Source organism: Pelobates fuscus, chromosome 2 (assembly GCF_036172605.1).
Source record: "Pelobates fuscus isolate aPelFus1 chromosome 2, aPelFus1.pri, whole genome shotgun sequence".
NCBI lineage: Eukaryota > Metazoa > Chordata > Amphibia > Anura > Pelobatidae > Pelobates > Pelobates fuscus.
The window spans coordinates 381,408,430-381,480,518 of NC_086318.1; the positions used below are offsets into that span (position 1 = coordinate 381,408,430).

Below are 72,089 nucleotides of genomic sequence, written 5' to 3' on the forward strand. Positions count from 1 at the left end.
TACTCGGCTAGTCCGAAAGATGCGTCAGCTTTCAGCCAGGAAAGTGAGAGTCGGATGTCACCTACCTTCAAGGCAACACTTGCAGAGGTCCGTTCCTGACTTCTAGCGTGGACAGCTGAGGCTTCTGCGTGGAACACCTGGACCTCCCAACCAAAAACGATATTGATACCGGAGAAACTGACGGAAGCCAAGCACAGAGAAGTGGACACAGGTTTCTTCAGGAAGGAAGAGATTCTTTATTCGATTCACCGACCGGGGCTCAGAGGGACTAATGTCACCAAAAAACAGCAAAGTCTGAGCCCTGATCATACAGTGTAGGTCCCTTATATAGGCATGTAGCTCCTCCCATAATCAGTTCAACCTACACATACTCTTATCCATCAACCGAATAGAGACTAAATTCCTGTTTGACCACATGGCTTGCCCAGCACAATGGAGGAGGGGAAATACTCGTATATCCTGTATTCCTACACATGCTCCTTACACTACTGATTGTATCGTTGCCACGTGCAACCAACCGACCGATACATCAACATATGCAAGGGCACATACCACGTGGCAATCTTGTCCTAGTAAATTTATTTTCTACCGAGCTTCCACCACATTCCCCCCTTTGATGCTTCTGATATATATAATAATTCCAGATGCATCACCTAATCATCGCTTACTTACACCTCAAGTTGCCATGAATCAGAACAGACCTCGTAAGCATCTTAGCATAATTACAAATTCCTTGAGCACTCCTCATTCTGAATATATTCTCTCTGGGCTAAGGGTTCATACTTGCAAACAGCAATTACATGCGCAGCTGTTTTCCTTTCTGTCGTGCTCTCTATGACACTCTGTATGGACCTAATTACCAATGAAACCAAACATGGTAGAAAGAGACACAACACTATAATCAACATGACTCCTCCTACCAATGTCTTGATCCCTCCATACTGCTCGTACCTACTTCCAAACCAACTACTAGAAATGTACCCGTTCCAGGCTTAAGTCGGTACATGCGTCAGTTTAGCCATATGGCTTGTGAGATCAGCCACTGCCTGCCCTTCATCATCTATGTGCAGACAACAGTTGCTGAGATTGAACTCCACATACACCTCCTTCTATTTGCACTGGAAGTGAATGGAGGACTTTATCAACAGCCCAATTGGTTTACCTGGTAAGAAGGCTATGTGCTTTACAGAGGAATCCATAATTGCCTAATGGTAGAATGAGGCTTGAATCCCTGTATTAGAATACAATAACACTTCATGGGCATACAGTTTGGCTGTTAACCAGTTCCCTCACATATTACATCCCTCCTATTGGCAATGAAGCACGCTAAGGTAGCCAGTGTCACTCATTATCTTCCCAGCTACCTACATTCAAGGATGCTAGCTTCTTTTTATGATTCACATCATAAACCTTAACTCCCAAGGTCTCTCCTGTTTCAATTGGCAACAAGAAGAAGGATGGTCTGAGCATACCTAATACACATGCCCCTTCCCAGTCCTGTGGTAACTCCGAATAGGCTTTCTTACCACAGATCCAGTACAAATTTGCTGGGGCTTTCCAACTAGATGTAGCAGATAGGTCAAACCACACATCCTTTAAATTGGTATAAATTGTAAACGGATTAGGTGGTTCTGAGACATTTGAAGCTGACCACCAAGTAGTATCTTTTGTATCATCATCATAAGCTTTTTGCCCTAGACAAGTCAATTCTCCTACAGATGTATTAAACATTATTCATTTCCTTGCTATGCAAACATAACCTATAATGGAGGTCTTTAATCGCCACTCAGATTTACCTCTAACACTCACTTGATAATCAGTTTGAGAAGATATTAACTGTTCAACTGTCTCAGAACCGGAATACATTACCTCCTTTGCTTCCCATGGCCATTGGTCTCCCATATTAGTACCTCCACACACATAGCAGTTGGTTACATTAAGACTACCAGCAATGCTTTCGGCTAGATCTATAAATACGTTTTTCGCATAATGGGGGATCTTATTTTCCACACTCATCTTCTCATAGAAGGAATGAAAGACCTGATGAGTCTGGGTTGCCACAGTATCGGTCTCTATTCATATAAATAATATTGTCCCAGGATCCAAACCTGTTCCATATATCTGGAACCCAAATAAGTTCCCAAACCTATCTATGAATCGTTCTGGGTCATTGATAAGTATATGGACTGGGTTACACTCCCTAGACTTACAATATGGCTTGGTAGGCAACTTAGTAACAATCATATCCTTATCTACTGTCTGTCCCCAGGTTGCCCACCCTACACAGGACCAATACGGACAATAATTATATCTTTATTTGGGCACTTTGGATCCATATATTTGTACTTACTACTGGGGCAAATATATTTATCATTAGACCCATACGTTCTTTCCCATTTAAGATCACCACAAACATTCCACGGTTTCCTACCACCTGATATCGCCTTACATGCATCAAATAGCAGAACACCTGAAGAATGTACGGTTTCTAGTATGGTCTTATTTATCAGGGTCCCCTGTGAGTCTCCATTCCGAATAGTCAACCAAATTGTATGGGGTTGATACTCTGGACTAAAACACCTAGGTTCTCCTGCTCTTAGATGGCATACACTATAATCTATACTCAAGTATCTACACTTAGATGCATGTCCTTTACACTCATATTGTGAATGCCAAATAAGGGTCTGGGAAATATGATTACCTGTTTTTGTAGTCTTAATGCAAACCCCACAGCCAGGTGTGTCGGTACCTCTACCTTCCTGAATAATTAAAAACACAAATATACACATTATCAAATGCATTTCTCCTGACATCTTTATCCTAATTCTTCGACCGTGCGATGGCACCTCAGCTTCCAGGGTGTGAGGGCTGCAGGGAATGGAGTCCTTCCTGATCCTCACTTTTCTTCACAGAGGTTTTTCCTCTGGCTTAACGTTGGTAGGAGGTCAGGCTTTATTGTGCCCGTCAAAACACCTACTTGTAGATCTTTGTTGATGTTCCCTTTTAACAATATTCTCTTCGCAAAAAACACTTTTAATCCAACTGGGTCACATGCTTTAACCGGATCTTGCAAGGATTCTCTGGATCTATGGTAGCTTGTCAAGAATCTGCCGCTGGTTTTTATCCTAGAGTGATGAATCCACGGAGTCACTTCTACAACCTTTACAACTGTTGGGGTAGATAAAAGAACACCATAGGGACCTCTCCACTTGGAACCTAATGGAACAGTGTTCCATTCTTTTATCCACACTTGATCCCCTGGATGGTAAGAATGAACAGGTGGATATATGTTCACAGGTACCCTATCTTGCACCTATTTCTGTACCTTCATCATAGTTTTACTCAACTCAGCCACCTACAGCCGAGTAATTCCATCATCAAACTGACATAAATCTCCTCCTAAATTACTGAGTATGGAAGGTAGATGCCCATACATAATTTTTCAGCAGTAACCCAGAAACAAAAGAAAGCATCTTTGAAGTCTAGGAAGGTATAGTAGGTTGCCCCACCTGGTATTAAAGAAAGCAGATTATAGGGGATGGGTACCACTGGGTGTATATTAACTACTGCATTATTAACTGCTTTAAGATCTTGTACAGGATGATACTCATCTGATCCCGGCTTCTGAACAGGTAATAATGGAGTGTTCCAAGGGGAGGTACAGAATTTTAGGATGTCATACTTTACACACTTATCCACATAGGTTTGTATATTTTCCTTAGCCCTTTATAATATATGGTACTAACTAAGGCTAACAGGATACGCTCCAAGCTTTAATTCAATGTGTATTGGTGGAATATTGCGAGCAAGTCCTGGAGGATTATTCTCTGTCCATATTCTTGAAATGTCAAATAAGGATTCATCACTCTTAGGGTCTGTATTTGTTATTATAGAGTAGAAGTGCCATTCTTCTTCCCGTTGCACCGATACTGATATTATGCCTGGTGATCTATTAAACTTCAGAGACGTTGATCCTTTGGGTTTAAAAGTTATCTGGGCTTGAAGCTTTGATAATAGATCTCGTCCTAAAAGCTGAACTGGACACTCCAGCATATATAGGAACTGGCGCTTAACAAAATGGCCTCCTGAATACAAGTATGACTCCTGAGAATTGGTCTAGCACCGCTTTTCCCAGTAGCTCCTATCATAGTTATAGTCTTCCTGAAGGAGGAGCAACTAGGTTAGTTACCACATAGTACTTAGCACTAGTGTCAATCATGAAAGAGCTCCTCTTTCCCTCTATTGATACATCGACCATAGGCTGCACTCGGCTAAAGGGGGATGGAGCCCAATCGGTATCAATAGTCTTCCATGACAGTGTCAGCCAGACCGACAAAATCTCTATCTTCTCTATCCCTTAATCTCTGGGTAGGGGAATAGTATCTACTTCCCTGAACACCTCCTCTGTTACTACTGTCATTCCCTCCAAGACTTTCTCTATAGCCACCTCTGTAACCATCTCGTAACCTTCTCTCTTGTCTTATCTATAACTTGCTTTATATTCCCTCTGTGGGCAGTCACTTTTCCAATATCCTTCCTCTCTACAATACGCACAGTGATTCCTACTTCCTCCCTTACTCAGCCTATTCTCAACTCCTCTATTCACCTCCCTTCCCTGTCTCTCTACACTTATGATAGCTACAGCTAGCATATCTGCCTTCATCCTCATTTTACGTTCTTCCTCCTGCTTTGTTTCAATCTCCCTGTTCATATACACCTGACTTGCAATTTCCATTAACTGTGATATGGACATTCCTACAAATCCCTTTAACTTTAGCAATTTTCTTTTGATATCACCTTGGGTCTGGCTGACAAATGCTGAGTTGTTCATTCGAGAGTTCTCAGGGGCCTCTGGATTAAAAGGAGTATATAATCTAGTAAATAGAAGGAAAGACAACAGGGTGAGAGAAACTGACCCTGATGTCAGGCTGAGGACTATGTGGGCAACAAAAATAGGGCATAAACCCAGAGCTGAAAATACTAAAGAAAAATCCCAGATGATAGGGTTATATGGAGGGAAAAAACGAGAAGTTCAACCCCCCAAACATAATCCCTAACATAGGGTGTGCCCACACAGAGGGATGAATAACTCAAATCCCATGGTATCAAATGAATAAAAGTAAAAATAAATAGTAAATATAAATCAAATTCTTTATTAGGCAAAAATTGTAGAAAAAAACACACAATAAAATAAAACCCAAAGAAGTGCAAAAACGAGTATATAAAAATGTATTATACACCCAGGGTCTGAATATATTGGGGTCCTAACAGTGAAGGTCTAAGGTGTATAGTATAATAGAGGAAAGGGCTTGTGATTATATAGAACACGTGTTCAGAGGTAAAACAAGAATACTTCCTCAAAGAACTAGAGCCAGAGAACATACACAGGGACCCCAGATATACAGGGAAAAGCAGCCCAACAGGAATGGATTAACCTCCTAATACAAGTTACAAAGTAGTCTATAAAGAAAGAACATATATAGGAGATATAGGTATCCAGAGTAAAGTATTTGTAGAAAATCCCCTATCAAGGATCCAAACTACCTATAGGATACTGCTCATGCAGAATGTATATTAGGTATGATGAGAGGAAGTAATCCAAAAGTGAACCTGGAAGGTAGTATCCAAATGCTAGATAGCTAGGTATGTCAAATTAACAAATACTGTGCTGCAACCTGCTATGAGATACACTCTAATTGTAAAGAGACAAAGTAGACAGAGATGCTAAACCTTAAATAGCTATCTAGCTAGTGTGTGGTCTAAACGGCAAGACTGGGCTGTACAATCCCTGAAAAAAAAATATTTATTATTATTATGATCAAGCTGGCTAATCAGGTAAGTAAATGAGAGATACGGATAAGCTGTAAAGTAGACTGCTAAACTAAGACAAATCTCCTGCCTAAATATGTCCGGTATGGTAACCATACTAAGCTCAGCAAATAACAAAGAGACCCATAGTGGTATAAAGACCCTAAAAGTAGCGTCTAATACAGTGGTATAAAAACCCTAAGAGCAATTATTAAGCTGGCTTATGAAGTAAACGAATGAGAGATAAGGACGACCTGCAAAATAGACTGCTAGACCAGGACAAATCTCCTGCCTAGATGCGTCCGGTATGGTAGCCAGGCAGCCCTAACCCAAAGTGCAATTACTAATAATCATTCAGCTCAGCAAATAAGTAAAAAAGCCCATAGTGGTATGAAAACCCCCCAGAGTGCAGCGTCTAACTCAGTGGTATGAAGACCCTAGAGGCAGCGTCTAGCTCGACGCGCGTTTCGGCGCTATGTGGCGCCTTTATCAAGAGCATAAATAAATCATAGAGTAGCCTTCAGACACAGACTAGTATCACAGTAAGGGGTCAAAAAAGAGCCCAAAATCAAATAATGAGAGTGTATAAGAGGTGAAAAGAATAATAAGAATAGAAATAGCCTCTGAAACAAACAAGAGGGAATTTTTTTTCCTCTATTTAAATGTTAGAATGGATATATATGTAAAGTTGGGCTAAATGTCAACTTACTGGGCAGTATCTATGTAGAAACACCATAAGGAAAATGAATAAGAGATAAACATAAGTGGTAATGAAACATAGGTACAGTGTTGATGAGACATAGAGTATTAGGTGGTAACAGGAAAGGAGAAAATGAGAATCCCTCATTGAGACCCTTAGGGTTTAAGGTATTGAGGTACATTCCCTTTGTCTGAGGAATTTGTCATAGTCTCCTCGTCTTGGATTCTTCTTAACTAATTCCAGGCTACAGAAGCGTAGTCCCTTAGGGTCGCCATCGTGGTTTTCACGAATATGTCCCGAGATGGGGGTGTCAGTCAGGTTTTTACAGGACCGAATGTGTTCCTGTATCTTTTCTTTTGATATCACCTTGGGTCTGGCTGACAAATGCTGAGTTGTTAATTCGAGAGTTCTCAGGGGCCTCTGGATTAAAAGGAGTATATAATCTATATGACTCCAGCAATCTCTCATAGAAAGCACTAGGTGACTCGTCGGCTTTCGTAAAGGAATTATGGGTCTTCCAATTAAACAGATCAGTCATGGTGAAAGGGACATAAACAAATACAGGGTCTGCCAACTGTAATTGACCATTAATATCAATGTATGGTGGACCAGGGGTAAGCTGCAGTGGCATTTGTAAATGTCAAAGTTGGAGGGCACCGGTCATTTGTCAGGTTAGGGTGGGACTTAGATAGGGTTGTTTAGTCATAGGTTCCGGTCGTGGAGTGGTGAGGTAGGTGGAAATGGATAAATTAATTTTACTGGTCAGTAACTCGGTTTACAAAATGTTTCGGACAGGGCTAGGAGGAGCCTGACCAGTAACCAAAAATGGTAAAAGTGTATTCCAGCGTCCTATACCATTGACCATTTCATCCAGTTGTATTTCAAAACTAATTTACTGTTACTAAAGGCACACAAGGCTCAGTAATTATAGTGTTATGTCAGTGGTTATGGTGTTTTCAGTGGTTATGGTATTATCAGTAGTTATGGTGTTTTCAGTGGTTATGGTATTATCAGTGGTTATGGTGTTTTCAGTGATTATGGTATTGTCAGTGGTTATGGTGTTTTCAGTGATTATGGTATTGTCAGTGGTTATGGTGTTTTCAGTGGTTATGGTATTGTCAGTGGTTATGGTGTTTTCCGTGATTATGGTATTATCAGTGGACTCAGTTACTGTTATTAAGAATTCTCCTCACAATTTTGACTGCTAATAATAAAACTGAACAATAATAAAAAAACACTAAAATACCCTTCCACCAAAAAGAGCCTCAGGGTACAAAGAACCAGCTGGGGGGTAGGTAGGCACAGAAATAGGAGGGCTTAAAGCAAGGCATCTGAGAGCCAGGGACAATAGAGCACAGGTGGACATACCAGCTGCACCAGTTCTTGCTAAAGAATTTAGTTGAGGGATGGTCAGATGGGTCAGATTCCATTGGGGATGGGCAAACCAGTTTTGGTAACCATCTAGTAGCACAAACTGTTTTAACAGTCAAAATATGGAAACTGGTCATAGAATTCAAGCATAATAGATACAGCCACATGTACACGCTGCACTAGATTTAAATCAAGACAGATTACCACAGAGGCCATTCTCTACTACATAAGGTAGTCAGGTGATTTGGAGCCAATTTAACCCCAAAATCACACACATTATATCCCTTTTTAAAGTTTCTTTGAATCCGACGCACCCATACTTAACAACGGAGCGTCGTCTCCAACAGAAGCAAAACAAACACACTTCCAACAGTCACACTTGTTTCCTTGGCAACAGCACCATGTGGCACAGTTACTAGGTCAAACTCATACAACAAAACATACAGGGAATTCCCGTACACACACAGCTGTTACACCAGTCACTAAGTAACTAATACTGTGCCCTTTGGCGAAACTATACAGTCACCCACGTTATAATTCTCAGTATCTGAATTACCCGTCTATAACATACCCCAGTAACATCGTCTTTACAAACAGTAGTTATAGTACGGTTAGCATTGGTTAGAGTACAATTTAAAGTCACAGTTCAATTAGTAGTGGTTATGGTGTTAAACATACAACATAGACAACAGTTATTAGTAGTTATTTACAGTATCAGTAATTATACATGTAATGGTACCGTGCGCTATAATACAGTTACACACTATTCACACTCTCGCTAGACGGCAGAGCTCACGCTATCTAGCAAGATATACATGCTACTACAACAATCTTTAACACATTTACAATTCCCAACTAATCTATTGGCCAGTACCTCGATGGACTACCTAAATCTATTTACATCCGTTTTGGTTAGCCACGCTGCCCAAGCACCACATATAGCGAACTAGAGGGCGGAATTTACAACAGCACCCTCTTAGTCTATATACTCTATCAAAAATCTAGTGGGTTCCAAATTTACACGCCTTCCCACTTAGCCAAGATAGGTTGAGATCTAGCGGACCGAATTTACACAGACGCCGCCTAGTCTCTGACCTAGCGAACGTAATATACACCCTAGAACGCTAGTCTAGACAAGACACCGGTGTCCGGCTTGGGCTATTTTCACAGAACCCAGCCTGACTCCAAACCAAAATTAAACGGGCTGACTACAGGGCGTTTAATTGAGCGGTGCGCCTTCGCTCCTTCCCTCCACTGGAGGGGGCAGATTCCATACACAAATAACCCCTTATGGGCCTACCGCACAATCGGTATCCAATACCCCTAGTGGGTCCACCGTCTAAAACAGTGGTCGTCTTACCTCCTCGTTCCTGAACCTGGGTTCACACTCATCGATGGGGGCACCCCAGCACTTACTACGTAGAGGCCGATGATCTCCTGGACAACAGACCAGTGGCGCCGAGACAAAAGGAGGTCCACGCAGAAGTTCAGGGGTGCAGCCGTAGGGAGCGTGGGCAAAGATAGACCGTCTCACGCCTCTGCTTCTCAGCTACCGTTGAATGATGACCTTCCCGGCCAATTGCACCAAATGATACCGGAGAAACTGACAGAAGCCAAGCACAGAGAAGTGGGCACAGGTTTCTTCAGGAAGGAAGAGATTCTTTATTCGATTCACCGACCGGGGCTCAGAGGGACTAATGTCACCAAAAAACAGCAAAGTCTGAGCCCTGATCATACAGTGTAGGTCTCTTATATAGGCATGTAGCTCCTCCCATAATCAGTTCAACCTACACATACTCTTATCCATCAACCGAATAGAGACTAAATTCCTGTTTGACCACATTGCTTGCCCAGCACAATGGAGGAGGGGAAATACTCGTATATCCTGTATTCCTACACATGCTCCTTACACTACTGATTGTATCGTTGCCACGTGCAACCAACCGACCGATACATCAACATATGCAAGTGCACATACCACGTGGCAATCTTGTCCTAGTAAATTTATTTTCTACCGAGCTTCCACCACAATATCAGGCACCGACTGAGCTAGTGAGCCAGCAATCAAAGCTCCACCGCGCATCCACAGTAGCACCAGAAGTGAGGGTCCCAAAATGGCGGAGACATAAGCAGCAGAACTCACCTGCAGTGACAGCAGCACGGAGGTCGCAGACCAAGCCTGAATATAGCAACAATCTGGTGATGTCGTTGAGAGCCCTGCTCCCTGTCTCTGATCAGATCTGCCGGCTCTCACCTGGGTCCCAGAGCCTGAAGTCTTCCTGTATACTCCTGCCCTCTGATCTACCAACTGCTGGCATCGGGTGACTGTGGACTTATTCCCCATAACTCTGGCTGCTACCCACACATACAGCCTACGTCTCAGTGCCCATTTTCTGGCTGACACCCTCTCACCTACTAGGCACTTACCAACTTACAACTCTACACTTAACTCCTATATAGTAACCTGCTTGAAGCCTCCTGGGGGCAGCATGCCATTAGTTCTCCTGTTGAGATAAGCCTATAACCAACTCAAAGTATGTAGTACCAATACTGTCTCACTTTATCTTTAGCTGCAGGTTAGTTTACACACTCTGATCTAATTTTACCAGTTTTTAACAGTTACCGCTATATAACAATATGACTAGCCTGTTTAACTACAGATATATCTAATCTAACACCTTTCATGCAACCCATACTGAAAACGACTAGTCTGTTATATAAATAGTCATATCCTCCTATTAGACTAACTAAGCATGCTTTTCCCTAACACTTTTTGTTGATTGATCATGCACTTAGCCTGATTGCTTTTACTTTTATAAAAAGTGCAATGTCTTCTGATATCTTGTATACAAAGCACAATAGGTGCGACATCTCATGTAATACCTGATGATGTTCATAACCCTATATGCCTTCACAGAAATGCCCCTGCAATGATAGCATACTGTTCTCGACGTAGCATGTTTATTTTATCAAAAAATTGTGCTCTCTCTCAATTGTCATGATGCTCTGAAATTTTATGTAAGCGTGTCCTACGCTGTTGTGGCGTTACATGCATGTTTGTGAACCTAAGCACTTCCAAAATAAAGAATTATATATAAAAAAAAAAATAATGCCTGAAGGGAGCTATTATACTCAGCAGAACAACTACATTAAGCTGTAGTTGTACTGGTGACTATAGTGTCCCTTTAACTATAGTTCACAGAAACATTCGCTGTACGTCTGCTTGACATGAGTAGTATGTACTATTTTATTGGAGGAACCTTGCTTTTGGAGTTGACTTCACATAACCAAGTACAGTAATCAGCAAGATAGAGGTATTTTAGAATGGGTTGGTAGGACAGAGTAGGATTAAGATGTAGAATGCTAAAAACATTTTCTTTGCAGAATTGAGAATGCAAAAAATGTAGCTTATTACTTAGGTCAAACGCTATTAAATGTACACTTGGTGCCTCTATTGTGCCTCCTAATTTGAAAAACATATGTTCAGCATCATTAGTAGGAGAACAGATGCAGTTGCATAACATTATGAGTGATACTCTTGTTTTCACATTGACAACAGGATTGGTGTTCTAAGCGCTCCCTGAGTAGTTGTGTAATGCCTTCTAGAATCACTGCAACAGATCGAGCATGGGAAATCAGTCTAGCACCTGTAAATAGGTACTTTAAGCTACAGTAACAACTCTCACCAAATAAAGAAAGCCTGTATCTTTTCCATATGATTGCTTGGCAGTGTCCGAACCGTGAAGCACTTACATTATTGTAGGAGTAAAAGGAAGCGATTAATGGCCTGCAGTCAATTTTGACATTCTTCTGCTTTAGAAGGGGATCATGTTTTCAAGATCTTCCAATTTGTCAAAGTCCTTTGAGCTTAAAGTTATTAAAAGTAACATTTGAAACAAACTAAATACATTGCTGAGGTGGTAAGTGGGAGTTTTAATTTGGTTGAAATTCTTAGTCATGTTCCCTACATTGCGTTACTTGAAAAATTCCAATATTACCACCCCTGATATCTTGATTCTATTTGAATTAAAAGATTACCCTTTTAAATTGTTAAAGACACTATCTGCATTAAAAGAACACTGCAGTATTGCACATAAATATTTAATTTAATTAATTCAATTTCGCATTGGGACTTTTTTTTTTATGTTCTATTTAGGGCCTCCTGTATAAATAAAAAAAACAACAAAAAAATAAACAAATTAAATTCGTTTTTCCAAGGGTGAGACAATCTTCTCCAGTACGTTCCTCCCATGCTGTGAGTATCATAATTGTTGGTCTTAGGTCCATTCCAATGTTGCTCATAGGGAATTGTTGGGCACCTACGGCACATGCATGACAATTGCTATGCCCTGCCAATCAAATACAACAATACAATAGGTAGTATAAGAAGTAATGCATTCTGCTTTGAATGAGAGTTCAAAGTGAGTGAGACAGGAAACTCTCCTGGAAGGGTGTAATTAAGGTCTTTTCTAAAAATGAACATTTTTGTGCACTTTCATAAAATAAGACAGCCTGTTAACCATTAAAGCACTTCCATAAGGGGACAGCCTGTTAACCATTAAAGCACTTCAACAAGCTGAAGTGTTGTAGGTGACAGTAGTGTTACTTTAAATCAGAGGTAATGATTCTTTTAATATTTATTCAATAGGCCACAGTCTAAAGTTTAAATTTGGAATATTGTTAAAGGACCACTAAAGTCCTGTGGGCCTGTAGCTTTAAAATACAGTTACAGGAACTGCGCACACACAAAAACATAAATCCACTTTTACATTTTACAAGACCACTTAGAATCACCTATCTTAGCAAACAAATATGGGGATTCAGTTACAGCATATGGCCATAGGTTAAGCCCACCACTACTTCACAGTACCCCAATAAAGGTAGGCAGGGCCGCCATCAGGGGGTGACAACCATGACGCCCGGGCCCCTGCCGCAGGTGCATCTGCACCAGGGCCCATCAGGTGGCCCAAGCATTTAGGGCCACCTGATGGGCCCTATATCTTCAGGGGCCGGTCAGCGCTGCGGCCGGGTAATTGCGCGACCGGGCCCCTTTAAAAAAAAAAAAATTGCGGCAGCACCGCAAGGGCTGCTGGGAGGAAGTGACGTCCGGTCACTTCCTCCCAGCTTACTGTGCGCGGGAGGAGAGCGGAGGGAGAGCAGAGGAGAGAGGAGAGGCATCCGCTCACTCCCATCATCCCCAGCCACCCTCCTGCAACTTAAAGGTAAGAGGAGGGTGGCTGATAAATGAGGTGTGTGTATGTCAGTGTGGATGTCTGTGTGTGTGTATGTCAGTGTGTATGTCTGTGTGTGTGTATGTCTGTCTGTGTGTATGTCTGTATGTCTGTCTGTGTGTATGTCAGTGTGTATGTTTGTGTGTATGTCTGTGTGTGTGTGTGTGTGTGTGTATGTCTGTGTGTATGTCTGTATGTCAGTGTGTGTGTGTGCATGTCTGTGTGTATGTCTGTATGTCAGTGTGTGTGTGTATGTCTGTGTGTGTATGTCTGTTTGTCTGTGTGTCTGTGTGTATGTCTGTATGTATGTATGTCTGTGTGTCAGTGTGTGTCAGTATGTCTGTGTGTGTGTCTGTGTGTATGTCAGTGTGTGTATGTGTGTGTGTATGTATATATCTATCTGTGTGTGTGTGTATGTATGTGTATGTATGCCGTTATGTATTTATGTGTATGTCTGTATGTCAGTTTGTATGTATGTCTGTTTGTCAGTATGTATGTATGTGTGTGTGTCAGTATGTGAGTATGTATGTACGTCAGTGTGTGTGTCTGTATATCAGTGTGTGTGTGTGTGTGTGTGTGTGTGTATCTGTGTATGTGTCTATATGTGTGTGTGTCTGTTAGTATGTGTGTATCTTTCTGTGTCTGTGTCCTTTTGTGTCTGTGTGTGTGTATTCCTGTGGGCGGGATTTGGAGGCGGGCACACGGGTGCCCAGACCTTGAGCTGTGTTAGGGGCCCCACAATTTCTGATGGCAGCCCTGAAGGTAGGCCCTACACTAAATCTAACGTGGGGGATTTACATGCTAACTCGCAGTACTTAAAGCTTAAACTGCTTGCTTTCAGAGACTCCTCAATTAATGCTTTTCTGTGGTCACCTCCAAAGGGGCACCCATAGTGAATGGGTGGGGTGCTCAGCCCAATAGGAATCTGGTCTGGATTCCAAATCTACAAAAGGGGAATTGGGGGCACACCCAGAACATGCATTTCTAAGTAGTGTTGCTGTCAAAGAGACCAAAATCTATACAAAATACAGTTAAAGAAACAGTGAACCCCCCGAACTCCTCCCCCCCCCCCCCCACTCTCTGCCACCCCTTACCCCTCCCAAAGAAAACAAGAGGATAACCTTGTTTTTTTATGGCTTTAACATTTCCAAAAATGTTACATTTCTAGTGAGGGGGTCAGTTACTTTTTAGAAGAATCTGTTTAATTGTGAAGGTAGGTATACACTCTTACTTAATTCTAATTATTTCTGTGCCAATCTGGGATTGAGAAGGGAATACCACTCTCCAATTCCAGGCTGCATATAACACCAAGGTTGAAGAACACCAAGAGGAAGTGAAAACCCTAGTGGAGAGACCATATATTTACTAAAAGAGCTGCCACAGTTTGAGTTTGAAAAGTAGGTGATATGGGATTCTATTCTGGATAAGCCAGTGGAAGCTATCCAGAGGAGAACCCCAACCCAAATCCCGTTCAAGAAACCTCATCTAGGATTTTTGGCTGTGAAGCACACCTGGGCCATCATTGCAGTTGTTGACAAATTATATTAATTATATATTTGTGTAAAACCACATCTGTCTGATTTACGTAGGAAGGTCCCAGAAGCTTTCTTTTTGCCAGTTGAGATAATAATTTCTCTTAGCATATCTTCCCAAAGCAAATGCACTCCAAGTACACCTGCGCACAACGTTTCAACCCCAGCAAATGTGCCCAAAGCCATTTTCACCATAGTATATCCTCACTGCAAAGAATGCACACAATTAATGAAATTTATTTTTCACATCCGTACAGTCATTCTCATTATATCTGCAATTGTTACACATTCTACATTTTGGCTACTTCAACAACAATGCCCACCAGTAATCTCTTCTTTCTAATCATATTCAAAACAAAACAAAACCATATTGACCTAGCTTATTTTCTAATCATAGCACAAGAATGATAAGAGTATGGATATGTTTGCCCCTTGAACACAAATTATCCTATGATCAAAATCTAGGAGATAAGAGTCCTTTAAATAGACTCTGTGCAAACAACAAGCTATTACATATGTTATGCACCCAGTAATATAATCAATAAAGTTGTTTTTAATATTTCTGTATTGGCTTTCACTTTACTCTGCTGATCAAGGCTGCCCAATACTAACAGGAAGGTCAATTGTTGAAAATTCTATAAGAGAGCTATTGATGTTAGCATTCTATTGGTCCTCATGGTGATTACTCCACATTCAGTATTTTGTAACCCCTATTGGGGCATATTTATAAAGCAATCAAACCGTATATATGAAGAAAGGTACCTTCTACATGCAAGTAAAATAAGCTTTAGTCAGTAATAAAACGTGGACAAAATACAAGGGTCTCATTTGTTTCATACCTAATTGACCCTACTGATTGACTCAATGTTTGGTTGTTGTCTAAGGATTGTAAGGCAGCTCCTGGATATCTTCACTAAGATAATTATTTTAATTGTATTTATTAGTTCTGTGTACAGCGTACATGCCAGTCCTATGTATACATTTATATATATAAGGAGCTATTAGGCTAACATCGAATATGCCAGATCTGGTCCCATGTCTCAAAGGGTTAACAGTTCCACTATAAGATTCTGCAAACTATTTCAGAATTTGCAAAATCCCAACAATAATAAACAAATTTTAGAAATTATCCAAATATCCAAATTATCCAAATATTAGAAAAATTATCCACTCTCATTTCATTGTTAAGATATTTAACTTTAATTTCAATATTTTCATAAAATCAGGTGACAGAAATGTATTTCATGTAGTCAGACTCAGACAAACATCTGGAAACATATATCGCCAGAAGATCTCCTCCTTATTATGACTAACATAAAACTAGTATTCAGTAAACAACCTATCTCCAGTTTTTCTAATTAGATACTGTGTACTTGTAACTCATAGAGAATTCTCCAGACACCAAAAGAGGACAACAGCATTTCAGAAAAAAAACATCACTAAACCAACCGATGATCCGACCAACTTTAGACCCATTACCAACCACAAAATAGCATACATGGGTGGCACAATTGGCCAACCAAGAAGGTGATATGCAGTACATTAAAAGGACCATTACTATCAAAAGCAGCATGTAAAATTTGGACTAAATCCCTTGTAGATCTCATCCTGGAATTAATCCTACACTTTCATGTAGAACGCAGATAGTACTACATTGGTGCAGGAGAGGACCACAAAAGAACACACGGCCACCCAAAGCAGTACTCGGTGGCATCCACACATGAATAAAGCAAAACTTTAAATGGATACTATAGACACCAAAACACGTCAGTTTAATTTATCAGTTTTGGTGAATAGAACATGCCCCTGCAATCTCACTGCTCTATTCGTTGTATTCATTGCATGTGACCTGCACAGCATTCAGGCCCGGAGTAGCCATCGGGCACACCGGGCAAATGCCCGGTGGGCCGCGGTGGCCATGGGCCGAGGCCGGCAGGGGAGGTTACAGGATCTCCCCTGCCGGTCTATGCAGGGCCGGCACTATGCGAGCGCATGGAGGGCCGGTGGGCAGATCAAAGCTCTCCCTCACCGGCCCTCTTGGACAGACCTGCGGCTGGGGAGGGAGAGGAGGACCCGGCGGAGCTGCAAGATAGAGTCAGAGTGGGAGCTCTGACTCCCATCAGCCTGAGCCAGCCTCCTGCACTTCAAAGGTAGGAAACACATAAAAAAATGTGCATGTATGTATGTATGTTTGTGTCTGTTTGTATGTATGTATGTATCTATCTGTATGTATGTATCTGTATCTTTGTGTCTGTTTGAATGTATGTATCTGTATGTATGTGTCTGTTTGTATGTATGTATCTGTATGTGTGTTCTGTATGTGTAGCTGCATGTGTGTCTGTGAATCTGTATATGTGTCAGTGTCTGTATCTGTGTATCTGCATGTGGGTCCATGTATGTATCTGTATGTTATTGTGTGTAGCTGCATGTATGTCCGTGTGTTTGTGTGTGTTAGTGTTTCTGTTTATCTGCATATTTGTCAGTGAGTGTATCTGTGCATCAGTGTATGTAGGTGTGTCAGTGTGTGTCTGTGTATCTCTCTATGTATGTCTGTATCTGTGTATATGTGCATATCTATGTATGTCAGTGTTTGCATCTGTATGTGTGTTAGTGTGTGTATTTTGTCTCAGTAAGAAATGAGAGGGCTAAGTGTGTGTTTTATTTTTTATTTTTGTGTGGGTGTTGATGGCGTGATTGCATGCTAGGAAGGGGAAGGGCTAGGTCAAGGGGCCCCAATCAAATACCTGCCCAGGGTCCAATCAGTATTAAAGATGGCCCTGCTCCTGTATCTGATTAATTTCCAGAGCAGGAGATAAAAACATATAAAGTTAGTTACATCTAGTGAGCTGAGGTTGGTCTCACACTCAGACCTCCACTCTCCCATATAAACCACAGTAGCTTCATAGTAGCAATGCTTGGGTGTGATGCTCAACAGAAAACTCTCACTCAAACCATTAAAAAACACAGCCATGTCTAATTGTGGGTAATATGTTCACTAGAGGTCACCTAACCAAAAATTGCCCCAGACATTACACACTATGAGCATGGCCCTCCTGGGAGCACTATCACAAAGCAGCAATGCAAATAAATTGTAACTATTTATGAAATCATCTTGAGGAGGGCACTCCTCATTGCTGCAGGTATCAGAGCTCTGCACTTCATTGCCCAAAGAAATCACAACAAACAATGAACATTTCACAATCCAAAGAAAATGAATACATTGCTTTTCAATGTAAATAACTCCTCTGTCAGTCAGAACTTCCTTCTCTCACTCACGTTATTATGTTTCATTTTACTTGCTCCAAACCCATAAGAGCACTATTTGCCCTGTTTATGTGCTAGATAATGGTTAGAAATGATGCTTTAATGCATTAACATATGATCTGTAAATACCCATATAAATATGACAGCAGAGGAATTCAGAATGCCTAAAGGTATTTTCCCATATAATTTAATGAACCAGTGATTCAGCCTTTCCACCGAATACAAACAGCCCGTAACTGACAGGCATGATGTTGGGTCCATGGCTTTATCTGACACCCAGCATGAGTCAGGCAGAACTGCACCAACCTGTGCACCCACCCTGTCCCGTGTCAACGGGTGTGCAGCACGCCTGGTCCGGGGCAGGGCTGGGAGTGTGCAGGAGGCAGAGGGAGTATGAGGTAGAATGTGCAGCAGGTAGGGTGAACAGATTGAGCAGGAGACAGGGTGAACAGATTGAGCAGGAGACAGGGTGAGCATAGTGAGCAGGAGACAGGGTGAGCATAGTGAGCAGGAGACAGGGTGAGCATAGTGAGCAGGAGACAGGGTGAGCATAGTGAGCAGGAGACAGGGTGAGCATAGTGAGCAGGAGACAGGGTGAGCAGAGTGAGCAGGAGATAGGGTCAGCGTAGTGAGCAGGAGACAGGGTGAACAGATTGAGCAGGAGACAGGGTGAGCATAGTGAGCAGGAGACAGGGTGAGCAGAGTGAGCAGGAGATAGGGTCAGCGTAGTGAGCAGGAGACAGGGTGAACAGATTGAGCAGGAGACAGGGTGAGCATAGTGAGCAGGAGACAGGGTGAGCAAAGTGAGCAGGAGACGAGGTGAGCATAGTGAGCAGGAGACAGGGTGAGCATAGTGAGCAGGAGACGGGTGAACAGATTGAGCAGGAGACAGGGTGAGGAAAGGAAGTAGGAAGCAGGAGAAAGGGTGAGCATGTGACTGTGAGCATAGTGAATAAAGTGAGCAGAAGACAGTATGAGCATTGTGAGTAAAGTGAGCAGGAGACTGTGAGCATTGTGATCATAGTGAGCAGGAGACAGTGTGAGTAAAGTGAGCAGAACGCAGTGTGAGTATAGTGAGTAGGAGACAGTGTGAGCATAGTGAGCAGGAGGCAGTGTGAGTATAGTGAGCAGAAAGCAGTGTGAGTATAGTGAGTAAAGTGAGCAGAAAGTAGTGTGAGTATAGAAAGCAGAGGCTGACACCACACTCACACAGTATTCACAATACCAGCAGCTCAGACTTCCCTGGTTATAGAGGGGATCTGTTGTGCCCTGTAACAGCCCCTCCTCCACTACCACCTCCCCTCTTGTCGGCTGGTGGGAAGCGCTCCCAGACTGCCAGGTCAGTCCCGGCTTCCTTCTGTGCTGATCCGTGGCTGAGCTGGCTCAGACCTGCCTTCCTTTCCCCTGCTCCAGCAGCCACCACCTCCTCCAGCTGATCCTCCAGTCCTCCTCCAGTCTGCACTGCACAACTGTACCTTTCTCTCTACAAGATGGCGGGGTCCCTTGTTGAAAGGGAATCAATGGTAAGTATTAGCATGCCAAATGTTCCACGATCCATGTCAGATCTATGGAATTCTCCAGATATAAAGAATGTCTAGTAGGAGGGACCAGGCAGTACGGCGGGGTCTGTATGCCACCCTGGTGCCTGCCCTAGTCCCATTTATCTCATGGCATACGCTGCCAACCTGACCACGTCCCCAAGCAGGCATACCTGTTAGCACCGGGGATTCCCTGTCATACAGGCACCTGGGGACAGAGAGACAATGTATCTACTGACTGGGTTAGAATTCCATCAGAGAATGGAGAGAATGCCTATACTGTCTGTTTATATAGAGCTACAGATAATACATATACTGAGATTACACAGAGAGGGGGGAGAGAGTCCGATAATTAACCCTAGGAGTGCTCTTTGATGAAACAAGGTATCTCAGAATCATGTGTTTCCTCTTGGCTCTCATAGAGTTAACACAGCACACTGCTTATTTAAGATATAAAAGCTGGTTGTATGTGCCGCTCCATGCTTTGTTGGCTGCAGCCTGCTTTGAACAAGCCATTTTATATTGCATGGAGCTCTGGGAGGTTAAATAGTAAGGAGGAAGGGATTGAAGATGGATTTAGAACAAGAACGAGGAGCTGTCCAGGGCCAGCTAGTGTGTGGATTATGTGACTATATATACAGGGAAAGCGTCAATATGTGTAAGGAGGAATGGTTACTATCCAGAGACTGTGTCCTTATGACCGGTGTTGGTCATTATTTTCCAGTGAATGAAAGATCTCACTGATGTGACCTTGTGGGGAGCTGTCATTAGATATAGTGAAATAAAAATGAATGTGCCAAGTGCCCCTGTGTTTAAAAACTCTGCCCCCTGTTATTATAGAAGAGGGTGTGTGTGTGTGTGTGTGTGTTTGTGTGTATATTTATATATATATATGTGCTTAACAAACTATATATAGAAGATGACTAATTACATATATATATATATATATATAGTCTTGAGAAAGGACCACGAGTGGGTCCGAAACATTGACGCTACACAAATAAAATCCTTTTTATTTTTTAAACTAAAGTCCTAGGAGTGCCCATTCCTTCTCTGCATTCAAATTGTATTTTTGTTCCACTGTGAGGCATTATAATCAAAGAACTTATTTCTTCAAACATCCGATAAAAGTGAGTGCCTTCATATCTACATTCTAATATATACATTCTAATATATGTAATTAGTCAATATATCTCTCAATAACATTTGGAGACCCAATTCAGAATTTCTAACAAAATATATAAATAAATAAAACTTTTAAGCAAACAAACAAATATATATAAACTCTCTCTCTCTCTCTCTATATATATATATATACATATATATAAAATTAGTCATCTTCTATTAGTATGTTTTTCATTTCAGTGTTTTTAGCACAGTAAATGCAAGTATATCAGCCTGCCTGGACATTCACTTTTGGACCTGTAAGACTGGGGGCTTAACATACAGTATAACAGCCTTTTTACACGAATGGAACCTCACACCAACATCTATTTTGGGAATAACACTGAAAACACCATTATGCTTAGTTTTTTCCACTCTGCTGCTACAATAATGCCATGGGAGAAGTATTTATGTTTTCATAAACGTCCATTTTTGTCATCTGTGAATTTGTTGCATACAGACCAGAAATGCCTCTGATTGTAATGGGACTTTTTCTTTTTTTATATGTGGCAACAAGGCATGTTAGGTGAGACTGATCAAGACAAAGCAGGTGCTATTAGACACATTCTATTTGATTCTTTAGTGATTGGTGCTAATTTTGCACTTTGCCCAAGAATGAACCCAGTTAGTCACTAGTGGACTTTGTGCGCATGGTAATCATGGTTTTACTTTTACTTCTGAGTTCAAAAAACTGAACCCAACAGACACCTGACTTGATGGAATCTCAGTTTCTTTCGTTTTTGTATATAGAAATATGAAAGTTAACTCATCGCTGCAAATATTATTTATTTAGATCCTTGGTTGCTAGGTAAGGCCGTTATTTTATGTAGGTCATCTGTGTTTGCATCCCTGTATATGTATTTGTAAAAAATATTATACAAAATACCATAGAGATTATCTCAAAATTTCAGTAGACATGCCTCTGGGACTCATTGCGGATATTTATAAAAAAAAAAAAAGTCACTAAAAGAAAAGTGGGGCAAAGTTCTAGAAGTGAAGCAGTCACCATGGAAACCAGTTTACTGCAGATTTAATTGGTTTCCATAGTGATTGCTTCAATTTTAGAACTATGCCCCAGTTTTTTTTTGTTTTATAAATCTAACCATAAGGTATTTGTAGTGGGAATATAATATATAAGTTGAGTGTCGAGTATAGAGATACGTGTCAGGATCGGGACAGGGATCCAACACGCAGAGTACAAAGAGTGGAAAGGTACGTATACCGGGCCTTAGAATGGCCGGACTAACGTACCGAGAGTAAAGAATAGTCAGAGGCAAGCCGAGGTCGAGGGAACGAGAAGACAGATAAGCGAGAGACAAGCCGGGTCAAGGGATAACAGAGAAACAGGGTAGTACAACGAGCCGAGTCAAAACCAAAAGAGCAAACTAGAATACCAGAGCACTGAGTGACTAGACAAGCTAGAACCACGACAGGGCAATGAGCTGAAGTAAGGAGTAAGCTTAAATACCCTGGTTCTGGATGGAAATCACGCCTCTGAAAAGTACCGATTGGATATCGGACACTTGAGTGACAGATTGCTCGTGCTAGCGTCATGACGTCACGTATTGAGCGTCCTGCTAGAAAAGGACGTGGATTCCTCGCGGCCGGTGTTTAAGTGACTGGATGAACCGCGAGGAACGGAGGAGACAGCTCGCCTGGACGGATACACCACCAAGTCTCTACCTCCCTTAGAGGTAGAGGCCTCAGGTACCCTGACAGTACCCCCCCTCTCAGATACGCCCACCGGGCGGAATGAACCGGGGCGAGATGGGAAGCGAAGGTGAAATGCTCTGCGAAGGCGAGAAGCATGGACGTCCTCCTGAGGTACCCAACTCCTCTCCTCAGGACCATATCCCCTCCAGTTGACCAGATATTGCAATTTTCCCCTTGAAATTCTGGAGTCAATGATGGAGCTGACCTCGTACTCCTCCCGACCCTCCACCTGAACAGGACGAGGCGAGGAGACCTTAGAGGAGAATTTGTTGCAAATGAGGGGTTTCAACAAGGAGACATGAAAAGAGTTAGGAATGCGTAAGGCAGGTGGCAGAGCAAGGCGATACGCAACCGGATTGATACGAGTGAGAACCCTGTAAGGACCTATGTAACGAGGAGCAAATTTCATGGACGGAACTTTTAGGCGAATATTCTTAGTACTCAACCATACCCTATCCCCAGGAACAAAAACAGGAGCCGCTCTTCTATGTTTGTCAGCGTGTTTCTTGAACAGCGAGGAACTATGTAATAGAATTTGTCGAGTTTGATCCCATAATTTCTTCAGGTTGGCGACATGATCATCAACCGACGGTATCCCCTGAGAAGAGGAAACCGAAGGAAAAATCGAAGGATGAAAGCCATAGTTCATGAAGAAAGGGCTAGAGCGAGTTGAATCGCAAACAAGGTTATTGTGTGCGAACTCCGCCCAAGGAATCAGACCGACCCAATCGTCCTGGTGTTCGGAAACAAAGCAACGCAGATACTGTTCGATCTTTTGATTAGTACGTTCAGCAGCTCCGTTAGACTGAGGGTGATAGGCAGAGGAAAAGTTCAATTTGATGCCCATTTGAGAACAAAAGGATCTCCAGAAACGTGAGACAAATTGAGAACCTCTATCAGAAACAATCTCTGAAGGGATCCCATGTAGGCGAAAAACTTCTCTCGCAAAAATCTCCGCCAATTCAGGGGAAGTCGGAAGTTTAGGTAATGGCACGAAATGGGCCATCTTGGTAAATCTATCCACCACCGTGAGAATAACAGTCTGTCTTTTGGAAGCAGGCAAATCAACGATAAAGTCAATGGACAAACAGGACCAAGGTTTCTCAGGAATGTCCAAGGGGTGTAACAGGCCACATGGGGATGCATGAGATAGTTTAGTCTTGGCACAAGTCTCACAAGCTGCGACGAACTCCTCAATATCCTTACGAAGTGAAGACCACCAGAAATCCTTGGATATCAGAGAGTACGTCTTGCGAATACCAGGATGGCCAGCTATTTTACTTTCATGAAAACATTGTAAGAGCTCCAGTTGAAGTTCAGGAGGAACAAAGTTTCTTCCCTCAGGAGTGTTTCCGGGAGCTAGATGTTGTGACTTCAAGATCTGGTCAAGTAGCGGGGAATGAATTTTGAGACTGGTATTAGCAATAATATTGCATTTGGGTACAATGGAAGACAAAAGTGGTTCAACTGAAGCAGAGGGTTCATATTGGCGAGATAGCGCATCGGCTTTAGAATTCTTTGACCCAGGTCTGTAAGTCAGAACGTAATTGAAATGGGTAAGAAACAGCGACCAACGAGCCTGCCTGGAGGACAGACGCTTGGCCTCTCCGATATAAGACAAGTTTTTGTGGTCTGTCAGGATGGTAATAGGATGTAATGTACCTTCCAATAAATGTCTCCATTCTTTCAAAGCCTTGATAACCGCTAGTAATTCTCTGTCACCAATGTCATACCTGCTTTCAGTACCGGTCAATTTTTTAGAGAAAAATCCACATGGATGTAATGGTTTATCAACACCCAACCTTTGAGATAGAACAGCACCTAAACCAGTCTCTGATGCGTCTACCTCGAGCAAAAATGGCAGAGAAGTGTCAGGGTGAACTAAAATTGGAGCGGAAGCGAAAAGCTCCTTGAGAGTCTTGAACGCAAGGAGAGCTTCAGTAGTCCAATTCTTAGTGTCAGCCCCCTGTTTGGTCATGTTAGTGATAGGTGCAATAATGGAAGAATAGCCCTTAATAAAGCGCCTATAATAATTGGAAAAACCAATAAATCTCTGTATGGCTTTAAGACCTGTGGGTAAAGGCCACTCTAGAATGGATTGGAGCTTATCCGGATCCATCTTAAATCCCTCCCCAGAGATCACATAGCCGAGAAAGGTTACCTGGGTTTGATCAAAGCTACATTTCTCCAACTTGCAGTACAAGCCATGCTGGAGAAGCTTGTGCAAAACCCTCCTGACTTGTTTGTGATGAATCTCAATGTCACTAGAATGAATGAGTATATCATCTAGGTATACAATGACGCACTCTTGCTGAAATTCCCTAAGAACCTCATTAATCAGATCTTGGAATACTGCTGGTGCATTGCATAACCCAAAAGGCATGACGGTATATTCATAGTGGCCATATCGAGTATTGAATGCCGTCATCCACTCATGTCCCTGCTGGATTCTCACCAAGTTATATGCCCCTCTGAGGTCTAACTTGGTGAAAATTGTAGAGCCCTTCAAACGATCGAAGAGTTCGGTGATCAAGGGAATCGGGTAGGCATTTTTAATGGTTATCTTATTCAGGCCTCGATAATCAATACAAGGTCTCAAAGAACCATCTTTCTTTTTAACAAAAAAAAATCCAGCCCCGGCAGGGGAGGAGGACCTCCTGATGAATCCCTTGTCTAAATTCTCGTGAATATATTCCTCTAGGACTGAGTTCTCCTTTATAGATAATGGGTATACATGACCTCTGGGAGGCATGGTACCAGGGAGTAGGTTAATTTTGCAATCAAAGGACCTGTGTGGGGGTAAGGTATCGGCTTTCTTTTTGTCAAATACTGCCTTTAAATCTAGATACTGAGGCGGAATTTGTGTCTCTGTAGGATTGTCAGAGGTATTCGATGTATTAGTTAATCCAAGAGGTAAGACCTTTCGCAAGCATTTTTCTTGACAATTCTCTCCCCATGAAACTATCTCCCCTGATTCCCAATTAATAATAGGGTTGTGTCTCCTCAGCCAGGAGTACCCCAGAACTATGGGAATAGACGGAGAAGAAATGAGCATCAAGGATATATCCTCTTTATGCAGGATGCCAACAGTCAAGTTAATCGGTATGGTCTCATGAAAAATAACAGGCTCAAGTAACGGTCTACCATCGATGGCCTCAACAGCCAGAGGTGTCTCTTTTAACTGGGATGGAATAGCATGCTTGGCAGCAAAACCCTGATCTATAAAGCTCTCAGCAGCTCCAGAATCGATTAGAGCCATAGTCTTAACTACTCCCTTCTCCCACTTTAAAGAAACGGGTAACACAAGCCTGAGCTCCTTGTAGTTGTGAATAGAGGACAAAGTAGAAACACCCAAGGCCTGTCCTCTAGAGGAACTTAGGTGCGAGCGTTTCCCGAACGATTGGGACAATTTAGGCGTAAATGACCCCTGACTCCACAATACATACATAAACCCTCCCTTCTCCTGTACTGTCTCTCCCTTTCAGTGAGATGAGTACTGCCTATCTGCATAGGTTCAGAAATACGTAAGTCTTCGAACTCAGAGATTTGAAAGGTAGGCGCTAGTTTAAAGGAGGGTCTACGGGTCCTATCTCGAGTGTTCTGCCTCTCTCTTAAGCGTTCATCAATACGAGATATAAAAGAAATTAAATCCTCCAAATTTTCAGGGAGTTCTCTAGTAGCGACCTCGTCAAGAATTACATCTGATAACCCATTCAGAAACACATCTATATAAGCCTGTTCGTTCCACTTAACTTCTGCCGCCAAGGATCTGAACTCTAGTGCATAATCCACAAGTGTTCGATTGTCCTGTTTAAGGCGCAACATTAATCTAGCTGCATTGACCTTTCTGCCAGGAGGGTCAAAAGTTCTTCTAAACGCAGCTACAAAGGCATTATAATTATAGACGAGTGGATTATCATTCTCCCATAAAGGATTGGCCCATCTCAAAGCTTTTTCAATGAGCAGAGTAATAATAAATCCAACCTTTGCTCTATCTGTAGGATAAGAGCGGGGTTGTAGTTCGAAATGGATGCTAATCTGGTTTAGAAAGCCACGACACTTCTCCGGTGACCCGCCATAACGTACTGGTGGGGTAATACGGGAAGAAGCACCTACAGTGGCTACCTCTAGACCTGAGACTGCAGGAGAGATAGCAGGAGTACGTGTCTCCTCAGGTGGATTACTAGCACGAGACAAAAGTGCCTGTAGTGCCAAAGCCATCTGATCCATCCTATGTTCCATGGCGTCAAACCTGGGATCCGAAGAACCAAGCTGACTGTTTGTACCTGCAGGATCCATTGGCCCTGTCGTAATGTCAGGATCGGGACAGGGATCCAACACGCAGAGTACAAAGAGTGGAAAGGTACGTATACCGGGCCTTAGAATGGCCGGACTAACGTACTGAGAGTAAAGAATAGTCAGAGGCAAGCCGAGGTCGAGGGAACGAGAAGACAGATAAGCGAGAGACAAGCCGGGTCAAGGGATAACAGAGAAACAGGGTAGTACAACGAGCCGAGTCAAAACCAAAAGAGCAAACTAGAATACCAGAGCACTGAGTGACTAGACAAGCTAGAACCACGACAGGGCAATGAGCTGAAGTAAGGAGTAAGCTTAAATACCCTGGTTCTGGATGGAAATCACGCCTCTGAAAAGTACCGATTGGATATCGGACACTTGAGTGACAGATTGCTCGTGCTAGCGTCATGACGTCACGTATTGAGCGTCCTGCTAGAAAAGGACGTGGATTCCTCGCGGCCGGTGTTTAAGTGACTGGATGAACCGCGAGGAACGGAGGAGACAGCTCGCCTGGACGGATACACCACCAAGTCTCTACCTCCCTTAGAGGTAGAGGCCTCAGGTACCCTGACAATACGATGCACAGAAAATATTTCTTAAAAAGCTTTAGAACCTGCATGTTTATTTGTATATTAATGAACTAATGAGTGAATTGATGTGCCTCCAAATACATCGTAGAATTATTGAGTATTTCAGTTACACTCTAATGAAAACAGGAATAAGTGAAACCTCCTATCTTAATAAATATGCTTCATTCAACTGTAATATACTGTTTAATGCGAGAGATAGAGATAAAATCCTCAGCACCTTAAAGGTCGTCCAAGGCCAGAATCTTCAGCCCTACTGCATTAAATCTTGCAACGTTAACAGCAGTGTTTGAAAAACTTGGTAGCATTTCAGACACGTGTGGCCTCCTTGACAAATGGACATACTGCTGAAATACTTTGTAAGCATAAAGTTCTTACCATCTTGGTGGGATAAATTAAGATAGAAATGTCATACGCAGATTAGGCTCTCAGGCATCTATTTTTGTAGCCTGAAACCGACCAGGGTATTTCATATTTTTTAACATATGAATTACGTTTTAGTGATATCTGACCTCAATTACATTCTCCATAGAGTTCTTTGAAATGTTTTAATTTCATGAACATAGTGCAGTCTCCCACCCTCGATAAACATACTCTACTTACCATTGTTATTTACAGAACCGCCTTTCCAAAACAATAAAGGCAAATCACATACAATGACATGCCTTTCCAACAACATACATTGTTGATTAAATAACACTGAAAACGTGTTACTTGCGTGTAATCATTTATGGCCTCACTTTTTCACTTGCGGTATTATGTTGCAAAAACTGACATCAGTAACAGCTATCTTATCTTGTCCATGCTCCCCCGCCTTGATTATTGAAACCCTCTGCTTATTGGCCTGAAAGGTACCCAGATTACCCCTCCACTGCCCATACTAAAGGTTTCTAACAGACTCCTCTACTTTACATTTAACAATTCTCAAACCAAACTGTCAGCCTCTACACTAACTTCCTATATCTTTTAGGATTCAATTCAAAGTACTTCTTAGTTCTAATGCCCGATTCGACTCTCCTTGTCTCTCGGCAGTCCTACAAAAATTCTTAAAACACACATGTTCAGAGAAGCCTATATATAACTCCTTATCCCTGTCAACCTTCCTCTGCTGTCTCCAATTCAGTGTACTCCATCTTCGAAAACACCCCTCCCAACCTTTAAGGTATATGCAGAAAATTTGGTTTAAATAAAAAAAAAATTTTATTGCGAATAAAATAAGAAAATGTATAATTGACAAAATTATATATCCAGTCAGGCAGACAGATATGAGCAAAAGTACCAATATTCCACTACTATTAAGGACGTACTGGGAAAGAAATGGCCCCGATAAATTTGGCCTTGAAACTACAGATAACATGGAACAATTACAGATCATTTGATTCCCTCACTACCTTCTTCATATTTTACCCTTAACTTTTTAGATTTTAATCTCGTTTGGGCAGGGCTCTCTTCACCCACTGTTCCCATATATCAGATGTGTTTCTTTAAGATCGGCAAACTTGGGGTGTGATACATAAAGTTAACACTTATATAATATAGCAAAGGATGTGATGCTCTCAAACGTGAGTTAAAAAAGCCTTTGAAATTGAAATTGCACTTGGATTGTTATGCCATTAAGGGACCTTGGCCATCAGACAAGGTCCTTAAGTAAGCAAAAAAAATAAAAATTGAAGTCACTTTGTCCCTTTCTGTTTACACAGGGATTGTACTATAAATACGGTTTAAACCACAGCTGCTTAATCCTGACGGTACCTTACTTAGTGTCACAGTTTATACTTACCTGCAGATAAAAACTTTAGCATTGGTTAAAAAAACTAAAACGTTCTCAATCTGGGTTCAGCATCATCACAAACTGTATCTTTGTTCTTTTAGCAGTTGGATGGAAGGCGTCTGAGCAGCCCCTTAGGGTCTCCTGTGCAAGCAGAAGTCTACTTCCCTCGCCTGGTAAGTGAACAATATTTTTAAAAAGTATTTATTTTATTTAAAATACACAAATCTGACTAAATCGAGCAAATAATGACAAATTGTTGATCCGTGGTTTTATGTTTTTATTAGCATTATCTGTTTCCATTACTAAAACATAGTGGTTGACAAAATGGTGGTGTGGCTTATACACATACTCAGTGATTGCCCTGGGACAATGTAAGCCCCTGATTTACCCCATTACTGCGGAATTATTATAGAAAACAAAATGCTAAATTTAATATATCAAACCGAGGATGTAAAGTAAGTTTATGAAATTAAATTGACAAAACATTTAGTTTTTTCAAAGATTAATTCTTGTTTATCTTTTTATAGGTATATAGTGGGGGATCACTTATAAGAGATCATTATTTTTTTAAAGGGCCATCATGCAACATAAACAAGTCATTTCTACGTGACAAGTTTGACAGGCAGTAGGCTGTTCAATTAAGTGTGTTTATAAGAGTATAAAGTCCTTTGGGACTTAGAAACAGATATCGGTTTTGTTACATACTGTCAGTGTGTGACAATGAAAATGTACTGAAACATTGCAGAATATGATATATCAATACTAATAATCATCAGGGAAAGTGGTTGATTTGGAAAAATGGCTGATTTGGAGATGCTTTGTAGCTTAGCAGTTAAAATGTACAATTTGCTTGGCATTATTCCACAGATTCCCAGTGTAATGAATAACCTTTCTTGTCTAACCCATTTATGTGGTATTCGTTTTCAAATAAGGAATATGGTCTTGTCTCACTTATAGTATTGTATGAAACTCTCCAGCAGCTTCCAACAGACTCTTGGGGTCTTTCTTTACTGATTTAAATAGCTACATTTATGGAATGATTCTGAATTTAAAACCAGACAAGAGTTGACATGAACCCTTCAATTAATGTTTCCACGTATTCTTTAATAAGTAAGGACAGATGGTACTGGACCATATATAATACCACATAAAGAGGTTATTTTGGATTGCTGCTCTGTGCCAGTGCTCTATGGTTGAACCAGACCTTCAATTAGATGTTAGAACTTTTTAGGTGGCATTAAACTTTTTCTCTTCCTTTTTTTTAAAAGGGACACTATAGTTACCAGAACAACTACAGCTTATTGTATTTGTTCTGGTGAGTATAATCAGTTCCTTACAGCTTTTTGCAGTAAGCACTGTCTTTTCAGAGATAATGCATTGTTTACATTACAGCATATGGATACCTGCACTGGCCACTCCTCAGATGGCTACTAGAGGTGCTTCCTTGGGCAGTGCTGGTTCTGTCCTTGATCTGCAGCCTTGACAAGCTCAGCCAATCTAAAGCTTTCCTTTGAGTAAGCATTGTGATTGGCTTTGAACACCAATTCTGATGATGTCAGCCAAGCAGGCAGATCAGGGGCAGAGCCAGCAGTAGCAGACTGGAATGAAGGTACACTTTTACTGTATTTAGGGGCGCAATGGAGTGTCAGGGGGGCTAGATGGGGTTTTTAACACTATGGGTTCAGGAATACATGTTTTTCTCCCTGACCCAATAGTGTTCCTTTAATGTTTGCTTCTCTTACAAAAACAAATGTTAAAAATACAGTGTCTAATGAATGGAAAAGGAAAAATGCTTTTTGAAATGTGCATATGCTACATGATTCAGCTAGACACATAGAAGTTGACTTGGTCTCCCAGAATCATGACTTTCTTGTAATTGTAAATCCTAGCTTTTCTATATATGCTCTAAAGAAGAAATCGCCGACGCCCCGTCACTGAACACATGTAAACGAAATGTTTTGTTTTTTTACTGCAGTAACAGTGATAGAATGTGGTCTGTTGATAGTCACTGCTGATTGGCTGGGACTTGTGTCCCCATTGGGTATAAAGGTAACAAATACAAATATGGGTGCGGTAGAGTCAGCTTACTCTAGCTTAAATAGTGAAACTAATAGCTAGGAATTAAAGTATAGAAATGTAAAAAGGCCGATGTCATGCCAGGGGGGCATAATTGATTGTTGCACAAGAATTTTGCCATTTAAAGGACCACTATAGTGCCAGGAAAACATACTCGTTTTCCTGGCACTATAGTGCCCTGAGGGTGCCCCCACCCTCAGGGTCCCCCTCCCGCCTGGCTCTGGAAAGGGGAAAAGGAGTAAAACTTACCTTTTTCCAGCGCTGGGCGGGGAGCTCTCTGCCTCCGATCCTCCTCCGTTCCGCCCCGTCGGCTGAATGCGCACGCGCGGCAAGAGCTGCGCGCGCATTCAGCCGGTCGCATAGGAAAGCATTATCAATGCTTTCCTATGGACGCTTGCGTGCTCTCACTGTGATTTTCACAGTGAGAATCACGCAAGCGCCTCTTGCGGCTGTCAATGAGACAGCCACTAGAGGATTTGGGGGAAGGCTTAACCCATTTATAAACATAGCAGTTTCTCTGAAACTGCTATGTTTATAAAAAATGGGTTAACCCTAGCTGGACCTGGCACCCAGACCACTTCATTAAGCTGAAGTGGTCTGGGTGCCTAGAGTGGTCCTTTAATGTAATTTGTGCAGTGCATATATGAATTGGCCACTTGGTTGCAAGGTCAGATGACAGAAGAGATAATGTAAATGGTATAGGAATGTTGAGGGGGCAGATGGTTTGCAACATAGATTAATCCTTTGATTAATCAAAGGCTCTGCAGGGTGTGAGATTCTACACTTGAGATGCCTGGATGTCTAGTTCCGATGTAAACTAGCTGGCTTCAGCCATATGGCCTGTACCTCCTAATTGATGAGTTGATTTCTTTGATATGTTAATGTTCATTAGCTTTCAAGAAAAACAACCCTTGTGTTCCAGTATCATATCCAAAATAAACATTAATATTTACCCACAGATTAATAATTAAGCCTCATTCTTATTATATTTAGAATGGGACAAGCGCAATCTTATTATCAAGCCCAAACATGATTTGCGTGACTTAACCATAGGGGAAGGGATTGTGATGTCCGCTATATTGGGTCACAAGTAAGGAGGATGACATATCTATGGAATGGAAAAATGGTAACAAATTCATAGATACAATTATTATTTCTGTGGTAAGTACATAAGAGGAGAAAGAACCAAATGTTTCCATTTGGATTGATGTTGGTCTGGAACACAAAAATAACGTTACCTGAAGAGACTAATTATTGAGTGTTTTGCAATAGCTTACATATTGTGCTAAGTTGTATTTGGTGGGTTTTAATTATTCAGTTACCTGGGGGACCAAGGCACCCCATTTATAAATTGTCTTTGTGATGGCGGCATTAAAATAGTAATATTTATATTATGCTTAAGTGGGGCTGGTGTTAAGTGGGATTTTATAATTATTTCCGGTCTAGTGCAGACAAATAGTGAACTTTAACCCTTTCACCACCACAACTATGTCATGCACACTTTTGATGTAGGGTGTGTTCGTGACAAACGCCTAGATTAAAAGTAATTTCATGGTGTGCTTGGTGAGTTTAACCCCTTAAGGACACAACTTCTGAAATAAAAAGGAATCATGACGGAATAGATCCGTCATGTGTCCTTAAGGGGTTAAAGCTCACCTTTCTTTCATCAATATAGTAGCTGTGTGATTGGTTTCCCTTCCAGCCAATCTAACAGCTCCATTAATACTGTATACAGCATCACGATTGATGTCATAGTCGGAAAATTTTCAAGTAGGCCCAAGTCCCATTAAATTGTTTTTCATTGTTGCCTATTAGAATAGTGTGGGGCTGCTTGAAACAGCAGACTTGAAATCACTTTCCTTAAATATAATTTATGTAAATAGATTCCATTGTGTCTTGCTTATTATACATTTGACTATTTTTTTAGAATTGGGAGTTATATTTTGCCTCATCCTGCAACATAAAAAACATTAAAAAAGCAAGGCACCATTTTTGTTGCACATTATTGCTTTATGACACCTTGTAAAAGTACTTCATACAAGGAAACTCCCAACATACTAGCATGCAGCACATTAATGTTATATATGTGAGGTACAACACAATTGTAATGACGTTTTTATTTGTAATGTGAGTGCATACTAAATACTTCCTGACCCCACTGTGCTTTGCTGAAAGTTATGGCCTTTACTGCTCTGCGCTTAGGGGCCCCGCAGTGCACAGTATTACGCTTTTTATTGCATAGTGTAATGTCACTCAGCGTGCACGATGGGATATTAAAATATTGATCTACGTTATGAAATAAAAGAGAGATTACGTCAGGTCAAATACATTTTCTCACTTTTAATTTAGAACACCAATAGGCATGTTTAGGTGTTTCATGATGCAAATTTTAGAAACTATTGGTGGAAGCTGACATTTTACTAGGTGGGAATCACAGACTACATATATTAAATTTGACTCTACTCCCCTTCTATTATAATTACGTGTTGGACTTGTATGAAATATCAAAATGACTGTCTGAAAAAATATATATATGTTTAATTAGTTAATATTTAATTTGCTAATTACAACACACCTGTAAAAACTAAATAACTAAAATTAGAAGTATGAGTGAGCAGAAAAAAAAACCATCACCATGCAGGATAAAACCCAAGCTTTACACTACAAGCTCTATTCCTTACCTGCAGACTGCTCTTTAAGTAGTAAGTATGAGTTTGTTAGGATTTTGAATTATTATTCAGAGAACGCCCTTGCTCAGACACCCTGCTGAAGATTAAATGGCGCATTTCAGAAATCGCTTGTTGATATAGACTGATCATGTGTCGTTGCCCCTGGAAAAAATTTTGATAGTTTTATCCTGTCGTGGGCAAATGTTGTAGACTACATCTCCCCCCATGCTTTGCCAGCATTATGGTTGTAATGAAGGTTGCCTATCTCTGGGTTAGTCTAGCAAGATTTTTTTTTAAATCAACAAAATTAAAATTAAATTAATTTATCAACAATTTTCTGATGGGGTCCTACCCTAAGTGCTTGAATAACTGCAATTCCTTCTTTTTTACACGGTATGTTTGTTTCCTTGCATCTGATGAATAGGCCATCATTGGTATTGTTTATTGTTAGTTTGGTAGATTTTATCATCCCCGATTGTATGATAGTAAGTACACAGTATCACACCTTTCTACACCTCTCTCTCTCTCTCGTCTCAATCTGTCACATGTATAATATACACATTAAGAGATTGAGTATTTTTGGCATTTTCAAATACGTTCTTTTCATACCACCTTATTGCTCAAGGCCAATTCATCACTGTCTTGAAATGTTAAAATGAATATTAGATCATTATGTAACACCGGCAGGTTTGCTGCGTTTCTTTTGAAGTTATAATGATTTAAGCAGGGTGTGTTAGACGTCTCATTTCAATCTTCTTGAATCCAGCCAAGATTAAACAGACAGTGGAATACAAAGCAACACATACACATATTTCCAACGTTTACTCCAAGCAGAGAAAGCAGTGTGTTATTTCTTACTATGAAGAGCGGTGTGACCAAGAGATAGATGAGCCTATGTGGAATGGAGCCAACATTGGCTTGTATCTGCTCTTCAACAAGGACAAGCAAGGGAACACACATACAGAGATGTGTGCCATATAATGCACTGATCCCCTTCCTTCTGCTAGATTACTGGCAGGGGGTACATGTTTGCAGGGAGGTATTTTTTGGACCCTTTAGAAATTTGAGGGTTGTCTTGGCTTTAACCATGATGACCTAGTTACATGAAATTATTGCTAATGGCAAAAGTTACACAGTACAAATTTGTAAAACTGCAGAGGAAAATACTCTTTCATCACGAGAAGACAATTTAGATCAGAGTTATACAAAAGGTAGATCCACCAAATAATCCCCTAAAGTAGGCACGGCATCATGGGAGTTGTAGTTCTACTGCATCTGGGGGTCTATCTCATCTTCCTCGCATTACAAGATCATTGTTTGTTATGTGCTGTGTTAACCTGAAGAGAGACCTGGCAAATGTTACACATGGTTAACCCGGCAATTGAACTGGATACAAACGTGTAAAATCAATTATTAAGTAGTTTGGCCAATGACCATATTAGATTTCCTAAAAAGCAAGCACCTATCAAATGCTCGGTATTTATTAGTAGTAATTGGCTCTCATTCCTGTTTGTATCAAACGGCTGCACATGTGGAATGCAGACATTGTTTGCTAGGCCTTTGGTGCAGTTTGCAGCACTTGGCATATGTTTACTGTAACCTATGTCTGTTCTGCATTCTAATGAGAACTCAGAGGGTTAATTTCCCTGCAGGCATTCAATAAGAATGGCCATAAACCCAATGCTATAAAATATCAGTATAAGGAGAGCCGCAGCTTAATCGACATTTTAGATAACTGCAACACATTTTCAATATAGCAACCGACATACTGTATTAATTTAGTATGCCCATTAAATTGTAACAAACAGGCTAGACTTGTAATTGTTGTTCCTCTAAATTATCCAAATGTGCTCAAATGAGTAGCATTTTAAACATAATGGATACTGTAATCCTTACATCATATACATTAACCTGAAAATACTTCTACTCTCCGTGCTTTAGAAAGCAACCTCAATAGCTTCCTATCCCACATAGCAACCACATACACATCATCCCCAGCTCACAGTTACAACAACCCTGCACATTCACCTTCAACTCTCAGCATATACATCCCACCCTGTACATTCCCCTTCTCCCCCCAACATCTACACCCACCCTTCACATTCCCCCTCTCCTCCCAACACCTACACCCACCCTGTACATTCCCTTTCTCCTCCCAACACCTACACCCACCCTGTACATTCCCTTTCTCCTCCCAACACCTACACCCACCCTGTACATTCCCCTTCTCCTTCCTGAATTTACACCCACCCTGTACATTCCCCTTTTCCTCCCAACACCTACACCCACCCAGTACATTCCCCTTCTCCTCCCAACACCTACACCCACCCAGTACATTCCCCTTCTCCTCCCAGCACCTACACCCACCCTGTCCATTCATTTTCTCCATCATGAATCTACACCCACCATGTACATTCCCCTTTTCCTCCCAACCCCTACACCCACCCAGTACATTCCCCTTCTCCTCCCAACACCTACACCCACCCAGTACATTCCCCTTCTCCTCCCAGCACCTACACCCCCCCTGTACTTTCCCCTTCTACTCCCAACACCTGCACCCACCCTGTCCATTCATTTTCTCCTTCATGAATCTACACCCACCCTGTACATTCCCCTTCAGTTCACAATACCTACACCCACCCTGTACATTCCCCTTCAGTTCACAATACCTACACCCATCCTGCACACCCTCTGAGCGTCCATAAGCACTCAGTCACTCCTAGTTCAAATCCCAATGATTTAATAAAAAAACCCTGCCAGTCACTTCCACCTATTTAGTCACCAACACAGTCCCATACCCTATTAGCTCACACCCATTCAGCTACATACTAAATAACCAACCACTATCGACCTACTCACGCACTCACTCACTCACTCACTCACATAGTCACACAACATAGGCAATCATTCAGTACAATCTGGAGTTTAGTAAATAACCCAGATAGTCTCACACATCATGAGCATCTCACATACGCTGTATTTTCTATCCAATTTCTAATAGTACAGCTGAATAGATAGACAGATGAATAGCTTTTCATACACGGGTAAATGATGTGATGATGCACACAGAACGCAAGCAGAATAATCACTGTGTTGTTTTTGCAACTAACTAGATAATGTCTACCCACATCTACCCCCCGGCTGGGTATATAATCATATCTATTACATATATGTCTGAAAGCTATAACAGAAATTGTATGCAGGCAGAAGATCACATGTGCTGTTGTGGCCTTTCAGTAAATGATGCACAATTAAGCTGTGAGGCTCTAAAATGTTTACTATTACATCCCATAAACATCTCATTTATCGTTCAAGTGTGGCGTGTGGCTTGATGAGGTATGTTAAAAAAAAGAACTTCTGTTTAAATAAAAAAAAATCTAACCCCAGCATAATGTCCAGTGCTATACAAAAGAAAGTGGAATATAAATACACAAGATTTAACGAGTTACTATAGGCATCAAAACAACTTAAAGGAACACTATTGTCACCTAAATTACTTTAGCTAAATAAAGCAGTTTTAGTGTATAGATCATTCCCCTGCAATTGCACTGCTCAATTCACTGTCATTTAGGAGTTAAATCACTTTGTTTCTGTTTATGCAGCCCTAGCCACACCTCCCCTGGCTATGATTGACAGAGCCTGCATGAAAAAAAAAACTGGTTCCACTTTCAAACAGATGTAATTTACCTTAAAAATAATTGTATCTCAATCTCTAAATTGAACTTTAATCACATACAGGAGGCTCTTGCAGGGTCTAGCAAGCTATTAACATAGCAGGGGATGAGAAAATCTTAATTAAACAGAACTTACAATAAAGAAAGCCTAAATAGGGCTCTCTTTACAGGAAGTGTTTATGGAAGGCTGTGCAAGTCACATGCAGGGAGGTGTGACTAGGGTTCATAAACAAAGGGATTTAACTCCTAAATGGCAGAGGATTGAGCAGTGAGGCTGCAGGGGCATGTTCTATACACCAAAACTGCTTCATTAAGCTAAAGTTGTTCAGGGTACTATAGTGTCCCTTTAAGCTTAATTAAGCAGTTTTAGTGTATAGATCATGCCCCTGCAGTCTTATTGCTTAATTCCCTGCCATTTAGATATTAAATCACTTTTATTTCTGTTTATGCAGCACTAGAGCGTCTGTGTATGTGTACTGTGTGTATTGTGTATCTGCGTATGTCTGTATGTTTGTAGTTTGTGAATACTGTATGTGTGTAATGTCTATCTGTGTGTGTAGTGTGTGTATCTGTATGTCTGCGTATCTGCATGTGTGGCAGTGTGTGTATATGTATGTGTCAGTGTCTGTATGTGTCTGCGTGTATGTCTGTATGTCTGTGTATCTACAGGCGTATCAGTGTATATGTACATCTGTATGTGTGTAAGTATCTGCATGTGTGTCAGTTTTTGGTACATATACTGACACAAATACAGTTGCACAGACACACTGATACACATGCAGATATACAGACACACAAACACTGACACACATGCATATAGACAGCCACAGTGTGTAGGTAAGTGTATTGGCTGCAGTGACACAAGCTACATCCCCAGCATACACACAGACACACGCTACATCCCCAGCACGCACACAGACACATACTACATCCCCAGCACATACACAGACACACTAAATCCCCAGCATACACACAGACACACACTTCATCTCCAGCACACACACATAGAGACACTACCATTGCAGAAGCATGTATGTTGTTTTGGGGGGGAGGGCAACATTTCATACTTGGATCCAGGCAGCACAATGTCTTGGGTCGCCCCTCCCTGGCTGTAACCACAGCTTGCAAAAAAAAAGTTTAATTTTCAATCAGATGTTAGCTTGCTTTATAAGTTTCTATCTCCTGCTCTGTAAATGGAACTTTAAAGGAATATTCCAGGCACCATAAAAACATTATCTTAATTAAGTTGTTATGGTACCAGGAGGCCATCAAACACACTCTTACCTCAAGGGGTTAAACTGTTCTTGAATGGCTTAACGCCAAAGCAGCCTCGACCACCGATCCTCAAGTCCCCCAAGTGGCATCCGGCTTCTAAAATTTCAGTTTCAGGAGGCGCGGAGTGCCGTCGGGCAGGGGGTGCTACTGATTGGCAGAGAGCGGTCAACTGGTCAGTGACCATTCACAAAACTTTCTTGGAAAAATAACCTTTTTCAAGCCAGTTTTGTGAATAGGGAATCACTGATAGGCTGACAGCGTCAGCTAATTGCTCTTAGCAATTCAGTGACACCCTTCCCCGGCTGTACTCCACGCTTCCTGAAACTAAAATTTCAGAAACCTGATGGTGCCGCGGTGGGAGTGGGAGGGGGAATTTGAGATCGCCTCTGGAGGCAACTTTGGGGTTAAACTGTTCGAGAATAGTTTATCCCTTGAGGTAAGAGAGCACCCAGAGACCTACTGGCACCATAACAACTTACTTTCGATGAAATTGTTATGGTTTTTAGAGATACCTAAACTATCACTTTAATCAAACACAAAAAGCTCCTGTGAGGTCTAGAAGGCTATTAACAGAGCAGGAGATAAGAAATTCTAAATTAAATAGACTGTGCTATAAAGGAAGTTTAAACATCAGACCTCACTTTACAGGAAGTGTTTAGGAAGGCAGTGTAAGTCACATGCAGGGAGGTGTGGCTAGGACTGTGTAAACAAAGTGATTTAACTCCTAAAAAGCTGAGAATTGAGCAGTGATACTGCAGGTGCATGATCAATACAAAATATATTTTAAAAAAATAAGTAAAAGTATGGCGCTAAATACTAAAACATGCAATGCAATGAATAAAAGAAGCTGCACCTTATACTGTGAAAAAACTCAAATCACACACATCAAGAAAAAACAACAACAATAAAGTGCCTCAGTATTGTGTGGTTCCATCAATGGGTTTGGTTGTGGTAGTGTATCTCTTGTGTTATACAGCACTATTTTTTTTATATATGCACACCTCAAGATTGATATGTATATATTTTGTGTATTTGCACTCTCAATGCTGAGTATTATTGGTATTGTCTTAAAGACACAGCAAACTTTATTGTTGTATTTTTTTTTTGCCTGATCTATACAGCAAAACTGCTTCCTTAAGCTAAAGTTGTTTTGGTGCGTAGAATAGTGGAGATATTGTTGGTGTGTAACCTAGATCTAACTAAACCTACTAGCACTGCAAGGCTAGGAAAATGTTAGTTGGCATAACGCAATGAACTTAGTAATATAATTGTTGCTCATGTATGAAATATACAATGTAAACATGTAAAATATACGTATATATTTTGTAGTCCACACATGAGATGAAAGATATTGGTTTGTTTTAAAGAGAGCCTCTTTAAAGGGATACTATAGTGTCAGGAATACAAATCCCCTTATCTCCCTCCCCCCGACGGACCGCGATGAGCGGGCGCTAATGCGCATGTGCAGCAAATTTCCCGCATGCATTAGACTTCCCCATTGGAAAGCATTTAATCAGTGCTTTCCTATGGGGAAAAATCTGACGCGTGAGGACGTCCAGCGTCAGACACCGGCCAAAGGTCAGTTTCAATTCGAGAAGCCTTCTAGTGGCTGTCTGAAAGACAGCCATTGGAGGCTGACTTAGAGCTGCAATGTACACATTGCAATTTCTCTGGAACTGCAATATTTTACATTACAGCACTAGGTGCAAAAGGGACACTGTACCCAGACCACTTCAATGAGCTAAAGTGGTCTGGGTGCCTACAGTGTCCCTTTAAAGAAGCAATCTGCCATATACTGGAGAACAGCTTCCATAGGCCCATAGTACCAAAATGACTACAGTGAGCTATAGTGTGTATGAAGCTCAGACTGTCTCTTTAATGCTTAGAATATGATGTGATCAAAATAAATGTCTTCTCCCATGCTTCTAAAAATAACCAATAAACTATAAAACATAAGTTCCATCAAGGAAAGGCAATTGCTAAATATATGTATTGGCAAAGAAAGGTCAACTCTTTCACACTGAAACCCAAAATGTTTATTTTTGTATTTCGTGGATTTATTTTCCTTTACTCAGGAGACGCTGTGTATTTTTAATTTCAGAGAATTGGGTCATGGCTTTGTATTTTTATTTTATACTTTTTTCTTCTAGACCATTCCTTTTTGTGGCCACATAAAAGGAGGGATGAGACCAGGAAAGAAAATATTGATTATGGGGATTGTTGGCGTAAACCCAGAGAGGTAAGAACCCTTCTGATTTTATTCAATAAATGGCTGAATTTTTTTTTTAGAATAAATTGTTTTATTTTCCATAAAGTAAACAGTGGGATACAGAAAGAAAATAGGGAGGGGAAAATAATACACGCGGATCAGACAATTCATACACTGAATATCAGACAGGGTGGTACAAGTGACATCAGGCACTAGTGCAAGTCAGGTCCAAGTTTTATATCTATTATATGTGTCTATTATCGGTAGAGGTGAAGTTAAAGCGAAAGTGAAAGTGGGGAGCGGGCCCCCCTGTTATGTTGTACGTATGTAATGTATGCCTTAGTAGAGTACACTATGTAGAATGGGAAGCAGAGCCTTGTGCTTAAGGCTTACCTGTGCGTGTATCAAACATTACTGGGGGAGCCCGTATGTTGTGCTACATCTTATTCTGTGTGTGGTTCAGGAGGTATACCTAGCAGATTATTACCTAAATGGAGCTTTGTATTAATTCAAACGTTGTTACATCTATTAGTCTACAGATAACCTCGGGTCTGCCTTGTTTGAGATGGAGTAAGGGTGTCTGGTGAGTCCGGAGATCACCCTCAACGGTCCCATAGATCTTAGGTGTCCAGTATATTAGTGCCAAGTTTTTCTCGTCGACTTTGTATTCTGTCTGATCTTATCCTCTGCTTCAGTTAGGATAAAGAAAGAAAGGGGGGGGGAGTAAGGGGGGGAAAGGGGTAGGACCACAACTTAATGCAGGTTCGATCATCCACTTAGGCTGGTTGGCCGATGTAGCCTGTATATAGATAGAGGACTATACGGTTTTAGGTTTCAATGGTTCGTTTGGTTTGTCCTATGTGAGTTCTTGCCACATGTGTTTTCGGTTACAGTTCTTTAGTTTCGATTACTGGTTCTTGACCGCCTTCGGTCGTGTTTTCGTATCGGGGTTGTGTATGTGTGTGGCTTCCAGCCATGGCTTCCACAGTGTCTCTAGTTTCTTAGTTGTGTTGTGTGACTCAGAGGAGAGTAGTTCGTACCGATAATATTGGTGGGTTTTCCCTGTTAGTTCCTTGTTTGTCGGGCAATATGTGGTTTTCCAGTTAAGTGCTAGGAGATTTCTAGCTGCCAAGATGATTATGGTTGCTAGTTTTCTAGTGTTCTGTGGCCCAGCTTCTGTGAATAATAATAACAGGCCAATTGTGGGAGTGAGCGTGGGGCAGGTTCCTGTGCCTAAAGTTATCAGAGTTTTAACGTGAGACCACAACGGTTTTATCAGTTCACATTCCCACCAGATATGAGTCATATGTCCTGGTGCGGACTTGCATCTCCAACAGTTGGGCTCTATTGCTGGGTATATTTTGTTCAATCGTTGTGGCGTAAGATACCAGCGGAAGACTAACTTCCTGTGGGCTTCCATGTGGGAGAAACATGATGTAGTACCCCGTAGAGCATCTAACGATTTGAGACATTGTTTTGATGTTAACTCGGGAATTCCTTCTTTTTCCCATTGCAAAGTATATGTAAAGTGCTGCGGTGGATGGCCATCCAGCAAAGTTCGATAACAAAGAGATAAAGTTTTTGGTGTCGTCAGAGCCGAGAGACATATATTGATGAGGTTCGCCTGGCATGTCTGCCTATAATCAAGCTTGCCGTTTGGAAATTCGACTTTAGTGGTAATGATGCTTTTCAATTGGAGGTACGGGAAGATAAAGGAATTTGGTCATTTGTATTTCTTTTGTAGGTCAGGGAACGGTAAGATCTGTGATCTATAACATAAGTCTTCGATACGATGTATCCCCAATTCTGTCCAAGTTTTTAGTGAGAGCCACGGGGAAATTGCTTCTAGTGCTGTTAGGGGAGCTCTTGAGTTAAAACGCTTGTCTTTGGTCGAACCGATGTGGGCAAGGTCCCAGATCTTCATAGTAAGTAGAATTTTTATGTATTAAGAACCGAATCACAAAATTTAGGCAAAAATAGCGGATAAAATGAAAATGAAATAGAAAACAAAAAAACGCCAATTCAGGTATAGGCATAACTTGTGTATTTTAGCCCAAATTTTACAATTTTATTTTCATCTTACTATAGTTAAATGTTTAGTAAATAGCCCACTGTGGCTAGCTCTTTGTATTGATTTGCTTTAGTCTGGCCATGAGATTTGTGTTGGCTATGCTAATAATCTTTGCCTTCCAAGGAGGAGACGGCGATAAAAATGGACTTACCCACAATCCATTTTGAGTTTTCATTGGCTTTATTTGTTCGATCTTACTATGGTTTTATCAACTCAGTTGGTTAAAGGTTAAAATAATTGATTTCTTACATATGTTGGCTGTGCTGATAAAAAGCCTTTTATCATGCAGCGGGTTCCTGCTATATTCATATGTTTTGTATTTCTTATCTAGCATGCTTATCCAGGAACTTTAAATAGAGTCTTGATTGCACTCACAGTATCAATGGAAATATAAAACAAAACAAAACATTGAGATCAGACAAAATCAGCTGTACATTATGTGAAATCATTTTGTATAATTTTTAACTATTTTCTTTTTCTCAGCTTCGAGATCAGGCTGACATGTGGGGATTTAGGAGAACCAGCTGCTGACGTGGCTTTTGATCTAAAAGCAGATTTCATTGACAAACAACTTCTCCGGAGAGCTTGTGTGTCTGGGGAGTGGGGAGAGAACGAAACAGCTATTCCTTATTTCCCTTTTATACCGGATCAGCCTTTCAGAGTAAGTTGAACAGAGGTAGCACTGTTAACTAACGGAAAAATGTATCCATGTATTATGGGCTTCCAAAGGACGTAAAATAGTGTGAATTCAGAAATTACATCTTGTTAACATACGCTCATAAGCACAGATGTGCGTTAACATAATGTGTTGTCCTTTTGGAGAGCTGAGATTCCCATCATCCTTTGCAAACGGAGTTTAGATTAAAGGGCATTTAAGCTAGAATTTAGATTAAAGCATTCTCTCTGAGAGTTTATGGAATGCAAATCCATATAGATAATTAAATGAAAAAATAGATAAGATGTGCTCTAAGTGCCCAACTTCATTTTATTAGTTAGCCCTCCTCCACCTGTCATAGCTCTCCTACTGTTGCAGAGGTTCAGTGACAAGAGACCCTGTTTATCCTCACTCTTTTGTTTATTATTTCCTTAAATCTTGTGCAGTGCAGCCAGTGGACTTATCGGTAAGTATTAGAAATAGTCCCTGAGCTATTCAGGCCCCAGGCTCATTCAATTTGGCTTAATTTAATTGCAGTACTGTATAATATGTCAAAGGAAAACCATGGTAAAAAATGACCCCATATTTTTATGAATAATTATAATGCATTAAAAATAAGTCTCCACCCCCGCAACCCTACAAAGAAAACAAAAGAAAAAAAAATAGATACTCATTTTCCAAGATCCTGAAGCCGCACAACCGAGACGGGCCAAATGCAGCCTCTGGAAGAGCCCTTCCTGACTAGGAAAAGGGGCTTCATCATTCAAGGCCTCTCAATTGCTTTATAGGGTTTGATTAAACAAGGAAGTATGTGCTGTTCAGAAAGAAAAGTGAATCCTAATTAGTTTCAGAAGCCAGTTCTGCAGATAATGAAAGAACATTTTTAGGGCTTAGGGAATATTTGTTCAAATTTGAATATTTTTTTTTTTTTTTTTGCAAGACTTAATTATATGCATTCAAAATATATTTGTGGACATACAGGCTCTCTAGCAGTAACTAACCCTTTGTGTATCTCAGTATTTAGTCATCTGCATGAAAACTGTGAACTATATCTGGTAGAAATAAATCATCAGTTAGAAATGGATCCCAGACTCTTGCTGATGCAAATAGTTTTTTTTTTTTTTGTCAATTCTTTATTTTGGTGATGACAGTTACAGTGCGACCGGTATGCATTGTGTGGCTTGTGCAGAAGCCCGAAGGTGTCTTGGTAACCGTCTGATTTTTTTTTTTTCGTAACATGTATATCATGCATAAAAGACATACAAAAAATAAGCATAATAAATGTAATAAACATATGTCACGTATTATTGTTGTATGAGGATAAGTGATCTGTTTTGCATGTTGCTGTGTGTATGCGTCAGCTGTGTTTGTTTCGTATTGTACCCTTCTGTGTTGTGTTATATTTTGTCTCTGTGTTGGTCCTGCCTCTGCGGTCTGGGTTTCCCCCAGCAGTCAGGTGTCGAATTGTTCCCACAATGCCCATACCTTTTGGTAAGTGGTTGTGGTGTTTCGCACCTGGGCCGTTAATCTGTCCATCAGACAGATGTCTCTGATTTTCGTCTGTACTAGCGTAGTAGGTGGGGTTTCTGACTTGATCCAGTGTTGCGCTAGAGCCCTACGTGCTGCCAGGTTTAGTAGGTTTAAGAGTCTCTGGCTATACTTGTCTAGCCCGTCTGTCGGCCTGGATAGGAGACAAGCCCATGGGTCTGACGTCAGCTTTTTCTGTAGGATGCATGAATTCAATTCTGTCACCTCTTTCCAGTAAGTTTTTGCTTTGGGGCATTGCCAACACATGTGGATGTATGTGCCTTTTTCCCCACACAGTCTCCAACATGTGTCCGAGGGGCTCAGTTCCATGTGGCATTGTTTTGTTGGGGTGGTGTACCATCAGAATAGAATTTTGTACATTTGTTCCTGTAGTGTGGTGCATATGGATACCTTGGAGCTTGCTTCCCATATGTCTCGCCACTCCTCCCCCTCCAGCTTCTCGCCCAGATCAGTTTCCCACTTGTCCGTGTAAGTTAGTGTACCCCATTCCCCTGACTCCCCACCAATGTGGTTGTATAGAGTTGTGATCAGTTTCGTGGGCATGTGATCGTTAAGACACATGCGTTCGAAAAAGGTTATTTGTTTGGAGATTGCTGTCTTAACCTCCGTGGTATGGGCGAAATCTCGGATTTGAATATAGCGAAAAAAGTCGCGGGTCGTCAGGGGTGCTAGGGTCTTGAGATAGTCATAGGTAATGACCTGATTGTCTTGGTACAGGTGTGTGTATCTCCTTATCCCCGTGGCCTCTATGCCTTTAAAGGCTTTTGTGTGAATCCCGGTGGGAACGCTCTGTTGCGCAGTACCGGTGTCATGGGAGAGGGATTATTCATGAGCTGTTGTTTTATGGCAGTTTTGTCCCATACGTCTATCGAGTTTAGGATTGCTGGGCAAGTGGTTTTAAGGAGCACCCTGTATTTTTTTGGGGTCCATATTAAGAGTTGCGGTGGGTCCTCGCCCATCAGGGCCGTTTCTATGTCCACCCATTGGTGGTGGCCAGCAGGGCTGTGCCAGTGTGCTATTTGCGCTACCTGCGCTGCAAGATAATAGTGGTATAGGTGAGGCAATCCCAGTCCTCCCCTCCACTTGGGGTTGTATAGTACTGCCCTGGCTATCCGGGGTCTCTTTCCCTGCCATATAAACTCGTCTATCGCTTTCTGGATGTCGGCTAAATCTCCTTTGGTGACCCTAACGGGTAGTACTTGGAATAGGAATAGGAGTCTGGGCATGACGTTCATCTTTATTGAATGTAGTCTGCCTATCCATGTGATGGGTTTATCAGCCCATTTCTGTAAGTCTTTCTTTAGCGTGTGGATTAATGTAGTGTAATTCAGTTTAGTTTTTTAAAGAAATGTTTCTTTTTTTTTTTCCTATTCATTTTGCCAAGGGCAGATTATGACTTTGAGAGTAAAGCAGCTGGGTGCAGAATATACCTGCTCTGATATTTTTAATTAACAGGCCTATTCATTAGCAAAAAAAAACAAAAAACGGATTTCATTTCTTAGTTCTTATTTCGCCAGTTTTCTTCATTTGAATTTATAAATCTGAATTTTCTATAAAGGAATTCCCTTGAATATAGCTATTCGTGTAAGATGAACTGTACATGCATTATTTAAAGCTTATTTAGCATATGTCTGGTACTGGAATCTGAAACAGTTGCTAGTCATCCTTTAACAGGGCTTCTCTTAAAATGACTGATGCTGTAGGGAAACATCTGTTGGTGGTCCACCTCCAACCGCAATCCTATTTCATGTACAGAAGTTCATGTAACCTCTAAAGTAGGCCATGGTAAAAATCAGGTCTTGAAAGGTCCTATTAAAAAGTGGAACATCTCACATGTATAGCGACACTGATATATAGAGAGATATAGAAAAAGTAGGACATACCTTGATGGCTTAAGGTTTGGCTTCATGGACCAGACTACGATGACAGTGTAATATGTTATTGGTCTTTAAGGGGTTAATACCACCCATGTAATTTCAAGACTACCATATTTTAAAATAGCTATAATTCTCCCCATAAGAGCTGACAGGTATTTTTTGGAAAACACAACACTTTTCTATGGCTTTTTGCCCCTCCAATATATCTCCACCTTCCAGTGATATGTTCACCTTTCAGTGATATTGCAAATAGTCAGTGGCTCTGTTGGTACACATGGAGGGCTCACAAGAAGCTGTAAATATAATCTATATAAACGTATCACTATTTACCCGGAATAAATGCAATTAGTTTAATAGTAGCATGACCGAAAGAGGGTTAAAAGGGCTGGTCATAAATTGTCAATAGCAATTAAATTTGCCCTTTTTGTCTGAAAAACACTCCCCTAAAAAAATTGCAGCGTACAACGAAGAGTCTGTTCCGATCTAATGAATAAATAGTGGCAAGTTAAAAAAAAAAAAAAAGTAAGCAAACCAGTATTACCACCCTCCTTACATCATATTGTAAACAATGCTAATTCTCATTCTGAGAGCTAATATATTTCAGATGTGTGACCATTTAATAACCATATCAACAGACATACTTTCCATTATTTTCTCACTTTTTTTTTACGCAGATGGACAAAAAAATTCAAGATACACAGAGAGTTATTTAACCCCTTAACCCCTTAAGGACACATGACATGTGTGACATGTCATGATTCCCTTTTATTCCAGAAGTTTGGTCCTTAAGGGGTTAAGGACCAAACTTCTGGAATAAAAGGGAATCATGACATGTCACACATGTCATGTGTCCTTAAGGGGTTAAAAAGAGTTTGCTTGTATGTACAAAAATATTCAATATTTTTAATACAGGGCTTGACACATTTGTTTGGAATCTAGGAGCCAGCTTAAAAAGTCAGGAATCAGTTTTTTTTTTTAAAACAAGCAAAGTGTAATTTACGAGATATATACAATTCTTAAAGGGACACTATAGTCACCAGAACCACTACTGCTTAATGTAGTTGTTTTGGTGCCTATAGCCTGTCCCTGTAGCCTTTTCAATGTAAATGCTGCCTTTTCAGAGAAAAGGCAGTGTTTACATTGCTGCCTAGTAAAACCTCTAGTGACAGTCACTCAGACGGCACCTAGAGAGTCCTGTGTTCAGCGTCTCCACGCTCTGCATGGAAGTGCTCAATGTTACCCATAGAGAACGTGCGCAATATCCTCCCAATGCTTTCCTATAGGAAAGCATTGGTTTATCTGACATCTTAAAGATTGATTATCTCAGCCGTGAAGGCAGGACAAGCCGTGGAAAACTGGCACAGCGTGAAGAAGATGAGTAAAAACACCTCTCTCGTGATCGGAAGGGTGCAGGTACCTAAACAGACACAGAACAAGACACTCTCTGACACACACACACTGACAGAGAGAGAGAGACACACACACACACACTGACAGAGAGACACACACAAACCCACACACTGACAGAGAGACACACAAACCCATACACTGACAGAGACACACACACTGACAGAGTGACACAGACACACACACTGACAGAGAGGCAGAAACCCACACACTGACAGAGACACACACCAAACCACACACTGACAGAGAGACACACACACACGCGCACACACACACAAATTGACATTTTCCATTTTAAATTGAATCCACCTAGCCTCCCTACCTTTGGGAGAGCTGAGTGGATCTTTCCCTGGGGTCTAGTGGGCTCCTCTCTGCTCCCTGTACTGATGCCGGGGCCGGAATGATGTCATATTCCTGCTCCCGGCATCACCATACTGCGCGAGGGAGCAGAAAGGAGCTGCAGTAAGATCACTGCTCCCTCGCACGCTGCCTCAGGACGGCCGCCTCCATGCAGCCCAGAGCAGACGCCTACACGCCCCCTGAGCCGGCCGTCCACGCTCTCAGGTCGACGGGCCGGCTCCATTGTTCCCCCATTCTGCCTTTAGCTAAAGGGCTTCAAATCCCAGACGCCAGGGCAAAATTTCTAGTTGCCATGGTGACCGGATGCCTTGGATTTACCCTGTTTTATTGCATATAACCAAATATTGCAAAAATGTTTTATTTACTAATAACTAATAGACTTTTGCACAACTCCTTTTCAGCTGTGTGAGATGAATCAAAGTCATGCTAATCTATGCCCAAAGGAACTGATCTGTCCGACTCCACAGGTAAATCATGGACAGAAAGAATCATTCGGGCATAGATTAGCAGGTACTTGATTTGTTTAACGCAGCAAAAAAGGTTTTTGCACAAGGGTATTAGCTATTCAAAACAAGCTACCGGTAGTTCTATATCGCTTTTAAGAAATGAAACAGCAACGATAAAAAGTTGACATGAAATATAGACTAAGCTTAGAATAAGATAAGCTTATCTCTTATAATAGTTTTTTTTCATTGACATCAAAGGGAAAAATTATATTCAAACAGAAGAGATAAGCAGAACTCATCTAATACAAATTTAGCCCTCAAGGACGTATTCACTAACAGGCAATTATGGAAACAGGAGTATTTTTTTTAGGTCGAACAATCTAAGCTAGAAAAATAGCCAAGATGGTGATTTTGATTCCAGTTCCGCAATTTTGGATCAGTGCTTTACAATAACAGAGGATTTTGAAAGAATAAAAGTGTCATAAGCAAAGGTTACGTTCCGCATTCCTGCAGCTTCCGACTTCCAAGTCACCTTTCCTGTGACAGGCTTCTGATTGAATGAGCTGTAGGACAGTATTGGTGGAAGTCATTGCAGATTATTCACATATAGTTATTTACTAAAGGGACAATTGTCGTGAATGCAAAGTGAAATAACCATTAAATGCACCCAGATCGCTCAATATGGGTGTGAAATCGTGCTGTCATTTTAACCATACAATGTAAAACATTGCAGTTTTGCAGGAACTCCAATGTTTCCATTGCAGGGTTAAACACAACTCATGTGAGCAAATGTAGCTCGTAGCAAAGCATAGCATTCACGGCTTTCCTATGAGAAGCATTTGATTGGACGGCGGTCGGCACACATGCACATCATGTCCCCGGCGGTCTTCTACGAGGAAGTGTGCATTGGACCATTACCGAGAAAGCAACGCCACCTGGATGACGTCACAGGAGGCTGAGAGGGCAGCAGCACCGAGGGAATCTCAGCACTGGGGAAAAGGTAAGTAAAATTTTTTTTTTTTTTTTAAACATTTATTTTGCAGTTGTGGGAGCCCACCAAGCTAACTATGAACTAGCGCAATATCCTTTATTTTAAATTTTAACCCAACATTGCTGAATTGGAAACAATTTCCCAAATCAGCTATGATTCCACTTCAGCTACTTTGGCCTTATAGCTGAAATACTTTTGAATACATTTTTTAGTTTTTTTTTTCTTTTAAATTTACAGTTTTTAATTTTAGGGTAGCCAAATAGAAAATATTGTCAACTTTATATTTCCAGTTCTGCCAGTTTGGTCTACAATTCCTTTAGTCATTCCCCAGCATTTCCTGTATTAGTAAATATCCCTTTAAATACAAATATTATAATTATTTATATAGCGCCAACAAATTCCGTAGCGCTTTACAATGGGTGGATTAACAAACATGTTGTTGTAACCAGACAAGTTGGACGCACAGGAACAGAGGAATTGGGGGCCCTGCTCAATGAGCTTACATGCTAGAGGGAGTGGGGTATAGTGACACAAAAAGGTAAGGATAGTGTTAGATAAGTATTCACTCCTTCCCCAGAGAGAAATCCAATAAACGACTGATATGGTGTTGCCCTTATGTTATTTTATTCCCAATGAGTCACAGCATTTACAGAATTGCTACAGTCTATATATAGTTATGCATTTTCAGGAGATCCACCTTGTGATTTTCACGGTATATTTACTTCAAACCTTTTTTTTTAATCCTTTGGGCTGTATGCAACATACGGAAGTTTGTTTCAATCAGAGAAACGTATTTTCTTTAGTTTAAGATTCTGTGTGATACAGTCACATTTCGCTGTCTAAGTATGATGTGAGTTGTATTATCCAACAATTGTAGCGTTACATTGCATGTGGCTGAACCTCTTGGGACTTTGGACCTCTACAGTTGTGCTGACTTAATAATATAAGACAATGTGGCATTTGCCAATATGATAGCATATTTTGTTATGTTTTGTATAATGACCGCTATGTTTAAGCCAATAATTGGTATATATTGCATTTGGATCACATTGTGTAGATATTAACTGAGACAGTGTTGTATGATATGCAGCTCACATGGTACCAGACTCTATTAGTACGAATTTAATTGTAGTTTAACTATTGTAAAACAAGGTATGACAGTTCTTACAATTTTCTTTTATAGTTCACATTCTGTCTAAAAACCCCATAAGTTCTATTATATGAGATCATGGATTCATTAATGTTCCCACTCGGCTCCTGGAGTGGTATACAGTACTCTCGGTAAAAAGAATTGAATGACACTCCTATATAGCATGCCTGCTGCCAAGTGTCATTTTCCATTTCTTATATTCTATATTGTCACAAAGAATTCTAGAACTCTAGAAGTGTATTGTTTAACTATGTCAAATGACTCATTCTTCTTAAACCTATCCTTAACGTGTAGTGTAATATTTGTTAGGGTAATAATTCAGTCCTTCAATTAACGTGATCCTTTTGCTTGTCTCTAAGGAAGTATGCTTTGCCAAAAATTGCTTATTTGAAAATTATTCTCCAATTTAGTTGTAGTAAGAGCTTGGCTATTTTAACCTCCATTTATAGGAGTTTGTAGTTGTTATGTTGACGAGACAGTTGTAATTTTAATCTGATAGCCACAGGAGGCAATTTTTTTGTAAACCTGTTCCAAGGGATCCTCTGCTTTTGTCATTCCACATAAAAATTGTTTGACAAAACTGGAGTGAATTCACCGATAGCCCCCTTTCATCATAACCATTAAGTAAAATGCTGTGGTTATTGTGCTTGGAGAGTCCATTTAAAGCACAAACAACTTTTAATTAAATATACCAAAAATCTAAATATTGGTTATTTCCTGTTACATAATTGTTGGTCAGATGTGTCACACTCTGAAAAACCTTTTAATTTGTAGAAAGGTAATCCAGAGACTTTGAAGTTTATACAGTCCCTTTGTTTCCTTGCAACACCTCCCTAACAATCCTTCTGGCATATTCAGAAAGGCCAAAGTGCTTATTAGCCTTCCTCCGTTTATTCTTTCAGTTTTGGTTTATGTAAACATTCGTATGACCTTGGGAATGTTTTTGAATTTTTTTTTAAAGATTTTGCGTGGACTTCAACATCGTCATGAAATATACAAACAGAAGTCAATTAGCAAACGGACATGGAGAGGGTGGTCTAGACCAGATGCAACCAACTTTTGGCACTCCAGATGTTGTGTACTACATCTCTCCTGATGCTTTACCAGTATTATTGCCGTAAGAGAATTATGGGAGATGTATTTTCTAAAATCTGCAGTGTCTAAAGTTGCCTAACCACTGCTCTAGAGAATTTATCATTGTGTTTACTCATTCTAATATGTCTCTTTTATTGTAGATAGAAATACTTTGTGAACACCCGCGTTTCAGGCTTTTTGTGGATGGACACCAGCTCTTTGATTTTTACCATCGAGTCGAAACACTATCAGCTATCGATACCGTTAAAATCAACGGCGACCTTCAGCTCACTAAACTTGGTTGATATATAACATGCGTCTGATGCCACCAGCGAAATGAGGGCAGCTACACCTACAGCAGAACTTAAGAGGAGCTCAGTTTAATTCCTCTACAACCAGTGATCTTGTGTTAACTCCAGAGGATAACCGTCAAGCAATAGTTACAGTGAGCCATCTTTTTTATTAAGGACAATATGGTACCTCACAGGTAGTTGTTAAATAAATTAAATAACAATGACCTACTTTTTTGACCTTGAGTACAACAATTTATTTTTTTTCTTAAAGCACTTCCTATATATATATATATTGGTGACCTTTGTATTTGACTTGAAAGGAGTGTTTGTCAAGAGTTCAGCATTTGTGTAACATAATCAGCAAAATGGTCATAAGAATATTGTAATTATTGCAAAACAATCAATGAAAGCAGTTATCATCTTGAAAATGTGATGTCCTTCTCACTGATTGGCTGAATGTTATTGTCTGTGCCTGTCATTGGCTGCTGCCACTGAATTTGTGCATCAATACGAACAACAATTTTTTTTAGTAGCCATGGATATCTACGGCTGACAGACAACTTCCCATTGGTTTAAAGAATATGATAGGCTCTTCACTGACAATCAATGGTGGAGCTCCATGGATTGAGATTCATTTTAAACAATTTATGAATCAAAGTGCTGTGACGATGAGCTATAAAAAAAAACAAAAACCAATTAGTTTTGTGTGAAAACATGTTTATGCACTGAAGTGATTTAGCATAGCACAATAATATATTTATATATGGTCAGGGTATTTGCATAGAGTGTAGATAAAGTTCCTTTGCACAGAGTGTTGTCTACACTTTTTAAATGCTTCTATGGTTAGGTTTATTTATCCATTATAGCCTGCATTTGGAAAAGTAGGCATTTTCTTTTCTTTTTCTTTTTTATATATTTTTAATCAAGGTAAAATGTTAAACACTTTGAATGTATGAATGTTCTTTTTGTGTAAACAATCACTCATAAGCATCTCATCTACTTCCGATATGTATAGGTATTTTGGATATACTTAGTTACACCGTGGATACTGGCTATAGAATGTACTTTTCATGCTTTTTACATTTTTTTGTATCAACACACAGATTTTAAGACAATGCTGCCATTTTGTAATTTGTTAATTCAGGCTGTGAGTCCTAAAAACTTATTCTGAAAAATAAAACAAAAAATGACAAAAAAAAATATGATATTAAGCTTTTACGTATATGATGATACAGTCTGATAATGCCTTGATAATGACTCTTATAAAACAGGTTTCAATAATCTTAAATATTTATGGGAAGATTAACCAACGGAAAAAAGCAAGTGCTTCTCTGGGGGCCTAGTGCTAAATGTTGAGAAACATTCTGTTGGTTCCATAGTGATTGCTTTCTATTTAGCACTTTTCCCCAGAGGTTTAGATGCTTTGTCCTAATAATTCCCCCCTAATTTCCATAATGTCTGAGTGTGTAGTTATATAGATTTTTAAAATTACTCCAGTCCATCAATTGCAGCCCTTCACACATCTCTATCACTACTGTTGATCCAAAAGAAGGTGAAAACCCCAATTTGAAGTAATTTGCAGTGTTGCCACAAATTAAAAAATATAAATTTTTGACTCCAAAATGGCAGTCAGACTTCTCCTTGTGTCAACAAGTTGTTACTCCACATATTAACTATTATATCCTTGAATCTAATTTTTTTTTTTTTTTAAAGCAAACAATCTTCTAGACGTTTAACACAACCTCTTCAGGCAGAGAATCCAACATACTATTTGTTCTTATTGCACATAACCATTTTCACTGATGTAGGTGAAATCTCCTTTCTTCAAGTCTTAGTGGGTGACCTATTGTATTTTGTACAGTCCTATTTATAAGTGTGTTATCAGAGAACATTTTGTACTGCAGAAAAAGTTTTTTTCAGAACTCCATTCTGATTGGCTGAAAACAGAACACTGCAAGATGTAACAAGACTTCAAAAGATCCGTAGCGGTAAATTTTTCTTCCCCCGTAGCCATAGATAATCTAGATAACCCGGAATAATGATAGCAAAAGTAGACATGCTCTAAAAATGTGCTTCTGTATTTTTAACGTTTAAGTAAAGTGTTATTTTTAACTACGCTAAATCTAAAGCATCTTTTTCAAATTTTTCAACTTATCATAAAGGTAGAATCTGTGTGAAAAATTGCAGCGCACTGAAAAGATATACTTGAGACAAAGTAAGGACTACTTTGTCTCCTGTAACTATACATTTTTGATAAAAGGTTTAGTTTTTGTCTAAATTTCGCATCAGCCATTAGTCACGATAATTGAAGAAAACTGACATTGTCTCTTGTGATGTCCAACAGATGTCTATGGCACCTTATTGCGCATGCTTTATGATATATATATATGAAAGATTCCCCGGTCTCGGGAATCCTCCAAAACCCTGTTTGGTACTATCATGCATACCTGAGGCTACAGTAGTGATAATGGCTCTTAGTACATGAAGTTACCAGGAGTTGAAGACAACACTGAGGAGGGACAGCTTAAGGTAAGTGTATATGCCTAACTCCTTCCCCTTTGGCTACTACACATAGACATGTCACTTTGTGGAATCTTTGAAAATAAAATTAAAAGTGACAGCTCTGCTTTAAAATTAATCTAGTCTGCCCTATTTTCGAAATACTTTCATTAGTCCCTGGCCTTATCTTATAGCTAGGATAGCATTATGCCTATCCCACGCATGCCTAAACTCCTTCACTGTGTTAACCTCTACCACTTCAGCTGGAAGGCTATTCCATGCATCCACTACCCTCTCAGTAAAGTAATACTTCCTGATATTATTTTTTTTTTTTTAATTCTTTATTTTGGAGTGCAGGTTAAATGGTACATACATGCCAATGATGCCCCAACAGCAGTCACTGACTCTTATTGGTTAACAGAGATATGACATTACTGCACAATTTTTTGTTTTGAATGTACAAGCTTGACTTGGAGTGATATGAAACGAAGTGAAAATATCAATATATAACATAAACAGTCTTATTGGTTAAGTTAGGAATATGCCTGTGCGTCTAACTCATATGATTTAAGCTTTAAGAGGTACGTGTCACGTTACAAAAGGCTTGCTGCATGCGCTGCATAATAACAGTATGCTAAGCGTCTCGTTAGCTAAATGTTGAGTAGCATGTCGTTCAGCGTGTAAAAGTAGGTTTAAGCTACATCTAGTCTAGAATCAGAGCAGAATGGCTTAACGCCTAAACCCTTGTACATCATGTGATTGTGCGCAGGCCAGGTCTGAGTACCAGTGGTAGTTATTACAGCAATTATTAACCCGGAGGTGTACTCAGCTACCTGACAACACAGTCCTGCTGCATTCTATCAGTAACTACATGCCACTTTGCTGAATTCGTCTCTAGGGAGCAACGTGGGTCCCAATTATGTCTGGGTGTAGCGTTCTAGCAGTAGCGAAAAGAGTAATGGGAGACTTTCATATTGGTGCGTTGAGGCATTAAGCTTAGGTGGGTCTCTAGTATTATGGTTTGAGAATGCTGTCATAGAGGGAGCGATGCCCCTGTTACCCTGGGGCAGAGGGGGGGTGACATGGTTTGGGGTCAGCCTATCGTCGGTAGTTGTGGTGTCAGTGCGGGGGGTCTTCTATGTCCGGTGTCTGGGCCTTCTCTTCCGTCATGGTAGGGGTATCTGTGACCGCATTTAACAAACAACTGTACCCTGCTCTAAGGCATGGGGCAAAAGAGTAGTGTCCCGGAGGAGAGAAAAGAAAAATGGAAAAATTGCATTGTTATTCCCAAAATATTAGTGTAACGGATCGCCTGGCACCCCGACTGGGTACCTCCGTTGAAAGATGCTCCTAGCGCTTCCAGAGGACTCCAAGCACTCCACCAGACACCATAAGCACCGCAGGCTGCAGCTATCTCCCTTCAGAACGAAGCAGGAACAAGCTCTTACAAGAGCTCAGTGATTATAGCAAGGGAATATGCCTAGCATAGCAATCCCTTGTAGCAGATTCCCCCAATAAGAGACAGGACTCAAGTTGAGGGTAAAAATAGAACTCCCTGGCTGCTAGCTTGCAGCCCTTTTTATTAGGTGCTCCCATGAAGGGGAGGGACACACACAGTAACGTACATTAACCAATCACACAATAGTTACATCCCACACATAGACCTCCCCTCTACCTGTAAACTAATTATCTGTACACACAGGAAAATACAATTATCATAGGTAGGGAAAATACAGTTTTTACACAACATTCATAACTCCCAAAATATACATCACATTCGCATAAAAATACATATCCACAATCAATCCATTCAGGGGAATAACATATAAAAAAATGGCATGAATCAGACCAGGGGTTCAAAAGTTAGTAAAAGTATCTTTTGTTCCCCCTGGCTCAAACAGTAAAAGTAAAACATCCCCACAATGCATCCTGGCTTCCTCCCTTCTGCCCTGGAGATAATTGGAGAAGGAATCTAATTATCTCCAAAGACAGAGCCAAACTCCATTACCCACATGGCAGACAAAAAGACATAAAATTACATACTGATACATTTAGTACATAAAACACACATTTCTACATATCCCCAGATAGCTTTGATCTGACTGCACATTATTAGATGAATGGCACTCAGATCACACGAATAAGCCTTTCTGCAGGGAAAATAAACAGTTTAACCTGCAGGGCCATAGTCCAAAGGCAAGAAGCGGGCAAGCAGCCCCCTCCAAGGACACGTGGCGAGGTCGGTTTCGCCACAATTAGTGTCCCGGAGGATAGAAGAAAAAAAAAGGAAAAAAATTGTATTGTAAGTCCCAAGTTCTCTTCAGGTTGTGCCTGTGGTTAAAAGCGTTCCAGTCGGGCGTCGGGGTATAAATGCTGGAGCTTCAGCGTTGCCCCAGTGTGGAGGGTGTGTGGGGTTCGTTGGGGGCTTTGGTGCGGTAAGTGAGTCCAGAGGGAGGTCCAGTGACCTCAGGGTTCTCTCAGCCTCCTGCATATTACGTATGGTGTGTGTGGCGTCACCCCTGGTGATCTGTAGGGTATGGTTTGGGCCCCAGCGGTACCTGATTTGCTTCATTCTCAGGAGGAAGGTAAACTGTTGTAGGGTTTTCCTCCAGGCCATGGTGGCTCCCGATAGGTCTGGGTAAAAAGAGAGACTCATTTCTTCGAAGAGGTAAGTTCGCGGACCCCTGCAAGTACCACAGCTCTGTCTTTCAGGTTCAGGAACTGCATGATAACGTCCCGCGTGGCCGAAGGTGGGGCCTTGGGGGATTTAGGGATGCGGAATATGCCGTCAATAGCCACCGCTTTGGTTAGTTTCGGGGTGAGCAATGCTGTTAGTAGCCTTCTGATTAGGTGAGGCAGCTCAGCGTCCGGTATGTTATCCGCTATGCCCCTGATCTTCAGGTGTTTCAGGCGGCGTTTATCCTCCAATGAGGCGAGTTGCAGTTCGTGTATTTGGTGTTGCTTCCTGAGTTCCTGAACCTCTTGCTGCAGCTCCTTGATTTGGCTTTTCTGGGTGTCCGCGGTTACTTCCATTGCTCCCAATCGGCCATTCAGTCCCTGCAGGGTTTCTTTGAGTGAGGCCACATCGGCCGCAATTTTCTGGTGGTGATCGGCCATTAAATCCCGTATAGCCTCCATGCTCACCGGTGTGTGGGAGGTAGCAGGTAGCTTTTGCTGTGTTCGGGCTGGCGGTGGCTGTGGCTGGGCCTGTGTGGTGTCCCCCTCCGCTTCATCCGACGTGTCTTCATAAAAATCGGAGCAGCCGCCGTGGAGGGACGCCAGCTTAGAGTTCGTGGCTTCTGAGGCCTGCCGCCAGAGCTCACCAATGTGCATGCCTTGCCTCGGTTTTTCGGGCTTTAATTTTTTGGTTTTCCTCCCCATGAGGTCTCAATATGTATCGGGCACTGTGAGTGGTCACCGTGTAAGAGAGCCTCCAGGCCCTAGAGTCTCGGCGCGTAGTAGGCCGCAGTCCAGTGCCGCGGCTCTGCGTATTTGCCGGGTACGAAAATGGTATCAACCGGTGCGGTATCGGCCTGGTAAGACCCCTGGTACATTGTTTTAGTCGGATGGGGCTTAGTTGCGGGGATATTTGACGGATTCGGGTTGTATGCTGAGGAGCTCTCGTTAATGGCGTCCGTTCCAGTCGGCTGGCAAGCCCCGCCCCCCCCCCCCCCCCGATATTATTTTTAAACCTTTGTCCCTCTAATTTGACTATGTCCTCTTGTTGTGGTAATTTTTCTTCCTTTTAACCCCTTAAGGACCAAACTTCTGGAATAAAAGGGAATCATAACACGTCATGTGTCCTTAAGGGGTTAAATATAGTCTCCTCCTTTACTGTATTGATTCCCTCTATGTATTTAAATGTTTCTATCATAGTACCCCGTCTCGTCTTTCCTCCAAGCTATGCATGTTAAGATCCTTTAACCTTTTTTAGTAAGTTTTAATCTGCAATCCATGAACTAGTTTTGTAGCCCGTCTCTGTATTCTCTCCAAAGTATCAATATCCTTCAGGAGATACGGTCTCCAGTACTGCATACAATACTCACCAGTGTTCTATATAATGTTTTTACCCAGGTGCCGGTACTCCGGTACTGTAAAATGAAAATGGATCTCCCTTCATCTCTAATAATTTACAACTGAAACCTTTGATATTTAGATGATCCCAAATTGTATAACCAGTCACATAAACAGAGCCTAGAATTTTCTTTCATAGTCCATGATTGATTTGTACATATAATTATATAAAGTTATACAATATTTCAGCCTTATATATTAATAACACCATTGTGCATGGCAATTTGGAACCACTCACGTGTTAAAGAGCAATAGGCAAGCTCTGTGCAACAAATACGAGAACCCACTTTGGCAGTAATTTTGAGCTAAAGAACAGTACCCATCCAGGTTGGGAATTGACATCTATAGATATCATCAAGGCTTATATATAAAACTACTCATGTGCATTTCTGTGGGCTTCTTTTAGCAAACATTTTTTAGTAGGGTGAGAATGACACTTATCCCACAGGCACTCATCAAGACAGGCGTTGTGAAGACCGCCACTGCCAGACCAATGGAGAATCTTTGTTGAATTCTTACTTATCTAATAAAGACGGCATGTTGGACTGGCTGTTTTAAGCACCACCTTGAAGATTTTCAAGAAGAAGGAAGATATTTGTGGTAGGATTAATATGCAAAGTTTCCATAAATTCATACAATTTCTAGATTTATATTAATCTGAGTTTGTGTTTGATAGTGTGTAAATAACCAAAACAAAAAGATAAAAGCAAACACACAATTTTTTTTTTTTAAAGACAAAAAACCCTGAAGCATAATAGCCAGAACATGTAGTTGTTACCATATTAGATGTTCCAGGCTATTAAAAGCATATTTAGACAAGCAGACGGTTGACGGACGTTTTGGCACATCTTCCTTATCTGCCTGGTTTTTTACTCACAAAAAATGTAGCTGAAATTGTTTAAGATGTGAGTGCCTATTTTCATTTGTAAAATGTGTTGTTTTTTTTTTTATTTACTCTTCTAGGAAAGAAATACAAAATTGCTTTGATAGAAACGAACATGACACGTCTATTCTATTCCATATTGATGTGTATCTTCTCTTGCACATAGTAATTACATTGGAACCACCTTAACGTTCGAATACTGCCTCCCGTCTAAGTAATTTCAACGATACTCCACCAAAGACTTGTCCTTGTTGAGCAGCAAGTATTTGCCTCTAGAGTCCTAATGAACCCTGTATATTGAAGAACACCCTCCATCATTTGCTTCAATGGATTTGAGTATCACCAGGATGTCCCAACAGTGATCTCTAATGTCTCTTTGTAAAGTTAGTTTTTCTCTGAAGGGACACTTTGGGATATATACATGCTATGATACTCATTTTCATTGATCTTGGAAATATAAAATATTTTAGTTGGTGTTTTAACCAACTAAGCCATCATGTAATAAAAGTGAAAAGTAACGTGGCCATTGTATTGCTTTCACACAGACATGTCTTACCTTGATGTTAAAGTTGTTTTTGGACTCCAGTTCTCATAATTCTCTCCCAAACCCTGGTTCTTTGATGTCAGAAAATAATGGGAATTGTGGTTTATGAAGAATTACAGGGATAGGGTTGGGCAGCATTAGTTTAAAGCTCTAAAAGGCAATCCCACTTTATTGAACAGGTTTTAAGGGACCACCAAAGTCACCCAGACTACTTACTCTCAATTTAGTGGACTGGGTGCAATGGTCCTCTAATTTTAACTCTCCCCTGGTTAAACATTGCCTTTTTGTAGAAACAATGTTCACATTTTAAATAAATGCCTCTATAAATGAGAAAACTTAGTTCTTCCATCAGGTGGTCTAATAGAGATCACTTAACTGGTGCAGCTTTGTATTTTTGTATTGGGAAGCCATTGGATTGGCTGAGATTATTAAGTTTGATGATCTCAGCTGAAGAGGCAGGATGACTGTGGCGAGATAGTAAAGGTAAGTAAATTTAGGGGTGGCCATCTACAGGTTGGGTAACACGCGTTAGGAATATGTTTATATTCCTAATGCTTTAGTGTTTCTTTAAAAGACACAAACAAATAAATAGTATAAGCCATCTGTAATGAAAGCAACGCTCTACAAAAAGCTGTGCATTGAAACACAATATTAACAAACATGAATAACATTGTCACTTTAAGAAATGTAAATGTTAGCATCTGGAACGAAAGCAATACTTATTATACAGCAGAGAGGCGAGACTGTTTATAGTACTGATGCAGGCCACAGTTGATAAACAAGGCTTAGTTAATGTCTCACTTATGCAATCTATTAAAGAACACCAGAGGGTAAAGAACACACATTCCTGTTTATGTCCCTCTCTGTGGCAGATAAAGGGTTATTTACGCTGTGAAGGAGTGTGAAATCTGCCCTAGTTTATCGAGTAGTCTGTGCCTACGATGCTTGGTGTTTGTAACATTTATGGAAGAACAGCTCCCTCTGGGTTTACTAGTAAGAATTTAAATCAGCACACAGCGGGTTTTCTTTAATATTTCATTTTGGTTTTATTTAATGTGTAAATGTATTGCATTGTTTAATCTATGTATCGTTCGTAACCAAAATAATGATTGGGCAGGTTTTTTTTATTGGAAGGGGGAGGGGGAACACTACATTATTTCATGATTGTGCTTCAAGAACTACTAACGTGCATGTCTGCCAAGAAGTCTAGTTTGTTCTGTAAAAATGAATGTGACCATGTGTTTAATATTAAAACAATTTCTCACGATTATTCAGTAAAGTGTGAATTGTAATATAATTTAAAATTTTAAGCCATAATAAGTAAAAACATGGCTGACTTACACGTTGAATTCACACTTTGGTGAATAGCCCCATAGTATTTTTCTCTCCAAGGGGAACTGAAAGTATTTTTAGCTCACGGTTAGATTTAATCTGATTGGTATCTGAATAATAGATAAATATGAAGGGTGATGTTTCAGATACATTGATATTCTTCTTCACTAAAATATTATTCACTCAAATATGACAGAGTTCTTTCTGGCAGGTTATGGCTGTTGGCTGGGAAATGTATATGTCTAGTTATTTAGACATGTATTCAAAGGGACACACCAGTGTGCATCTGTGTGTCTCAGTGTGTATCTCTTAGAATGTATCTGTGTATGTGTCTATGTGCATCTCTGTGTAACGGTGTATGTGTGTGTATTTTGTGTGGCAATGTATGTATGTGTATATATAGACACGCACCTGTGTGCTAACACCAACATCACAAACAAATGCACCGCTGTATTCAAACGACAACACTACACATTAATACAACTGAATTCTAACATCAGTTATATACATAAACACATCTACATATCGCGAGATACAGCACAGTCTATAGATCACACGCGGCAGAGCTGCAGACTGGAGAGATAGCCCACAAGATCACCAGGGAGCCAAGACACTGGACCATCAGAAAAAATAATAAAATAAAAAAGTATTTCTAACAACCTCCCCCTGTCACTCAGTCACTCTGCCATCAGTCACCCCCTCCCTTGCTGTGTCACAGCCTCACTCTGTCACCAATTACCCCGTCCCTCGCATTGTCACCCCCTCACTCAGTCACCCCATCCCTCCATCACCAATCACCCACACTCTGTCACCAGTCACTCCCTCCCTCAGTCACTCTGCCACCAGTAACCCCTCCCTCTGACACCTGTCACACCCTCCCTCCATCACTGTCACCAGTCACCCTCTCGCTCGCTGTGTTACCGCCTCACTGTCACCAATCACCCCCTCCCTCACTCTGCCACCTCCCACAATCAGTGCGCATGTTAAACAGATGAATTCACTGTTTTACATATTTATAATTGAAAAAAAAAAAACCTTTATATTAATTGTAATAAACTCCCCTGAACACTGACATACATTTGCAAAGTACTTCAATGTAGCAAGTCCTCCCCCCCCATGGTTCAGATTTAGTATTTCAAATGCTTTATTAAATTTTGTAACGGCATATGATCAGAGCATATGTGAGACTCGCAGGTCTCTGTAACCAAAAGTAACAATATGGCCTCGCAGGGCCTGAAAATCGAAATCAGTTATTGGTACACGTAACGAAAATGAAGCAAGCGTTAACCTTAACAACATGGTCTGTATCTACCCAGGTCCCGTGTAATGCTTATATGTTATCCTAGTGCGGTGAGGTTCAGTTATCTTGTCGTGAAATTGTATCAGGCCTTCATAATATTACAAATATGCCCACAGTGTTGCTTGCCTCCTTTAGCTTATTTCTCTTGCTTTCTATTGCTGGTCTTATTGCTATTGTGGGACGGGCTATGGGTGCCCTCCGTCAGTTGTGTCTCATTGCTTTGTTAGTGATTATCGTGACGAGAATTATGAATGTGCGTTGCTGTAATGCCCTTGGGAGTGCTTCTCGCCTCTTTGTTCCCTTGTACCCCTGATTGTCCTTAGGTAAAGTCTGTGCTCCAATACTGAGCCAGGTCTTTTCCTGATGTGAGTTTGAATCTTATGTTTTTCCCTCTCTTCTCCCCTGTCCCCTCCCCCCTGTCTTAGACCCTGGAATTTTGTCTGTGCTTGTGAGTGCGGGCCTTCGGCCCGAGTTCCTCGGTTCTGCTCCCCCTGTTAGCCTTTGGCACCCGTTATTTCTGTTTGTTTCCGCTAGGTGTGTTTGTTAGCTTCGTTTTTAATCTTCTATTCTTTTGTTTACTCCTGTATATCTTTTCAACTTTTTAGCCTATAACTATAGCTTTAATACTATCCGACCTGTGAGGTATAGCCTATGCCTCTTTTTTGTAGAGTGTGCTAATCCACTTTCTTTTTCAGTGGGTGGATTTGGGCGGCTTTTCCCCTGTTCTCCCGTCTGTCACGGTCTATCTCGCGCTAGTCGGGGTTTCCCCGGATATCTGTTTGTCGCCCCCACTGTTGTTTCCCGATTCCCCCCCCTCCCCTCTTGTGAGTTGTATGTTCTGGTCATACGTCTGTCTGGTAGTAGCTGTTATGTTGTCTGTCTGTTGGTGTATGTGCTTTTCTGTCTCCTTTGGGTGGGTTCCAGTCAGGGGGTCACATCTTGTCTCAGCGTCCCCCCCATTCTCCCCCCCGTGCCCCCAGGGTCGGGGAGGAGGAAGATCCCATAGGCCGGGAAGCCCTAGGTAGAAGCTGGGGAGTTGGGCGGTCCCCCCTTCCCCGCCGCCCCGCGTCCGCCCCCGTGGGCCCTCGTCCCTCCGTCCCATCTTCTCCTTCTAACCACCTCGTCCAGTGATACCAGATTTGGTGGTATTTTTGGACCTTGTCTGCCTCTATCATGATGAGCTCCTCGATTTCTCGAATGTCTTCCACCCGTTTGATCCAGTCCCTCATAGTTGGGATTGTCGTTTTTTTCCAATGGTTGGGGATTAGGCTGCGCGCCGCGTTGATCAGGTGCGGGATCACGGTTTTTTTATACCTCGTAGGCGGTAGTTCCGTGATATGTAGTAAGTATACCTCGGGTTTGAGATCAATGTCCGCCTCCGTTATCTGGATGACGGCTCTGTGTACCTGTTCCCAGAAGGGTTGGATGTTCTGGCATTTCCACCATATGTGGAATTGGGTGCCACGTTCCTAACCGCATCTCCAGCATTCAGGTTCACATTGACATCCTGCTGTCGTAAGTCTTTCCGGGGTCCTATACCAATGACTCAGTAATTTGTACCCTGACTCTTGATATTTCGTACTAATCGAAGATTTATGGGTGTATTTGTTTTCAAATACGTTTTGCCATTGGTCTTCCATCAGGGGGTGTCCTATGTCCTTCTCCCAGTATCTGGTGTAGTATGGTAAGGAGTTGTCTGTTCTGTCTGGGAGTATCATTTGGTATAGTGCCGAGATGCAGTGGGGCGGGAGGGTCTCCTGGTCGCACATGGTTTCATAGACCGTCAATGGCCTGGTTGCCGATCCTGGGTTTGGGATGGAGTTAAAGAGACTCTTCAGTTGGTGGTATCGGTATTGGGTCAGGAATCCTTGAGGGTCCGGGGCTGGCAGGTCCGCTAGGGGTTTCAATCCGCTTTCCGTGTTTACATGTTGTAGTCTACACTTCTGCGGTAGTCCCAGCGCTGTCATAAACTGCGGTGACGCTGCCGGTGGGAAAAGCGGGTTCCCCGCTATGGGGTACAGTGGGGATATCTCTGGCGCTAGGTTTTTCCTCGGGGCCAGCTTCCTCCAAATGGCTATCGTGGCTATAAAAGTCGGGTGATCTCGCAGGATCACTCCCTCCGCCCCATTCGTCCCCCATGGTAGCACCGTCAGTGGGGTTGATGAGAAACTCTCTTCTATAGCTATCCAGAGCTTTCCTGGTGGGGCCTGGGTCCACTCCACAATCCTCTGTAGGTGTACAGCCCACCGATATTTAGCCAGATCCGGCAGTCCCAGGCCCCCCCTCAGCTTTGTCCGTGTCAGGATCCCATGGTTCAGGCGCGCCTGCTTCCCTGCCCATACGTACTGGACAAACGCTCTGCGAGCCTTGACTAGGAACTCCCGTGGGACGTCCACCGGTAATGTCTGTAGGAGGTATAAGAGCCTCGGAAGGGCGTTCATTTTCAGTACATTAATACTCCCCAGCCATGTGATATGTGGAAGCGTCCATTGTTGGAGGTCTCTTAGGATCCTGTCCAAGAGCGGTATGAAGTTGAGCTTGAATATTTCGGATAGTTTTTCTGGAATGCGTACCCCCAGGTATCCGAGGGCCTCTGTGCACCATTGGAAGGGGAATGTTGAGCGCATCCTCCTTTCCGTGCAGGAGTCACACCCTATGTTCAGGATTTCCGATTTGCTGTAGTTTATTTTCAAGTTTGAGTAACTGTGGTATATTCCAAATTCTTTCATGATCTCCTGGAGAGATGACTGCGGCTCCGTAATCGTGAATAGGAGGTCATCGGCATACGCCGAGATTTTACTTTCCCCTCCCATGTCCCTCCTATGCCCCGTATTTTGGTGTTGGCTCGTATCGCATTTAAGAACGGTTCCAAGCTGAGGACGAATAACAGGGGCGATAGGGGGCATCCCTGGCGCGTCCCATTCCATATATCGAAAGGCTGGGACAGTACGCCGTTCACTAGGACCCGCGCCGCCGGGTTCCTGTAAAGAGCCCCGATCCAGGCCATCATATATGGTCCGAAGCCCACTTGCGTCAGCGTCTCCATGAGGAAGGACCAATCTACCCTGTCGAACGCCTTTTCCGCATCCGTTGATATTAGTAGCGCCGGGGTAGCTCGCCTTTGAGCTGCGTGCACCAGGTTAATCACTTTCACCGTGTTGTCTCGTGCCTCACGGTTTCGCGCGAATCCTACCTGATCCGGGTGTATCAGGTCCGGCAAATGTGGCTGGATGCGGAGCGCCAGAACCTTCGTGAAAAGTTTCAGGACGGCGTTCAACAGGGAGATCGGTCTATAGCTGGCGCAGTCCTTCCCGTCTTTCCCCTCCTTTGGCAGCACCACCACGTGTGCCATGAGTGTGTTTGGTTCCAGGTAGCCTCCTGTTCTGATCGAGTTGAGTGCCGCCGTGAGGTGTGGTGCCAGGACTTGTGCGTATGTCCTGTAGTACTTGGCAGTGTATCCGTCCGGGCCCGGACTCTTCCCTGCTTTGGCGATCTTAATTGCCCCAAGTATTTTCTCTGTGGTGATGGGCTCCTCTAAAGCTTCTGTCTCTTCCGCAGTCAGTTTGGTGACGGTGTGGCACGACACGTATTCCCATTGCCTCTCCCCTACCGTTGGGGGCTCCCCATCCGCGTGTCCTCCTCTTGGTGGTAGTTGATATAGCGCGGCGTAGTATCTCCTAAAGGCTTCTGCTATTGTCTTAGGGGTCTGGTGGGCTTCATTGTCGTACTGAATGGTGTGTATCCAGCTTTTCTGTCGTTTGGCTCTCAGTGCTCTAGCGAGCATTTTGCTGCACTTGTTTCCGTATTCGTAAAATGATTTCCTGGCCAGCTTGAATTGGAATTGGATCTTAGTCATGAGTTTGGATTGTAGATCCGCTCTAGCTGCCGTCAGGCGTTTGTATGTTTCGTCGTCCATCGTTGTTTTGTGTTCACTTTCCAAATCTGCTACGTGTGCGATGAATTCCGATATTTCTTGTGCGCGGAGCTTTTTTTGGCGTGCTCCGTGTTGGATCAGGAGTCCTCGTATCAGACATTTATGGGATTCCCACACCACAGTTGGGTTCGACCCTTGTGTGGAATTCGTCTGGAAGAACTGCGTCAGGTTCTCGAGGATGTTGGCTTGTATTGCGGGTTGTTCGAGTAGCGTTTCGTTCAGTCTCCATATCCACTGCTTTTGGTTAGGTCTTGGGTGTTTGATGGTAATGAGCACCGGTGCGTCGTCCGACCACGTCATTGGTGGTATCCTAGCGGAGAGGAGATTGTCCAGCGTTCTGTGTTGCAGAAAGAGGTAATCTATCCGCGAGTAGGATTTATGCGCCGTCGAATAGTACGTGTAGTCTCTGGAGTCGTGGTTTAGGGTGCGCCAACAGTCCATGAGTTGGTGTTCATGGAGGAGGGTTTTAACGCCTCGTATGATGTGGCTTGGGAGTGTCGTTGTTCCGGACGACGTATCCCTCTGTGGTACCAAGGGGACATTCAGGTCCCCCCCCATTACTATCGTGCCCTCTGCAAAGCGATCCAACAATTCCAGTGCCTTTTTCAGGAAGGTCTTCTGTCCTTTGTTCGGCAGGTAAATATTTGCGAATGTAAATTTCGTCTGGTGTATTGTTCCCCTGAGGAACAGGTATCTTCCCTGACTTTCTTTCTGTACCGCCTCCATCTGGAAGGGTGTCTCTGTTGAGAAGAGAATCGCCACGCCCTTGGTTTTGGATGAAGGGTTATTGGCGAAAAATCCCTGTTGGTAGTATCGATCGGAGAATCTGGGTGCTTGATTGTCTACGAAGTGGGTCTCCTGAAAAAAGGCAACCGACACTTTCAGCGCCCTGAGTTCCCTGAGTGCCCTTGCTCTCTTTTGTGGGGAATTGAGTCCCCTTGGGTTTATGGTGTAAACCACCATCCCCTCCCCAGTCCCTCCCCTCCCCTGGACTCTGGGAGCGCTGCACGGCATTTTCCTGCCGGCTGGCTTGTGTCCCGTTTGCGTCTCCGGGCGGCAGCGGGCGGGGGGAAGTAAGGGAAGAAGAGGAAGAGTTAGGCGGGGGAGGGAAAGGAGAGACAAAATAAATAAATAAATAAGGGGGGGGGTCGAGGGAAAATGGGGGGGAGGGAAAGGGGGGGTGCCAAGTGCAGTCGTGGGACGGGTGGGGAGCCCTTCAGTCCGATTCCTCCACAATGTCTACTCCGCCTCCCTCTTGGTCCCTTTGTGTTGCGTCCGTCAACTGATGTGTCGTCTCCCAACGACCCTTAGAGGGGCTATGTGCCTCTGAGTTCCGGTGTGAATCGGGGTTGAAGTGTGTCCCTCCTCTACACTTAGGCCCAGGTATACGGCAGTACGCCCGTGGGGTAGTGTCTGGAGTTGTCCGTAATGGTTGTCCGTCCCCTGTGCCCTGTCTTTCGGATTCGAGAAGTCAGAGTGGTCTGCTACTGGAGTATGGTCTGTAGGAAAAACTGTTCCCCTGTGGCGTATCTCTGTCTAAGTGTGCCATCCATGGATGTGGTAGTGTGGTCATTTCGTCTCGGGTCAGTTCGTTTGGTACCGTCTGGTGTCCATCTTGCTCTGCCTGAGTGTTCGGCTGTATCCCCTACTCTCTTCTGTTCCTCCTTTCCTCTTCCTGTCCTCCCTCTCCCTCCTGTCCCCCCTCCACCCCGTCTCCCTGTGTGTCTCCTCTTGGCGGCAGGCCCCGATACTATGCTACTTAGGTCTGAAGCCCCTTTCTGTTCTCCCCGATCTCAGTGCTGGCTTACAGTCTAAGGGTGTTCTTCTGGGTGTTGGTGTTGGAGTGTTTTGTAGTGCGTGAACTGGCATCTGTGCTCCCTGGTGGGTCCTCTGGGTTGTATCTCCTTTGCATGTGTCTTTACTATAATGTCGTTTGTGTGTCTTGGCAGCTTATCCCGAGATGTCGTGTCATCTGGTGCCTCCTGTCCCCTACCCCCCCCCCCTCCTCCTCTTGTGTGCGGTCTATGGGTTTAGGTATTGCGCTCCGATCCCGCTCTCTTCCTGCTCTCCCCACCTCTCAGAACCCTGCTGGGGGGGCTGTGTATCTTTGTCCCACCCCTCCGTGAACCGCTCTGAAACATTTCTGGTCAATTCCTATCCCCCTTAATAACATCCATTTAAGTGTCCTACCAATAATACGTGCCCTTTGAACCCTCTGTTATGATTCATCGTTCCTACATTAGACTTTCAGGTAATTAACAGATTTCTTTGTACAAGTGAGCCTCAGTAGTAACAACCTATGGACATTTCAGACCTCCTTCTCCCTCCCGCTCCTCCGGTCCCGGTGTGTGGTACTCCCTCCCGCATCCCTCCTCCCCCCCCTCCGTGCAGGCCTCTGATAGGTCTCGAGGTAAGCTAGCTATGTCAGCCGGTTAGGCGTAATGTAATCTGATGTTGGTGGCACTACTGTCTTATGGGGGTGCGTGGCAGGTGGTGCTGGTTACATAGTGTGCATAAGTCAATTTCTTATTGTGTCTTAAGGGAAATTATATAGTAAATTTCTTTTTTTTTTTTTTTTTGAGGTCAAACATAATGTCCCAGTGTCCCTGCCAGTTTTCGGGTAGTCACAGTCCATTTACCAGTCCGCCGCCTCCATCCTAGTGATTATTCCTCCGGGTTGGCCTGGGGGAGTGAGGAGAAGTCCGTCCCACTCACCCCCTCTGCTTGCAATCTTCGGCTCACCGTTTGTCCCGTGTTCCTTTCGTTCAAGGGGCAATTTAGCCAGTTCTGGATCTGTGTGTCTGGGAGCCCTAATGCCTCTAGGAAGGGGCGGACGTCATCAGGTGTGCGGATGGTGGCTTCTGTATTACCCCTTCGGGCCGAGAGGGCGAACGGGAACATCCAGCGGTAGCGGATATGTTCTTGTTGCAGCAGTAGTGTGACAGGGCGTAGCGCTCTTCGGGTCTGGAGTGTGAGATGGGACAGGTCATTAAACAGCTCTACTGTGTGGCCCTCGAATCTCCATGTTCTCTCCGTTCGCGCCCTCAGCATTATATCCGATTTCAGTTGGTAGTCTTGTAGTCTGCATATCACATCCCGTGGCGGTGCATCCGGTGGTGGGCGCGGGCGCAGGGCCCTGTGTGCTCTGTCTATTATTATCCGTGCCTCCGGTGGCCTGCCCAGCAGCCTATTGAATAGGCGGGTGAGTATCCCTCTCAGATCTTCCTGTTCAGGGGTTTCTCTAAGGCCTCTCACTCTTATATTGTTTCGTCTGCTGCGGTTGTCGACGTCTTCTATATGCATGCGCATGTCTGTTATTTGCGCCGCTTGTTGCCGGACGGTAGCTGGTTCCAGGCCTTGTATCTGGGCCCTCTGGTCTTCCAGCGCGGTTACGCGGGTTTCCAGTGTTGATATCGACGTGCGGATCGAGGAGACCTCTACCTGAAGCGTACCCTTCACCTCTTCCACCATCTGTTGAAAGTCTTCTTTCTTAGTTAAGGAAGCAAACAGAGCGTACCAATCTCGTGTCTGCGGTGTCATTCGCCGGTACGGATTCTGCCTCCGATACACTTGAGCTGGGAGAGGCCGGCGCCATGTTGGAGGCCTCGAGGCTTGCCACCAATATTGCCGGTGTCTGAAGGTAGCCCCTGATCGAGGCCGAGGGGGGTCCCCCCTGAGTTCGAGGAGTCGAGGGGGTCATTTGGGTGCGTTTGGTGCGACCCATGGATGGCATTTATTGCTTAATTTTAGCGGTATTAGGGCATCTGGGGACTGAGCTCTGTATTTAGGCAGCCATCACCGTCCAGCGCCAGACCACGCCCCCCCATGGTTCAGATTTAATCCCAAATAATTGTTCTGTTTCTAATGTGTTTTATGACAACTTTTTCACAAACAAAACTGAACTTGAAAGTTTTCTATTATTTATTTTCTCTTACGTCTAGCATTTGTGTTAAAGGTTAACATACAGTCTGAGCAGTATGTTTGCATTTTGTACTTATTACATATTCCAACGAAGGTCACTTGTATTTGCACTGCATTATTGATTTATTCACTTCACTTACATGATATATTTTCCATTGCATTTGAAGTTTAACAAAAGGGTGTGTGGAATGGTACTCATAGGGGGTGGCTTATTTGGTTATATAAAGGTGTTGGAGTACATGTGTACTGGAATGGTGTGAATTCACTAATTGGAAAGTATTAACTTTAAATAGATACTGCATTAGCCACCAAACTCCAAAAACATTTAAAAGGAATAGTAGTTGTAGTCCTAACACTATAGTGCCCTATGGTGTGCCCTGCCTCCTGCACCTAAAGGCTTAAAAAAAACTTTATTTACTTACCTGATTCCAGCAATGATTTCCCTCGGTGCCGGATCGGCACTCAGCCTTCTGCAACGTCATCTAACAAGGGGACATAATTCACAGTGCGCGCATTAGGCTCTCCCCATAGGAAAGCATTGACTCAATACTTTCATATGGGGATTTTACGGACTCTTGATGTTCACATGCATAGTGTGTGGACGTCCAGAGTCTGGTAAGTGACCTAGAGTCCAGTAAACTCTCGGAAGTGCCACTAGTGGCTGTATGGTTGACAGTCACTACAGACTGCTGTAAAGTACCTGTACCCAAAAAGACTAGAATTTGCTGTTCCAAACTGTTTCCCCATTTGCCCCACTCCACTGTGTGTCCCAGTAAGCGCCCCTTTTCCCTTTGCCGTTGGCCACTTCAGAGAACTGGAGTAATCAGACACTGCCAGTGGGAGCTACCTGTG

General features: G+C 42.0%; 1 protein-coding gene across 1 annotated transcript; it reads left to right on the plus strand.

Annotated features, from left to right (window-relative positions):
- Positions 1 to 18,320: 18,320 nt before the first annotated feature.
- On the plus strand, positions 18,321 to 53,950 carry LGALSL (galectin like). The gene is made up of 5 exons (XM_063443769.1): positions 18,321 to 19,429; positions 29,077 to 29,148; positions 40,820 to 40,908; positions 43,433 to 43,610; positions 52,619 to 53,950. The coding sequence occupies exons 1-5, from the start codon at positions 19,397 to 19,399 to the stop codon at positions 52,760 to 52,762; spliced, it is 516 nt and encodes a 171-aa protein (XP_063299839.1). The 5' UTR covers positions 18,321 to 19,396; the 3' UTR covers positions 52,763 to 53,950.
- Positions 53,951 to 72,089: the final 18,139 nt, after the last annotated feature.

Excerpts from the sequence above, each read along its gene's own strand:
- LGALSL (XM_063443769.1), top strand. The coding sequence starts at position 19,397 with ATGGCGGGGTCCCTTGTTGAAAGGGAATCAATG. Across the intron at positions 19,430-29,076 it reads TTGTTGAAAGGGAATCAATG|CAGTTGGATGGAAGGCGTCT; the intron begins GTAAGTATTAGC and ends TTGTTCTTTTAG. Across the intron at positions 43,611-52,618 it reads TACCGGATCAGCCTTTCAGA|ATAGAAATACTTTGTGAACA; the intron begins GTAAGTTGAACA and ends CTTTTATTGTAG.